Source organism: Mobula hypostoma, chromosome 1 (genome assembly GCF_963921235.1).
Source record: "Mobula hypostoma chromosome 1, sMobHyp1.1, whole genome shotgun sequence".
NCBI lineage: Eukaryota > Metazoa > Chordata > Chondrichthyes > Myliobatiformes > Myliobatidae > Mobula > Mobula hypostoma.
Window position 1 is genome coordinate 146,183,609 of NC_086097.1, and position 72,089 is coordinate 146,255,697.

At 40.8% G+C, this 72,089-nt stretch overlaps 2 protein-coding genes across 4 annotated transcripts in view; one reads left to right on the forward strand and one right to left on the reverse strand.

Annotated features, from left to right (window-relative positions):
* The first annotated feature begins 3,439 nt into the window (after nt 1-3,439).
* LOC134351422 (xin actin-binding repeat-containing protein 1-like) lies at nt 3,440-55,102 on the forward strand. Of its 3 annotated transcripts, none has more exons than XM_063057545.1 (4): nt 3,440-3,460; nt 38,752-38,836; nt 43,799-43,853; nt 46,441-55,102. In XM_063057545.1, the coding sequence occupies exon 4, from the start codon at nt 46,441-46,443 to the stop codon at nt 54,184-54,186; it is 7,746 nt and encodes a 2,581-aa protein (XP_062913615.1). In that variant the 5' UTR covers nt 3,440-3,460; nt 38,752-38,836; nt 43,799-43,853; the 3' UTR covers nt 54,187-55,102. The 3 variants fall into 3 exon arrangements, with proteins under 3 accessions (XP_062913615.1, XP_062913600.1, XP_062913606.1); XM_063057530.1 differs by lacking the exon at nt 3,440-3,460 and adding an exon at nt 30,036-30,208; XM_063057536.1 differs by lacking the exon at nt 3,440-3,460 and adding an exon at nt 30,684-30,703.
* A 14,229-nt stretch (nt 55,103-69,331) lies between these two features.
* slc22a13b (solute carrier family 22 member 13b) overlaps nt 69,332-72,089 on the reverse strand; it is a 28,586-nt gene continuing 25,828 nt past the window's right edge. Inside the window, 1 exon segment of the mRNA XM_063047665.1 lies at nt 69,332-69,422. Within this exon segment, the coding sequence (XP_062903735.1) occupies nt 69,332-69,422 (91 nt within the window).

The window sequence follows — 72,089 nt, forward strand, 5'->3', positions numbered from 1 at the left end:
CATTTTGAAAATGTCATTTTTGAAAATTAGTGAGGATGTAAGGAGGTTGCTGGGACTGGAGGACCTGAGTTATAAGATAAGATGGAATAAGTTAAAACTTTATTTTCTAGAACATAGATTGAGGGGAGATTTTCTAGAGATACACAAAATTATGAAGGGAATGGATAGGGCAAATGCAAACAGGCTTTTTCCACTGAGGTTGGGTGAGACTATGACTAGAGGTCATGGGTTAAGGGTGAAAGGTGCAATGTTTTCAGGGAACATGAGGAGAAGCTTCTTAACTCAGAAAATGGCGAGAGTGGAACGAGCTCCCAGTGCAAGTGATGGATGCGATCTCAATTTCAATGTTCAAGAGAAATTTGGATAGGTGCATGGATGGGACAGGTTATGGTCCAGGTGCAGTCTGATGGGACAGGGCAGTTGAAACGATTTGGCGTGGACCGGAGGGGTCAAAGAGCCTGTTTCTGTGTTGTACTTTTCTAGGTCTCCATGACTAATAGGTGGGATAAGCAATCCTAACCTTAATCCTATCTGGAAACTCATAGAATCATAGCAATATGGAACACTAATGTACTGTAATCCTACATTAATCCCAATTTTTATACCCCCACTCTCTCATCAACTCCCTCAGATTCTACCACTCACCTGCACACTAGAAGCAATTTTCATTACCCAGTTAAATTACCAAACGTCTATAGGACATGGGAGGAACTGAAGCACACAGAAAAACACCAGATGGTCATAGTGTGAAAATTTAAACTCTATAGGACAGTGACTGAGGTTGGGATTGAACACACATCTCTGGTGTTGCATAGCAGCGGCTCCACTGTGCCCACGGCGGTCGTATTGTATTCCTTGATTACGATGTTCCTGTTACAAATATCCGTCACTTTCCTCTCCTTTCACACTTTGCCTTCATGATTACTACCACACCCATTCATGGAATAGAAGCAATTGCATTACAGCAGTAGCTGCTAACTGAAAACCTGATAAAAAATGCAGACTTGCCATGCCCTTTATTTTCTCATAAACCACCAGCAGAGGGAGAGATCACACCACAGTTCTGTTAATTTTGAAATGCACAGGAATCCATCACACTTTGGAATTTCTTCCTTCCCCGCTCCTTTGGAAAAGGCCGGTGATAACAGACAGGAACGCACCACCGATCCTGACCTGTGCTTTGTGCTCACTGCCAACTGTTCCTAAGAGCCTGACAGCTCTGCTGCCGCCTGTGCATGACCCAGCTGGCTGCAGTTAGCAAGCATTCACAGGTTAAAGAAAGTAAGGCTCTACCAGTAAACAGCCCAGTAATCCAGAATCAGAATCAGGTTTATTATCACCGGCAAGTGACGTGAAATTTGTTAACTTAGCAGCAGTTCAATGCAATGCATAATCTAACAGAAAAAATAATAAATAAAATAAAACATAATAATAAGCAAGTAAATCAATTATGTATATTGAATAGATTTTTAAAAGTGCAGAAACAGAAATTCTGTATATTTAAAAAAAAAAGTGAGGTACTGTCCAACTCTTCAATGTCCATTTAGGAATCAGATGGCAGAGGGGAAGAAGCTGTTCCTGAATCGCTGCGTATGTGCCTTTAGGCTTCTGTACCTCCTGCCTGATGGTAACAGTGAGAAAAGGGCATGCCCTGGATGCTGGAGGTCCTTAATAATGGACACTGGTTTTCTGAGACACTGCTCCCTAAAGATGTCCTGGGAACTTTGTAGGCTAGGACCCAAGATGGAGTTGATTAGATTTACAACCTTCTGCAGCTTCTTTTGGTCCTGTGCAGTAGCCCCTCCATACTAGACAGTGATGCAGCCTGTCAGAATGCTCTCCACGGTACAACTATAGAAGTTTTTGAGTGTATTTGTTGACATGCCAAATCTCTTCAAACTCCTAATAAAGTATAGCTGCTGTCTTGCCTTCTTTATAACTACATCGATATATTGGGACCAGGATAGATCCTCAGAGATCTTGACACCCAGGAACTTGAAGCTGTTTACTCTCTCCAAGACAGCTAAATGATTAAATAACTCAAAACATTCAAAAAAAGCATTCACGATAATGTTTTAATTCAAAGATTCTTTTTTCAAACACATGAAACTGCAGTTAATTAATTAAAACTGCAAAAGTGCTTCAAAATATAGAAAAATAAACAAAAATAAACCTTGCTAGCCCCTCAGCTCAGAACTTATGGAAAGCCCCTAATCTTAGTGTTAGCTGAAGCAGCAGAGTTTAGATGCACCAGTTCCTAACTATGATCGTAGAAGTCTGAAACCTTTAGCAGATACACTGTATTACATCTGCTGGTTCACAATGGGCCCACCAGCAAGCCATTAACATGATTTAGCCCTTTGTTTAAAAGTCTGAAGTATCAAAACATGGGAACAGAGAAATAAAGACAGTAGTATGTCACAGGGCTCTTCAAGCCCATCATGCTATTGAACGAGGTCATGTCTGATCACCTTGTTCACCACTATGTTCCTATGCCATCATTGAATTATTTCATTCCCTTAATATCAATAAATGCACCTATTTCTGTTTTGAATAAACTCAATGACTAAGCCTTCAGAGACCACTAGGGCTGACAATTTCTTAAAAAAAAATTCACTGCCCTCTGAATAAAGAAGTATCTCATTCCTATTGACACTACCCCTTATTCTGAGACTGTGACCTTTGACTCTTGACCCTTCATCCAAGGATATTATCCTATTCACGCCCAGCTTGTTGATCCCACTGAATATTTTGTATATTTCAATAAAGTCACATCTCAATCCTCTAACCAACAAAGAATAGAGGCGTTGACTCTATTCAGTCTTTCTTCCTGTGCAGTTTACCATTCCAGGAACTTTACTTGTAATTTTTTTGTTGGTAGGAGACCAAGCTTTTATGCAATACTGCAAGTATTCTCTCATTCCTCTACCAAACTGCCTCCACTGTACATAATCAACCTTTCACAATAGAGATTCAGGTGAAACCCTGAAAAATATAGTCGATATTTATGTGGCTCTCGTACCCCCAAAGACACCTCTTGACAAAGGCAGACGTCAATGATAAAATTCACCACTGTCTTCAATGTCCTAGGACAACGTTTGATCAATTGGAGAAAAAGATGCTTGAAGATCAAAATCTCAAACTGAGCTCAAAGCTCGTGGGCTACTGGTAAGCAATAATGCTTGCTGTCCATGCATTTCTTTGGCATTGATTACCTAGTGCGGACACCTCAAGGCATCGAGAAGGTACTACAGAAGATGTCTCCACAGTGTCTTCCGAATACACTGAAGGGATAAAAATCCTTTCCTGACCAACATCCTGAGCATTGAGGCTTTTATTATTCCTTTAGGTTCCACAATTCACGTGCCTGACATCAGACTTCCAAAACCAAGACTCTGTTCCAAGCTCTGTCAGAGGAGGAGGTTACCAAGAGGATGGAGGAGATGAAGAGCTAAAGAAGGTGATGTTTGCTACCTTCTCCAATTTTATAGTCTATGTGATGAAGGTATTCCTAGGCATACAATAGTTTCTACCTGATGTTGCCCCTATTGGAAGTAACTTTGTATATATATGAGATTTGCGATTTTCATGATCAATACAGCTGGGATAACATGTACAAAACATAGATCAGGCAACCCTCCACACTTGTCCGCAGCTTGCAGACTACCACACAGCAGAGACAGTAGCAGGTCCAAAGCCAGTTCCAGTTGCTTCATGATCTGTGTGAAGATGAGGTGAAGTGAAGTTTGCATCATCCCTCATGATAGAATGAGAGATTGGAGGGAGATCTCTTGTGCCTCCTGACAGGAAGTGTACAACTCCTTGCTGGAATCACTTGATGTTTGATCTTCTCTCTGGTTATGACTGATTGTAACTGAACTGTGCTTGGCTTGTTCTTAGAGATATCAAAGTAAAATGAACCTAAGAAGCCAAGAATCAGAAGAAAGATGGGCAGTGAGTAATTATTCTAGATGGTTTACACATTGGGATAGTCATTGCATTAATTGACATGGAATATTACTTGGCTACAGAAATAAAAACAGAATCTACCAGAGAAAAAAAACAGTGGGTCAGGCAACATCTACAGAATATGAGAAAAAGTTAACACTTCATGTCTGAGACCCTTGAAGCTGTCTTTCTGCAAATATTTGATCATTTTTATTTTCTGCTTTTGTATTCTGGATCCTTATATGTAATATATCTGAATAAGACTTAAGACGCGTGAAGACTTTGTTTACCTAAAGAGATGATCAAAAGTTATGTTTATCATTAACATATAATTTTAAATGTTAATTTTCTAATTGTTTACTTCACTTCAAAAAGATTTTTACCTGTCAGAGATTCAATAATTAATTAAAAAAATTCTTTATCCTTGACAATTGTCAAAACTATGGTTATGTCATATCTAGTTATCAAAGGTATTAGAGATAATTTGTGCGTAGGACTTCTATATTGTGATGTCACTTTCCTGATGTAATTCTGGGAACTATCTCCAAGCTAAAAAAGAAGCTAGCTAATGACTTATAGGACAAGAAAGCATCAACAATTGTTGATAATCCAATATATTTGGCCTGCTGGGATTGTGAAGGCTCAATATTCAGATAGCATTCCAACATTGATTGATATTGTACAGATGTGAGATATAACATCAGGAGTAGTTTCCTGATTACCGTTTCCCTGAATGTCAAAAAAGAAGGGGGGAAGATGGGTTGCAGTAATTTGAGTCTTTGCAACAGAAAATATAACCCCCCACCAACATCTCCATTCCTCTATTTCATTAATAGCTGCCTGCATTTTCCTAACTATATAATTTACATTCCTGCCTCTCTTCCACACTGCACCATCATCAGTATTTAACAGTTTGGAAATGTCTGAGCCAACATTAAAGAAAATATCATAAATCATAGTATTAAAAAGGAATGGGCAACACTCTCCCCTGTGGAGTCCCATTCTCTATCTTAACCTCAGAGAATGTTGTTCCCACCATAATCTGTATCTTCCCTTCATATGAAAAATATTGAAAGCTCAAAACGGTCCAATCAAATAACATAATAACTGATAAAAGTCCCAGAATTCCAAGCTTAAAGCTATCCCAGTGCAGGATGAATGAAGGAAGACACAGGCATTTGCCCTAAGGAGCTGGAGGAAGCTGAGAACAAGCCATTTAGTATAACTGATCCTAAAAGTACTGTCAATAAGATAAGTCAGAATTCACTTCAGTAATTCTGATCATTTATTACAACACAGCTTGAAAGGCTCGACAGCTAATGTAGAAGTGGATGTTAATGGCTCCACCTAGTGATGGTTTAAATATTGCATTTGGCCCTTTATACACCACAGAATCCAATAATGAGGAAAGCGGGGCACCTCTGTAGCATCGCACCTCTGTAGCATCGCATTTTAGCACAGCGCTATTAGAGCTTGGAGTTCAATTCTGGCACTGTTCTGTAGGGAGTATCTGTATGCCCTACCTATGGAATGTGTGTGCTTTTTTCTGGATCCTCGAGATTTTCCCCCACCGTCCAAAGAAACGGGTAGATTAATTGGTCATTGTAAATTTTCCCGTGAATAGAATGGTGATAATTGGGTTGGTCAGGCATTGCTGGGGCAGCATAGTTCAAAGAGCCAGGAGGCTGTATTGCTAAATAAAAAGTAAATAAATTTCTAGTTTTAACAAATACATGCTTATTTTTGCAAACTAACTAACCTTCCAATACTTTATAGCGATCTTGTCATGAGAGGCCCCTTGGGTAAGAGTGACCATAATATGGTGGAATTCTTCATTAACATGGAGAGTGACGTAGTTAATTCAGAAACAAAGGTTCTGAACTTAAAGAGGGGTAACTTTGAAGGTATGAGACGTGAATTAGCTAAGATAGACTGGCAAATGACACTTCAAGGATTGACGGTGGATATGCAATGGCAGGCATTTAAAGGTTGCATGGATGAACTACAACAATTGTTCATCCCAGTTTGGCAAAAGAATAAATCAAGGAAGGTAGTGCACCCGTGGCTGACAAGAGAAATTAGGGATAGTATCAATTCCAAAGAAGTAGCATACAAATTAGCCAGAGAAAGTGGCTCACCTGAGGACTGGGAGAAATTCAGAGTTCAGCAGAGGAGGACAAAGGGCTTAATTAGGAAGGGGAAAAAATTATGAGAGAAAACTGGCAGAGAACATAAAAACGGACTGTAAAAGCTTTTATAGATATGTAAAAAGGAAAAGACTGATAAAGACAAATGTAGGTCCCCTGCAAACAGAAACAGGTGAATTGATTATGGGGAGCAAGGACATGGCAGACCAATTGAATAATTACTTTGGTTCTGTCTTCACTAAGGAGGACATAAATAATCTTCCAGAAATAGTAAGGGACAGAGGGTCCAGTGAGATGGAGGAACTGAGCGAAATACATGTTAGTAGGGAAGTGGTGTTAGGTAAATTGAAGGATTGAAGGCAGATAAATCCCCAGGGCCAGATGGTCTGCATCCCAGAGTGCTTAAGGAAGTGGCCCAAGAAATAGTGGATGCATTAGTGATAATTTTTCAAAACTCGTTAGATTCTGGACTAGTTCCTGAGGATTGGAGGGTGGCTAATGTAACCCCACTTTTTAAAAAAGGAGGGAGAGAGAAACCGGGGAATTATAGGCCGGTTAGCCTAACGTCGGTGGTGGGGAAACTGCTGGAGTCAGTTATCAAGGATGTGATAACAGCACATTTGGAAAGCGGTGAAATGATCGGACAAAGTCAGCATGGATTTGTGAAAGGAAAATCATGTCTGACGAATCTCATAGAATTTTTTGAGGATGTAACTAGTAGAGTGGATAGGGGAGAACCAGTGGATGTGGTATATTTGGATTTTCAAAAGGCTTTTGACAAGGTCCCACACAGGAGATTAGTGTGCAAACTTAAAGCACACGGTATTGGGGGTAAGGTATTGGTGTGGGTGGAGAATTGGTTAGCAGACAGGAAGCAAAGAGTGGGAATAAACGGGACCTTTTCAGAATGGCAGGCGGTGACTAGTGGGGTACCGCAAGGCTCAGTGCTGGGACCCCAGTTGTTTACAATATATATTAATGACTTGGATGAGGGAATTAAATGCAGCATCTCCAAGTTTGCGGATGACACAAAGCTGGGTGGCAGTGTTAGCAGTGAGGAGGATGCTAAGAGGATGCAGGGTGACTTGGATAGGTTGGGTGAGTGGGCAAACTCATGGCAGATGCAATTTAATGTGGATAAATGTGAAGTTATCCACTTTGGTGGCAAAAATAGGAAAACAGATTATTATCTGAATGGTGGCCGATTAGGAAAAGGGGAGGTGCAACGAGACCTGGGTGTCATTATACACCAGTCATTGAAAGTGGGCATGCAGGTACAGCAGGCGGTGAAAAAGGCGAACGGTATGCTGGCATTTATAGCGAGAGGATTCGAGTACAGGAGCAGGGAGGTACTACTGCAGTTGTACAAGGCCTTGGTGAGACCACACCTGGAGTATTGTGTGCAGTTTTGGTCCCCTAATCTGAGGAAAGACATCTTTGCCATAGAGGGAGTACAAAGAAGGTTCACCAGATTGATTCCTGGGATGGCAGGTCTTTCATATGAAGAAAGACTGGATGAACTGGGCTTGTACTCGTTGGAATTTAGAAGATTGAGGGGGAATCTGATTGAAACGTATAAGATCCTAAAGGGATTGGACAGGCTAGATGCGGGAAGATTGTTCCCGATGTTGGGGAGGTCTAGAACGAGGGGTCACAGTTTGAGGATAGAGGGGAAGCCTTTTAGGACCGAGGTTAGGAAAAACTTCTTCACACAGAGAGTGGTGAATCTGTGGAATTCTCTGCCACAGCAAACTGTTGAGGCCAGTTCATTGGCTGTGTTTAAAAGGAAGTTAGATATGGCCCTTGTGGCTACAGGGGTCAGGGGGTATGGAGGGAAGGCTGGGTTCTGAGTTGGATGATCAGCCATGATCATAATAAATGGCGGTGCAGGCTCGAAGGGCCGAATGGCCTACTCCTGCACCTATTTTCTATGTTTCTATGTTTATCGAAGTCATTTAAATTTGGTCAGATTGAAGCAACTCCTCATCTTAGGGCTTTCCTCTAACTCTGTATCCTACTGTAACCGTGATATTCATCAGACCATTGCCTCTGTGTCAAATGCATCGTCACAAGCCAACTGATTTTACTTTGAGCTGCAATGGATTTGCATGGGCTTCACTGTGATTGCTTCAGCTTGGATATAGAGAGAGGCTGAAGGGGTGATAGATAGGACAAATAGAGAGGTGGCTACACCCAATGTGCAGGACACAGGAGACTGGGGTGACAGTCAGACAGAGGAAAGGGGTTAAGGAGCCAGTGCAGAGTATCCCTGTGGCCATCCACCTCAACAACAGGTATACCACTTTGGATACTATTGCGGGGATTGGCCTAACAGAGCAAAGTCACAGTAGGCGGATCTCTAGCTCTGAGTCTGGCTCTATGACTCAGGAGGGAAGGGGGAAGAAAAGACACATTTTGGTGATAGGGGATTCGTTAGTTAGGAGAACAGTCAGGAGGTTCTGTGGGCAAGAATGAGATTCCCAGATGGTATGTTGCCTCCCAGCTGCCACGGCCCAGAACATCTCGGATTGAGACCTCAGCATTCTTACGTGTAAGAGTGAACAGCCAGAGGTCGTGCTCCATGTAGGTACCAATGATGTGGGTAGGATGAGTGACAAATTCTGCATAGGGAGTTCAGGGAGTTAGGTGCTTATTTAATGGGCAATACCTCCAGGGTTGTCATCTCTGGATTGTTGCCTGTGCCACGTGCTAGTGAGGCTGGAACTAGGAAGACTATACAGTTTAATACATGGCTAAGGAGATGGTGCAGGAGGGAGTGCTTTGGCTCTCTTCCAGAGAAGGTGGGGCATGTACAGAAGGGACAGTTTGCACGTGAACTGGAGGGGAACTAATATCCTAGTGGGACCGTTTGCTGTACAGTGGGGTGGGTTTAAACTTGAGATGCAGGAGGATGGGAACCAGAATGCCAGAACATTTCGTGGAGAGGTTGTGGAAGCAGATGTTGGTAAGACCTCAGACAGTTGGGAATCAAAAGGTTGAGCATTGTGTGACTATGTCTTGAGCTGCATATATTTCAGTGCAGGAAGTATCATAGGTAAGGTGGATGATAGTGTTGAAGATGAGGTTCCTGAGCTGCTGAAAAGTGTAGTCAGTAGCTCTGGATGAAGAGAAAGCATTCCATCTGGGCCCCCAAGTGAGTGAAAGGCATCCAGGGGGTGAGCCCGGGCCGCCGGGATTCACTGCTGAATCTTCTGGAGGTGTCGAGGGCCTATCAGCGAAAAACAGAGGAAAGAGGGAGCCCACTTGATAACCCAGAAAATGCCACCACTCACTTGGCCACCCCACAGAATCTAGGCAGCATGTCTCAGGAGTGCAAATAAGGGATATTAACATCTAGTCCTACATAACATACCTGAAGTGATATGTAGTGAGGAGAGGCTGTTGATAGGGCAACAGATGAGTTGCAATGTAAAAGGTGGTCAAAATTGAAAAGGGTGAATACAGGACTGAAATGTTATACTTCAGTGTGTGCAGTATATGGAATAAGGTAGATGAGCTTGTAGTACAGTTACAAATTGGCATGTATGATGTTGTGGGCATCACTGACTCATGGCTGAAAGAAAATTATAGCTAGGAGCTTAATGTCCAAGGATACATATTGTATTAAAAAAACAGACAGGAAGGCAGAGGGGTTGACATTGCTCTGTTGGTAAAAAATAAAATCCTTAGAAAGATGTGGCATAGGGTCGGAAGGTGTTGAATCATTGTGGATACAGCTAAGGAACTGCAAGGATAAAAAGCTCTGATGGGAGTTGTATTTAGAACCCAAACAGTAGTAAGGATGTAGTCTAGAAATTACAGTAGAAATAGAAAATACATGCCAAAAGGGCAATGTTACAGTAGTCATGAGGGATTTCAAAATGCAGATAGATTGGGAAACTTAGGTTGGTGCTGAATTCTAAGAGGGTGAGTTCCTAGAATGCCTATGAGATGGCTTTTTAAGAACAGGTTGTGGTTAAGCCCACTAGGGGATCAGCTATTCTGGATTGGGTGTTGTACAATGAACCAGAATTGATTAAAGAATTTAAGGTAAAAGAACCCTTAGGGCCAAACAATCATTATATGATCGAATTCATCCTGAAATTTGAGAAAGAGAAGCCTAAGTCAGATGTATCAGTACTATAGTGGAGTAAAGAGAATTACAGAGGTATGAGAGAAGAGTTGGCCAGAATTGATTGGAAAAGAACACTGGCAGGGATGATGGCAGAGCAGCAATGGCTGGAACTTCTGGAAGTAATTCGGAAGGCACAGGATATATACATCCCAAAGAAGAAGTATTCTAAAGACAAGATGACACAACCATGACTAACAAGAGAAGTCAAAGCCAACATAAAAGCCAAAGAGAAGGCATATAATAGAGCAAATATTAGTGGAAAGTTAGAGGACTGGGAAGCTTTTAAAAACCAACAGAAGGCAAGTAGAAAAGTCTTTAAGAAGGCAAAGATTGAATACAAAAGTAAGTTAGCCAATAATATTAAAGAAGATACCAAAAGTTTCTTCAGATACATAAAGTGTAAAGGAGAGGCAAGAGTGAATATCAGACCGCTGGAAAATGATACTGGAGAGGTAGTAAAGGACAACACAAAATGGCGGACAAACTGAATAAATATTTTCCATGAGTCTTCACAGTGGAAGACACTGGCAGTCTGGTGGAAGTTCCGGGTGTCTGGGGTTATGAACTGTGTGAAGTTACCATAACTAGAAAGAAGGTTTTTGAGAAATTAAAAGGTCTGAAGGTAGATACGTCACCTGGACCAGATGGTGTATTCCTCAGGGTTCTGAAAGAGGTGGCTGAAGAGATTGTGGAGGCATTAGTAATGATCTTACAAGAATCACTAGATTCAGGAATGGTTCCAGAAAACTGGAAAATTGCAAATGTCACTCCATTCTTCAAGAAGGGAGAGAGGCAGAAGAAAGGAAAATATAGACCAGTTAGTCTGACCTCAGTGGCTGGGCAGCTGTGGAGGCCGAGTCTTGTGTATATTTAAGGCAGAGGATGATAGATTCTTGATTGGTCAGGACATGAAGGGTTAAGGGGAGAAGGCAGGAGATTGGGGCTGAGAGGAAAATTGGACCAGCCATGATGAAATAGTGGACCAGACTTGATGGACCAAACAGCCGAATTCTACTCCTATATCTTAGATTTCAAGGAAATCTCCGGAAATCTGGTGGCATCTGTCTACATAACTCTTTGTAACTGAATACTATCTCTACATTTAGGCTGAAGCCTTAGCCTGATATTTCTGTTTGTTTTTCTGACTACACTCCATGGCTGTGCCTCATGAAATCCAGTGACGGGTCCTCGACCATTGACAGTGGGGAATCCACTTGAGAATCCTGTGTCAGGATGCATTACTGGATGCTTGGCTAGAACCCTGTTCCCGCAACCCTGCTCCCATTAATTTCAATTAAAGGGACCAACTGCAATCAACTAAATTGTGGATAATCTATTTTTTAAATTGCTTGATCAAATGTATTTGCTTTTTAATACACTTAAGTGTGATAGTTTTTGTCAGCATAATGTTGTATTTTAACAGTTTGAATATGTTTTATTAGCCTTTACATATACGATAATTGGCTTTCTAAACGAACCACAACATCAGCTGGTTTCCCGATTGAATCGGTCTCTCTGGAAATTTGACTATGCACTAACATTGCGGATCAAGCTTGCGCACATGAGCTGGGTTCTTTATCGGATGTGCATGTAACAGTGCTATTCCTAGTGTCATGCACCAGAAATAGAGCATCGTCAGGATATAATTAGGGCATATTCCAGAATGCAAGTATCACTGGGCACTCATAAACATGATTTCATAGCACTGTGCTCATCAAGGGTGCATTTTAAAGCAGCCATCTATGAGCAGATCCCAGTTTGGTGTTGAAAGGCCAAATCCAGAAATTGACCTATTACTTTCCTGACACTCGCCAAGGTACTGATTCCCCAATCCCGTAACTCCATTCACCTTCCCACTCCACAGATGTAGCATTGAGAACCTTGCCCTGCCTCTTCCAGCCACTGATTCACTGATAAGGACCCATTCACCCACCCCTCTTGACCTCCAGTCACATACCTATGACCTACTGAAGTCTAATTCATGGATCTAACCCTACCCCACAACCCACTGATCTGCAATCCTGACCAGTGACCCTATCTCACCAATATTAGCCACACACCCCCAACCCCACAGCCTTGACCAGCTATCACATGATCCTGACTCGCTCTCTCAAACCCTGTCCTGACTCATTGAAGGCCATCACCAACCCTGACTAGTGTTCAGAAGACCCCAACTCTAACCTTCCACATCAACTATCCTGACTGATAGTCACAGGACCCTGACTCATCTATAATACACATCACCCTCAACACCGAGGAACAACAACAAGACTCTAAATTGATGTTACTCATTAACAACAAATCACTTTCTCACCAGTTCACAACTATCCCCCTAACTCTGGATTTCCTTAATGTCCAGGACACATTGACTGAGACTCCACAGACAAAGAGAATTTTCAATATTCATTTCTCCATGAGTGAAGAAACTGCTCGTTTCAGCCCTAAATTATTCTCAAACTATGTCCCCTAGTTCTTAGCTCCTGAGCCAGAGGAAACATTTTGGTCATTTAAACAATCTGGCCCTTTAAGAAAACACAAGAGAGACTTTAGGCACTGGAAATCTGCAGTAACACACACACACAAAACACTGGAGGAATTTAGCAAGTCAAGAATCCTGATAAAGGGTCTTCACCTGAAACATCAACTGTTCATTTCCCTCCATGGATGCTGCTTGATCTGCTGAGTTCATCTAATATTTTATGTGTGCGACCTTTTACAAATTTAAGCTGTGATGGGACCACTTCCTGTGGTCTTCATTGATTTGTATACAAACATACTTAAGTCCTTTGCAGAGGCCATTGCACCGATACTTTTACCATTTAACAAATACTCTGCATTTTTACATGAATTGAATTGACTTTATTTCTTCCATCTTCACATACACGAGGAGTAAAAAATCTTTACATTACGTCTCCGACAGAATGTCACAGATGGTAGCAGCTGGAGCAGTTTGTGGTTGGGGTGACTCGGGTCCCCAATTGTCCTTCAGGCCCTTTTTACGCACCTGTCCTGAATAGTGGGAAGTTCACATCCACAGATGTGCTGGGCTGTCGGCACCACTCTCCGCAGAGTCCTGTGATTGAGGTAAGTACAGTTCCCATACCAGGTAGTGATGCAGCCAGTCCGGATGTGCCCTGTAGGAAGCCTTTAGGATTTGGGGACCCCTGCTAAACTTATTCAACTGTCTGAGATGAAAGAGGCACTGATTTGCTTTTTTCACCACACAGCCGGTATATACAGACCACGTGAGGTCCTTGGTGATGTGGATGCCGAGGAACTTAAAGCTGTTCACCCTCTCAACCCCAGATCCATTGATGTCAATAGCAGTTAGCCTGTCTCCGTTCCTCCCGTAGTCCACAACCAGCTGTGGGTCATGGGTCTACAGAGAGTAAAGGAGGGGGCTTAGGACATAGCCCTGAGGGGCTCCTGTGTTGAGGGTCAGAGGGGCAGAGGTGAGGGAGCCCACTCTTACCACCTGCTGGTGATCTGACAGGAAGTCCAGGATCCAGCTGCACAAGGCAGAGTGAAGGCCGAGGTCTCTGAGCTTCTTCTCAAGCCTAGAGGGAGTTATAGTGTTGAATGCTGAACTGTAGTCCAAGAATAGTATTCTCACATAAGCATCCCTCTTCTCCGGGTGTGTAAGGACAGTATGCTGAGCTGTGGCTATTCTGTCATCTGCTGATCGGTTGTGTCAGTAAGCGAATTGTAGGGGGTCCAGTGTGGGTGGCAGCATGTTGTAGATGTAATCCTTGACCAGCCTCTCAAAGCATTTGCTTATTATTGAGGTGAGTGCAACAGGATGCCAGTCATTCAGACATGTTATCTTGGTCTTTATAGGTACAGGGACAATGGTGGATGTTTTGAAGCAGGAGGGCACTCTATGCTGGGAGAGGGAGGGATTAAAAATGTCTTTAAACACACCTGCCAGATGTGCTGAGCACATCCTGAGTACCTGCCCTGGGATGCCGTCCGGTCCCGCAGCCTTGCGACTGTCCACTCATTGGAAACACCATCCACATATTTTCACCTACTCGTTCCACTTGTCAATAAATATCTTTTGAATCATCACAATCCCATCAAGTTTAAAATCATCAGCAGTATGATGTTCAGTTGCTTTTGCCAAGTTATTTATATAGTGTGAAAAGCTGGGGCCCAAGCATCCATCACAACAGTATCCAATTAGTCACAGCCAGCCAACTTGATTAACCAACGAGGATAACTTCAATCACTGCTACTCTGAACTGACTTACTTTCAAAGTCTCTTTACAACTCATGTTCGCAGTGTGATTGTTATTATTTGCAGCGTTTATCCTCTTTTCCACATTAGTTGTTTGTCAGCCATGTCTTTTTAGGTACAGTATAGCCTTTTGTACAATAAATTTTTATTGTTCTTTTCCTATAAATGCCTGCAAGAAAATGAATCTCAAGATAACATACAGTAAAGCATATATGTACCTTAATAATAAATATACTTTGAACTTGAAAATAACATGTTTACTCTCACTTTTTGTTCTTGATTGAAAACCAGTTCTCAATCTGTGACAGGATGTTACTCCTGTCTCCATGTGCTTGAACATTATAGATCAATCTACTGTGCAGGCCATTGAGAATCCTTTTCAAAAATCCAAATACACCATCTCCACTGTTTTTCCTTTATTTATTGTACTAGCTCTATCATCAAAGAATTCCAGTACATTAGTCAAACATAATTTTTCTCTTTTTAGTCCATTTTGGCACTGTTCAGTCCTATTCTTCTTCTTCAAGAGTTAATTACATCCTCCATTACAAATTGACCTTTGTTTTTACATAACAGGATCACATTTCTACCATTGGAACAACTCTGGGATCTATAAAACTTTGGAATGTGATAACAGAAGCATCTAACATTCCTGCAGTCAAAACTCTGAGAAGCAACTCATCCGACCCCTTGGATTTATTGGTTTTCAAGCAGACCAACTTCCCTAGTATTATTTTCCTCACTCTCATTAAATCCTCTCTTCTCTAACTTACCTGGAAAGTTTATCATGTCTTCTGGAAGGACAGATACAAAGCAATTGTTTAAATCCTCTGCCATTTTCTTATTCACCATAACAAATTCTCTGTTCTGTTGAAAAGTGCCTTGCACTTTGCCCCACTTATCTTTTCCTCTTACGTACCTGTAAAAACATTTTTCTCTTTTTGTCAGTTCACTCATATATTCTACGTTGTCTTAGATTACTCCACAGGTCTCCCTTGTCCATTCATCCATTCCCAGTAATCTCCCTACTGGCAGTTAACCTTGGAAGCCAAACAAATGCTACACCTTCCCATAACACCACCTCCTCACCACCATTCAGGGCCCCAAAAAGTCCTTCCTGGTGAGGTGCACTTTGCCTCCAGTCTGTCAGGGTCATCTACTTATATCCGGTACCATAGAAACTACAGTACAGAAACAGGCCCTTTGGCCCTTCTTGGCTGTGCCGAACCATTTTCTGCCTAGTCCCACTGACCTGCACATGGACCATATCCCTCCATACACCTCCCATCCATGTATCTGTCCAATTTATTCTTAAATGTTAAAAAAGAACCCGCATTTACCACTTCGTCTGGCAGCTCATTCCACACTCCCACCACTCTCTGTGTGAAGAAGCCCCCTCTAATGTTCCCTTTAAACTTTTCCCCCCTCACCCTTAACCCATGTCCTCTTAGATTACTCCACTTTTTCTCCCCTTGCCTCAGTGGAAAAAGCCTGCTTGCATTCACTCTATCTATACCCATCATAATTTTATATACCTCTATCAAATCTCCCCTCATTCTTCTACGCTCCAGGGAATAAAGTCCTAACCTATTCAACCTTTCTCTGTAACTGAGTTTCTCAAGTCCCGGCAACATCCTTGTAAACCTTCTCTGCACTCTTTCAACCTTATTTATATCCTTCCTGTAATTTGGTGACCAAAACTGAACACAATACTCCAGATTCGGCCTCACCAATGCCTTATACAACCTCATCATAACATTCCAGCTCTTATACTCAATACTACGATTAATAAAGGCCAATGTACCAAAAGCTCTCTTTATGACCCTATCTACCTGTGACGACACTTTTAGGGAATTTTGTATCTGTACTCCCAGATCCCTCTGTTCCACTGCACTCCTCAGTGCCTTACCATTAACCCTGTATGTTCTACGTTGGTTTGTCCTTCCAACGTGCAATACCTCACACTTGTCAGTATTAAACTCCATCTGCCATTTTTCAGCCCATTTTTCCAGCTGGTCCAAGTCCCTTTGCAGGCTCTGAAAACCTTCCTCACTGTCTACTACACCTCCAATCTTTGTATCATCAGCAAACTTGCTGATCCAATTTACCACATTATCATCCAGATCATTGATATAGATGACAAATAACAATGGACCCAGCACTGATCCCTGTGGCACACCACTAGTCACAGGCCTCCACTCAGAGAAGCAATTTTCTACCACCACTCTCTGGCTTCTTCCATCGAGCCAATATCCAATCCAATTTACCACCTCTCCATGTATACCTAGCAACTGAATTTTCCTAACTAACCTCCCATGCGGGACCTTGTCAAAGGCCTTACTGAAGTCCATGTAGACAATATCCACTGCCTTCCCTTCACCCACTTTCCTGGTAACCTCCTCGAGAAACTCCAACAGATTGGTCAAACATGACCTACCACGCACAAAGCCATGTTGACTCTCCCTAATAAGCCCCTGTCTATCCAAATGCTTGTAGATTCTGTCTCTTAGTACTCCCTGAAATAACTTACCTACTACTGACGTTAAACTCACTGGCCTATAATTTCCCGGATTACTTTTCGATCCTTTTTTAAACAACGGAACAACATGAGCCACTCTCCAATCCTCCGGCACTGCACCCGTAGACAGCGACATTTTAAATATTTCTGCCAGGGCCCCCGCAATTTCAACACTAGTCTCCTTCAAGGTCCGAGGGAAGACCCTGTCAGGTCCCGGGGATTTATCCACTTTAATTTTCCTCAAGACAGCAAGCACCTCCTCCTTTTCAATCTGTACAGTTGCCATGGTTTTACTACTTGATTCCCTCAATTCCATAGATTTCATGCCAGCTTCCTTAGTAAATACAGACGCAAAAAACCTATTTAAGATCTCCCCCATTTCCTTTGGTTCCGCACAAAGCCGACCACTCTGATTTTCAAGAGGACCAATTTTATCCCTTACAATCCTTTTGCTCTTAATATACTTGTAAAAGCTCTTTGGATTATCCTTCACTTTGACTACCAAGGCAACCTCATGTCTTCTTTTAGCCCTCCTGATTTCTTTCTTAAGTATTTTCTTGCACTTCTTATACTCCTCAAGCACCTGATTTACTCCCTGTTTCCTATACATTTCATACAACTCCCTCTTCTTCTTTATCAGAGTTGCATTATCCCTTGAGAACCAAGGTTCCTTATTCCTATTCAATTTGCTTTTAATCCTGACAGGAACATACAAACTCTGCACTCTCAAAATTTCCCCTTTGAAGGCCTCCCACCTACCAATCACATCTTTGCCAGAGAACAACCTGTCCCAATCCACGCTTTTTAGATCCTTTCTCATTTCTTCAAATTTGGCCTTCTTCCAGTTCAGAACCTCAACCCTAGGACCAGATCTATCCTTGTCCATGATCAAATTGAAACTAATGGCGTTATGATCACTGGAACCAAAGTGCTCCCCTACACAGACTTCCGTCACTTGTCCTAACTCGTTTCCTAACAGGAGATCCAATATTGCATCCCCTCTAGTTGGTCCCTCTATATACTGATATAGAAAACTTTCCTGAACACATTTTACAAACTCTAAACCATCTAGACCCCGAACAGTATGGGAGTCCCAATCAATGTATGGAAAATTAAAATCCCCTACCACCACAACTTTATGTTTCCTGCAGTTGTCTGCTATCTCTCTGCAGATTTGCTCTTCCAAGTCTCGTTGACTATTGGGTGGTCTGTAATACAATCCCACTAATGTGGCCATACCTTTCCTGTTTCTCAGCTCCACCCATAAGGACTCAGTAGACAAGCCCTCTAATCTGTCCTGCCTGAGCACTGCTGTAATATTTTCCCTAACAAGCAATGCTACTCCCCCACCTTTCATTCCTCTGCCTCGATCACATCTGAAACATCGGAACCCTGGAATATTAAGCTGCCAGTCCTGCCCCTCCTGTAGCCAAGTTTCACTAATTGCTACAACATCATAATTCCACGTGTCAATCCACGCCCTCAACTCATCCGCCTTCCCCGCAATACTCCTAGCATTGAAATATATACACCTCAGAAGATTTTTACCACCACTCACAACCTTTCTATCAGCGGATTTGCTTAAACTTTCAACATCATTTATTTTCACCCCAGCCACACTGTCAGCTCTGGCACTCTGGTTCCCATCCCCCTGCAAATCTAGTTTAAAGCCTCCCCAATAGCACTAACAAACCTCCCTGAAAGGATATTGGTCCCCCTCTGGTTCAAGTGTAACCCGTCTCTCTTGTACAGGTCCCACCTGCCCCAGAAGAGGTCCCAATGATCCTGAAATCTGAAACCCTGCCCCCTACACCAGTTCCTCAGCCACTTGTTCCTCCTCCAGAGCATCCTATTCCTACCCTCACTGGCACCTAGCATAGGTAGCAATCCTGAGATTACCACCCTGGAGGTCCTGCTTTTCAACTTCCTACCAAGCTCTCTATACTCACTGTCCAGGACCTCTTCACTCTTCCTTGCTATGTCATTGGTGCCTATGTGCACCACGACATCTGGCTGGTCACCCTCCCACTTCAGAATGTCATGCAATCGATCAGAGACATCCTTGACCCTGGCACCTGGGAGGCAACAAACCATCCTGGATTCTCTGTCACGACCACAGAACCTCCTATCTGTACCTCTAACTATCGAGTCCCCTATCACTACCGCTCTCCTCTTTTCCCCCCCTCCCTTCTGCACTGCAGAGCCAGACTCAGTGCCAGAGATCCGGCTACTGCAGCTAGTCCCAGGTAAGTCATCCCCCCCAACAGTATCCAATGCGGTATACTTGTTGCTGAGGGGAATGGCCACAGGGGAACCCTGCTCTGCCTGCCCTTTCCTCTTCCCTCGCCTGACAGTGACCCAATTTCCTGTCCTCTGCTCCTTTGGCGTAACTACCTCCCTGTAGCTACGATCTATAATGTCCTCATTCTCCCGAATGATCCGCAGGTCATCCAGCTCCTGCTCCAGTTCCCTAACGCAGTTTGTCAGGAGCTGCAGCTGGATGCACTTCTTGCAGGTGTCGTTGTCAGGGACACCAGAGGGCTCCCTGACTTCCCACATCCTGCAAGAGGAGCATTCCAACATCCTGCCTGGCATTCGCTCTACGCCTGACAATCTGAACAAAATACTTACTGGAACCTACCCTGGCCTGTGCCTGTCCTCGCCGAAGCCTGTTTGAGCCAAAGCCGTCCTACTCTGACTCAGTCCACTCCAATGATGGCCGCTGTATATGGTCGTCTGCTTTTTAAACCTTGGCGCACTACGTCACGCGCCTGCGCAGTGCAGACCCTTCTCCCCGAGCAGTTCTTTAAAAGAAAAACGATTTTTCGACCCGAAATTCTTCCGGTACTCATGGTACAGCCTCCTCCACATCAGGGAAACCTGACACAGATTGGGTGACTGCTTTGCTGAGCACCCTTGCTCTGTCTGCTGCAAGAGGCAGGACATCCTGGTGGATATCCATTTTAACTCAACTTCCCACTCCTATTCTCGCCTGTCTGTCCATGGCCTCCTGTGCTGCCATGTTGAGGCCAAATTCAGGTTGGAGGAACACCACCTCATATTCCATCTGAGTAGCCTCCAACCTGATGGCATAGACTTCTGGTACGGTCCGGTAATTTCTCTCCCACCCTCTTGCTTACTCCTTTCCCTCCCCCACCTCTTATTCTGGCTTCTGCCTCCTTCCTTTCCAGTCTGGATAAAGGGTCTCAGTCAGAAATGTTGACTATTTGTTCCTCTCCATAGATTCTGCCTGAGTTGTTGATTTCCTCCAGCATTTTGTGTGCGCGTGTGTGTGTTGTGTTGTGTTCCCTATCATTTCTTAGTTCTTCTCTACTGAGCTCTAAAATGCTTATTATTTTCAGGCCTACTACTGTTTCTGGAAACTTCCTTGGATTTAATGTTGTCTTTCATTTCTCTTATCAGACAATTTCTCTTATCATTTGTCCAGTCGATGTTTGTGCCATTTACAACTTGCGCACTATTTCTTTACTGCTAACTGTTGCCTGTCCTTCACACCTTTTAAAGTATTCTCCCACTCATCCACAGCCTGCTTTCCTCTCATGTATTCATGGCTTCTTTCATTTAGATTTTAGGCCCTCGTTTTGTTTGAACTTTCAAAGTCAGTTTTAAATCCTTTCATATTATGGTTTCTGTCTGGCAAAAGCCCCTCAACAAGATTATCTCATCTCATTACACATACCAAGAGCTATCTTCCTAACTGGTTTCTTAACATATTTATACAGGAAAGGATCTCATGTACAAGAATTCCAGGATTTTACCTTGTTTTGATTCAATCAGTCCTGACACTGGTTAAAGTTTCCCATTATTACTGATTTATGCTACACCCAATGTTACAACTGCAATTTTTTGGACTACAAATAATTCCTGTCTAAATTTCCTGCCTCTTACTATTTCCTAACTAAAACCAAAATGATTGTAGTTCCACATCATGCTGTGTTAAGCAAAGAAAAATTTTAACTACACCGATCTCCTCCTGTATTGATAGTTCTAATTTTTATTTCCACTACCATTTAGGCCTCTTAAGATCTTGGTCCTGCAGCCAAGAAATCACTATCTACACTACTCATTTATTCTACACATTCTTTATCTCTCACTTAAATATTAGTATTTTTCTATCTCACGTCAATAAGAACAAAAATCGAACCAGGAAGCTTCTGCCCGAAGGAGAAACACAGGAACAGCCAATGAAGAGCTGTGTATGTGGTACTTGAAACAACCACAAATGCAAAGCATGGGTATGTCAGAGAGAGAACTCACTGGCATGGTACAAAGCCAATTGACAAGGAAAAATTCCCAACTTTCAGGGGACTGAGAGGAAGGATATGGGCCTTTCCATTTTGAATGGAGTGGACAAGAAAGAGAGACAATGAAAGCTATATACACTCTGGCCACATTATTTGTAACTTCCTGTAGCTTAATAAAGTGACCGCTGAGTTTCTCTTTCTGCTGCTGTAGCCCATCCACTTCAATGTTTGATGTGTTGTGTATTCAGAGATGCTCTACCCCATCTTCCTCCTGTCAGCTTGATCCAGTCTGGCCTTTCTCCTCTGACCTCTCTCATTAACATTAGTAGTTTCCATTAAGATTTTGACATGCTTGCTCACAAAGGCCTCTCTGAGACCAACAGAAAGCACAAATGTTTGTCTTAAACATTTTTCTTGTCATCAACAGACCCTGATAGATATTGGAAGTACAAAATTAGATTAGATTAGATCATGGGGACACTCAGTCCTCGTTTATTGTCATTTAGAAATGCATGCATGCATTAAGAAATGATACAATGTTCCTCCAGAGTGATATCACAAAAAAAGGACAAACCAAAGACTGACAAGACCACATAATTATAGCATATAGTTACAGCAGTGCAAAGCAATACCATAATTTGATAAAGAGCAGACCATAGGAATGGTTTAAAAAAAAGTCTCAAAGTTCCAATCGACTCCCAATAGTCCCCCGATAGCAGGCAGCAGAAGGGAGAAACTCTCTCTGCCATAAACCTCCAGGCACCGACAACTGTCGATGCATTGGAAGCACCCGACCACAGCCAACTCTGAGTCCGTCCGAAAACTTCGAACCTCCGACCAGCCCTTCAACACTGAACACCGAGCACTATCTCTGCCGAGTGCTTCGACCCCATCCCGGCCACCGAGCAACAATCAAAGCCGAGTATTTGGGGCCTTCTCCTCTGGAGATTCTGGATCACACAGTAGCAGCTGCAGCAAAAAAGGCATTTCAGAAGTTTCTCCAGATGTTCCTCCATTCTCCAATGTCTGTCTCCATCAAATCAGGATTGAGCACGGCACCCTACTTGACAGATTACAGCTATAATTCACCGGAGTGGCCGCGCAAGCTGCGTCACGCCGCCATCTTCTCCTCTTCCATTCTGGTTCATTGAGAAGACTGATGGCAAGGTTGCTGCATGACCTTGGTTGTTGTGCAGACCAGGTGCTCTTTGCCGTGGTGTCTCCTATTACAGCCACCCAGGGGAGGATGTGCTGGACGTGGTGTGGGTGAGAATGGAGTAGCGGTAGGCATGCTGAAGTCCGTGCTAGGTTGGGAGCTGGCCTCTGCGGGAAGGCTCTCCCATCAGTGCTGTTCATTCCCTGAGGCAAGCTGGATTGCCTTCGTCTGCACCCGCAAGGAATAAGGAACTGGTAAGTACTAAGTACAACCAGCCTGGCCATTCTCCTCTGCTCTCTCAAGGCTTGTTCATTCGCAGAACACGTGCTCACTGAATGAACCACCCCGTCTGCCATCAAAGTCACCTAGATCACATTCCTTCCCCATTCTGATATTTAGTCTGAACGACAACAGAACCTCTTGACCATGTCAGCATGCTTTTATGCATTGAATTGCTGCCACCTGATTGGCTGATTAGAAATTTGCCTTAATGAGCAGATGTACAGGTGTACCTAATAAAGTAGCTACTGAGTGTATATTAAGACATTACTTCAGCTAAAGCTGACAATCAGATGAAGAACTGAACTTTAAAGTATCAAGATGTTAAATCTGAACTGATACTAGGCAGTTTCGCATGATAAACATAATCCTAATTTCCGCACAGTGGGAGCTATCCTACTCATTGTGTCAGGCTGAATATTTTACCAGTTACTTTCTTTCTTTCTCTACTTGCCTAGCTATTTTTTCTTTTGGTATATATCCAATTCCTTTTGAAAAGATACTATAGAATCTGCTTCCACCATCAAGCAGTGATTTCTAGATCATAAGAACTTCCTTTTTTAAAGAAAAGGTATGTTTAACTTTCTTTAACTAATGCCCACACATAATCTTATAAGAATATGTCTTCATTTACTCTTTGAAAATGGAGTATGGTTTAGAACACCTCAGTTAAATCTTACCTTAACAATATCATTTCTAATGAAAACACTTGTACAATGTTCTAAACCGATTCATTGAATAAATATAATTCTATTTAAGTGGGGGTGCAATGAAGAGACAAATAGAAATGGATCTGAGTCAATACTGAGGAGACTTTTTCATCTGTAATCTTGTATAATAAACATTTTTGTTAAGCATTGCATGAGAGAATGAGTAAGAAGACATCAAGAGGGTATTTTGGAAACCATTGCACAGAAAGAAAGTACATCTTTGAGCCCATTGATCTTCACAAGCTTACCCAAGGTGTACTTCTGAATTACACAAGTCATGCTCAATTGGATCTGAACATTTTTGAAGTGGAGAAGGTTCTGGTGATTGTGAGCATTGGGAGAAGCTATGGTCTCTTGTGGGTCAATGTCAAGCTTGTGTGGAACGGTAAAATGTTTAAAATTCTGAATCACAACATTGTGCCACCTTTGGTACTTAAATATTAGAAGGGACCACGTGAATTATTTAACATCAGTTTGAAAGCTGAGAAATGCATATGAACGCTGGAGGGACTCAACATGTCAGTCAGCATCTGTGGAGAAACAGTTGATGGTTTCAGGCCGAGCCCTTCATCAGGATACACAAAATGTTGATAAAATAGAAAATTTTCACAGAACACAAAATACAAAATTTGAAACCTAATCTGGGCCTTATGAAGCCCAAAAGTTAAAAGGAGACAATAAATTTTGATCCAGGAAGAAAGTGCTTTTATTGTACCTATTGAATACAATTAACTGCTGAGAATAAACACTAATACCATCACTCCCTTCCAGTCTTCCTCCATAAATCATTCTGTTACCTCCATAAAGCCCCAATGAAGATAGACCATAAGATATAGGAGCAGAATTAGGCCATTCAGCCCATCAAATCTGCTCCACCATTCCATGACGGCAGATCGTGAGTCCCACTCAACCCCATACACCTGTCTGCTTGTCATATCTTTTGATGCCCTGACCTATTAGGAAACGATCAACTTCCGCCTTAAATATACCTTTTGGCTTGGCCTCCACCGCAGTCTGTGGCAGAGCATTCCACAGATTCACTACTCTCCAGCTAAAAAAAATTCCTCCTTTCCTCTGTTCTAAAAGGTCGCCCCTCTGTTTTGAGGCTGTGCCCTCTAATTCTGGGTACCCCTAGGATAGGGAACATTCTCTCTATATCCACCTTATCTAGTCCTTTCAACATTTGGTAAGTTTCAATGAGATCCCCCACATTCTTCTAAGTTCCAGTGAGTACAGGCCCAAAGGTGCCAAATGCTCCACGTATGTTAACCCCTTCGTTCCTGGAATCATCCCTGTGAACCTCCTTTGGAGTCTCTCCAATGATGACACATCCTTTCTGAGGTATGGGACCCAAAACTGTTGGCAATACTCACTGTGGCCTGACTCATGTCTTATAAAGCCTCAGCATTATTTCCTTGCTTTTATATGTTGAAATAAATCCCAACATTGCATTTGCCTTCTTTACCATAGATTCAACCTGTGAATTAACCTTCTGGGAGTCTTGCACAAGAACTCTTAAGTCCCTCTGCACCTCTGATGTTTGAACCTTCTCCCCATTTAGATAATAGTCTGCACTATTGTTCCTTTTACCAAAATGCATTATCATGCATTTCCCAACACTGTTTCCATCTTTTTTGCCCATTCTTCCAATTTGTCTAAGTCCCGCTGCAATCACATTGCTTCCTCAGCACTACCCATCCTTCCACCTATCTTCGTATCATCCGCAAACTTTGACACAAAGCCATCAATTCCACTATCCAAATTGTTGACAAACAACGTGAAAAGTAGTGGTCCTGATACTGACCCCTTTGGGTCACCACTAGTCATTGGCCACCATTCAATTTCTTCAAGCTCTGTTCTCTACCATTCTGGTCTCTGCTCTAGTCTACAATCTTGCTTTTGGTCTCTGATATGCCTTTTGGCCTCTAAAATCTCCTTACCCTTCCCAAAGTTACCATTTCTTTCACTGATTTGTTCCCAGATGTAAATACATGGCAGGAAACCCATCCTTCAGCGTTGCTTGACTTCAAAGTAACTTCTGTTTCTCTCAACACTTAAAATATACTTAATATCTAGTCCTATGAGTGACTTAATATTATGATACACATCACAAATCTAAATAATGCAGTAAATATTTCCAATTAAAACACTAGTCTTAAGTCTCAGTGCACAAATAGGATTGGCAGGACCTGGAGAAACCAATTTTTCTGGGGTTCTTGACATCAGGTTAAATTATGGATCATAGAAGTCGAAGTTCTAATGGAAGCTTTAACTCCATTTTAAAACAAATCCAACGATGCGTGTTAGTTGGTGGAAGTATAGGCTAAAGAGTGGAATATTTTGCTAATTTATTCCTTGGCTAAGATATTTTTACTTTCTAATACTAAGATAATTTGTTATTTGAAAACTGGTCTTACAAGGGTAATGATTCGAGGTGCTTTAAGAGATTTGAACAAGTTCAGATTTGCATCAACTTGTATCTGATAATGTCATAAATATGAACTGTGATATTTTACTCACCAATAATTTCTGCATAACTTCATCAATGACCTGCTCGCTGCACTCAAATATTTTTAATCTGCTTGGTTAAACCTCTGGGTGTTTTGATTTACTTTAGCAGGACATAAAAGAGGTTGGAGACCTCTGCCTTATTGAATGTATACTTTCTAAAAACTGGATTGACAAATATCTTGAAAATAATAGATTTTTGTTGGGTTACACACCATGTGCACTTGGTCATGTTGTTGGAAATGGCTTGGGAAAACAGTGGAGACCACAATATCGAATATCTGACTTGTGTAATATGGGTTTTGTGTTTTAAATTGGGTGGAATGCCAGAAATTTACACACCTGAATTTAGTAAGTTTTGGTGTGATGACTGGGCAGAAAATGACTGGAATGATAAGCAATCTCTACTATCACTTTGTTTACATATTACACTACTTAATTTACTTTTATACTGAAATAAAAGTACTTGATACTCAGTGTGGACATAACAGGCCAAAGGTCCTATTTCTATCATGTACAACTTTGCATCACCCACTCAAATATCTCCTTTAAAAGGAAGCTCAAGCTTTGAGTCTAATGGGATTGCTCTGCTGAGAGCCAGCGTGTACTTGGTGCCCTGAATTCTTTTCGTCACTGGGAACAAAATCAGTCTTAAAGGCAAAAAAATCAAAGTTGCTTTTTCTCCCAATAAAACTAACCCAGCCTCAGACCTTCTGAAGTCACTTTAAAGATGTTGACTTGGTTTTTAACAGAGGTCCTGTTGTGATGGAAAAAATTAGTTCAGAATACATTTCCTTTCAACGTTTTCTTACCTTGCTAAACTTGAGAGCTTGACAGAGAGACTCCTTCCCTTTTTTAGCAGCATTGTACTCGGTGGTTGAGAGACGAAGTATTAGGTCACAGTTCTAAATGAATTGACTAATCTATGACTGAAGAGATAAATATTGAAGTATAAAATCTGATATTTCTTGGTGTCTGTATCCAATTTTCTTTCAACTCTAAAGCAACCTACGCCATGACATGGAATGCTGATCGATGTCAGTTACTATTATAGGAAGCTATTGCTCACTACTGGCTGGGCAGTATCCCATGAGAATATACCAGGTTTAAGCTATTATATTGCAGGTCAAAGGGTGCTGGGTTTTGATAAAGTTTGCAAACTATGCTTTAAAAAGAGTAATTTGCAATCTTCACTACATGTGAAATATTTACAATTACAAATACACTGTAATATTTAAAGTTCCTTACCACTGACATCCACCCCCCCCACCCGTACTTTCCTCCAATCACTTTAAATTTTGCCCATTCATATTAACTATTTCTGCCTTGGGAGAAAAATGTTGGCTGTCCACTCTAACTATGCCTCTTCTCATCTTATACACTTCAATCAAGTCACCGCTCATCCTCCCTTGTTCCAAAGAGGAGACCCTAGTTTACTCAACCTATCCTCGTAAGACAATGTGGGCTCAATTTGATGTCAGCCCAAAACGTCTACTGTCTGTTTCCCGCTGTAGATTCTGCCTGACCTGCTGAGTTCCACCAGCACCTTGTGTGTGTTACTCAAGATCTCTAGCATCCGCAGAACCTTGTGTCTTTGAATTGTACCATATGACTGGAGAAATCCAAAAGAATTGTGTTCTCATTTTGATTTACAACATTATTTTGAATGGCTATGATCTGACTGGAGTGAATTTGTTTTGTCAGTGATAACACAGCTATATATCTGATTTTCTTGTACCATCAATCAGCCAGTTACTTTAGGTCAAGCTTTTCATTAATTGCCTGAAGTTTGAAATTAAGATCATGATGAAATGTGCCACAAGTATCTCCTTGACTATGCAGGCTGATATCTTGATATTTCTTCCTCATCAGTTATCCTATATTCCGGTATGTACACTAGAATTTTATTACAGTGATACGGTTGTGTGTGGGATCCATTCAGATCGCCCACCTTCCAAACATGGCAGAAATCTCAAAGGTAACAACAAACTGCAGAAAGCTTAAAGTTAAGCTTAAAGAAAGTTTTAAAGTTAAGATGAGATTAGATGTGTCATTGCTACTCACTCCTTTTCTGAGTTATTATTATTATTATTATTATAATTTTAGTTTTTTTCTCAGCTCAAGATGCTAAAAGCTAAGGTACGGGCATAGCCAAGCACACTCAGTTCTTAATTGCTAGGACCTTTCAGACTATTCTAATAATATTTAGTATTGTGGCTTCTGGAGACTGCCATGAATATTGTTGTATAGGCTTACTTGTTTAATGCTTTTATGTAATGATTTTGGGATGATACCAGTTGCAGACACTGTATTACTTCTGGGACAAGAAATACCCTGTCATTGTTCCATAGTCTTTCAATTTCCTCTTTTAATTCAGCATTTTCCTGGAGTTTTTCACTTATTGATTTCTGTATGTTATGTGTGTTTGGAATAGCTATATCTATTAAGTTGTATCTGTAATAATGGATGGGTTGTAATACAACTTGTAGGACTTGCTCTAAAATTGGATCAGGGCTATATTTTTAATAAGATATATTATCTTTTGTCAGTTTGTATTTTAAAGCAAAACTTTGGTGAATGATATTTGCCACTTGATTATACCTGAGGAAGTAATCAGTTGAATTATTTCTGGTTTCTCTTGGCATTTTCTGCATTTATGGTCTTGAATTTGTTGGTTTTTTATTATGTATTTTTGATATTTTTTGTGTTAACCACCTTGTTCTGTATTGCCACAAGGAACCCTTCTGTTTCTGAGATGATGATGATGATGATTATTATAAATATCTGCAAACAGTGATAACATGACAATTAATTTCAATAAATTCCAGTACTGCAGACATCACTGACAAACAATGAAAAACAGGAATTCTAGCTGATAATATTTTTATCCACACATTTGCAGTTCTGGCACACAAGCTTTTTAGATTATTGTCCTTGAACGAAAACCTCAGTTAATTTCTGTAAAGCTCCTCCTATGCTCACTGAGTTCCATAGCCAATGAATTGAGCAAACTTGTACAACCAAATCATTGGACAAATTCATATACATAGCAAAGGGATAAATAAAGATGCATAAATCAGTTTGTGATAATGGCTGAGGAATATATTTTGAGCTTTTTTGAAACAATCACATTTCTTTTAGAGTTTTGATTTTATGATTCATCCAAAGATACTTCTTGGGTGCAATCCTTGTTATGTTTTGTAACTTCAGAGGCTAATTGAAAGAAAAACACAGGAGCCAGGATACTTGTCTACTTAGCTTATTTCTTCCTTTTTATTTAGTAAGGCACTCACATGTGATGTGAGTGATGGTGCAATAATGTATGCCATTCACCTACTTCCTACATATAACCTGTAATGAATTATGCATACAAAGAATGCTTCATCAAACAATATAGTCACATATCACTGAAATATTGAATACAAAACAATCTGACATGAACAATGGTGGATTATCAGTCCCTATAGGCTTTTGGAGCTATTGGTTCTGTTACTGCAGAAAGTACTGCCCATATACCTGAGTCTACCCAATGCCAAAGACCAAAGATATAAGCACTATGCCTTTGTAATCTGGTTGAATGGTTTAATACTTTTCCAGAAAGGAAAATGGATACCTGTAAGTGAGTTACAGACTAGAAGTTAATTAAAAGATTCAGATAGTGTTTTTTTTAATACATTAAATGATAAACAGCTGAGAGGAAAATTTGTGACAGATATGTGCCAGAAAAACTTGACATGAGTTTTCTTGAATTTGGTCTGTATTCTGTTAGGGGCCTGGTGATATGATGATTATTTGTTGGTCCATAGGCTTCCCATCTTTGGTAAGCAACCATATCTCCAAGAAACATGAGTTTCAGTGATGCTATTGTCATTTGCTTATCAAGCCACCATTAACATCGTAAAGGAGAGCAGGAAGTGAAGTGGATCCCCGCCATCAGTTTAGCTGAGAACTCATGCGCTTATTATGTCCAAAGGCTCAGCCCAGTGAGCAAGTGCCATCAGCATGCTTGGCTCGCAGGGATGTCAACAGCATGAGTTTTCCAATGACTTTTGGAAGCAGTGATTGACTCAGCCTGATGGAGCAGCCAGACTTCCAAATCCCTATATATAGAGCAAGCTTATCCTCCTAAACATAGATCACTGAGAGAATCAGCTGTCGGCATTTTCCCTAAGCCTGAAACAGACCCAGACATAGCTGGAGCAGGTCTCCTTCCACCTACCATTAGTACTGAGAATTCAAATCTATCAACTGGAATTCTATGTTTAAACAGCCAAAGAAGACTGAAAAGTGAAGAAAAAGATTTTGGTAAGCTCAATACTGCTTGTGAATTTTAAGGGAACTTTCTGAAGTGGGATATCATAATGCACAAGTAAAATAGAGCATAATACATGTAATCGATGTACTACGATGACTTGAAATTTATGATCGCGAATCAAAATTAATGATTAGGCATATTATGCCCAAACAGCTGTCTAGTCATTAACATAAATAATTAGCCCTATTTATAATATTGGCATTATTGACCATTAGCTATTACATATTAGGCTGCATTGCAGAATAGTTACTTTTGTTCTCAGCCTGAGAGTAGTTTCCTCTGGCTGACTAGTGATTCAGTAAATTCTTTCTATTCTGCTGACCATAATCAGTCTGGCTAGGCATCAAACAGTTTCTGGTCAATCCACTTGAAACACATCTGCGGTAACAGGGCACAAGCAACAGCTTTCAATTTGGGAATTCAATTGTTTCCATATAAAGTTTTTGAAAGTTGCCTGAAGCTCAGTTTGAAATATCTGACTTACAGTAAGTTTTAATTTGAGTATGAAATTTGGAAGGGGAGGGGGGGTGTTGTAGATCTCTCTCCTGATATTTTTCTAATGATTTTTTCTTTTTGCATACCATTTAATATCTAAAACACTTTTGTATGAACATAAGTATAATGGCATTTTACAACAAAATTATTGATGCAGAAAAGTTGTACATAACATTGGGCTTCTCACATTTGCTGAGGAACTATTATTAACAAATTGTACTTTATTTTTATTTGTATGCTGTTGAGTGCTTAAGATGAACAATCGATCTGAGCTAAATTACACCTGCAGTACTGATCGCTTAAACGGTAGTCTACCACTTCTGTCATGAAAAATTAATTCTACAAATATTGTCATAACTGAATAGTTAAGTTCAGGAAGTTTAAAGCCTGTTTCTCTGATCTGGAAATGTTCTAATTGACAGTTGCATGATCTGTGTTGAAATTCCTCATGAATATGAAGCATATGGTTAAAGCTCTAGAGTCTTTTCTAGTTATGTCTAAGGGAGTATTACAAATAGCACAGACATCATGAATATAAGTTTATATAGTGTCTTTGCCGGCTTAACAAATTAATATGTCAATTAGTTGGACATATGACTGGTGCTACAAATAAATGTAACTTCTGCTAATTATATACTAAAACTAACAAGAAAACAAAAACATCTCATGCTGTGCATGGATTTAAAGAAGAATAAAAGGAGGAGTCAAGGGTATATTTCAGCAAAAATAGAACATTGGGATGAGAGGTTCCAAAAGAAGCTTTTAGTAAGAGATTTCGAAGTAACTACTTAAGTCTGGATAGTGGGTGAATGGGGAAGTATATAGTGGAGTGAACTTAGAAAAGCAGACCATATTAAAGGGCTGGGGACTTTATGGTGGGATCTACAGAATGTTATTTTGAAATCAACTGGAGAGGAATTTTTCATCATAAACAGAAATTGTGTGAGGCAGAATTAATGTGAGAGATCATGTGGAATCTGGAGTTCTACAGGGTTACCAAAAGAACCGCCTGATGTAATTTGACCTGCTCTGAACAGAGAGGAATGACGAAAGGGAAGATGGAGGTGGTGTAGATGGGGAAGGGTGGGTATGTTGTTTGAAAGCAGATTCTCTGTCAGTACTGGCACAAGAATTAAAATGTGACTCATCACCTGTTTTTTAACTTTTAAATAGAAATTAACTCAATAACTTCTTTATTCAGATTCCAGACTTAAAGCTCTTTCTCTCTACAAATATCTTGCAACTTTTCAATAGAACAAATTCCATTAGTGGCTGTATCCTTCCAGTCCCTTTCTTGTATGTCATCTATGTGTGAGTAAAGACAGGCTCTTTGACCAAGTAGGCATTAGAACTAAACATGACTGTCTGCAGCATCTAATGACTTGTCTTGTATGTCTCATCCTGGCAGCCAATCAAAGCACCCCAGATAAGAACAACCTTGGAACCAACTAAGGGTTGACCAAACTATAGATTCTAGTCATGTAGCCAAAGGGGCATTTGATAAAGAAGGTATAAATCCTTATTAGCTTCATTTGACGGTTTTTCATTTCATAGCAATTATAATTGCAGCAATCTGAATCTAGGTCAGTGGAATTAGTTTACAGGAGGAATAAGAAACAGCTGAGAAAACCAATGAATAAGTCTGCCAGCAGTCATTACCATTACACTGGGCCTGTTTACCAGTGCCTCATTTTTATGATGGAACCACTCATTTTGTCCTTTCTCACTATCCCTAGAACATTCCTCTCCCTTGTATTTCTCCAATCTGGACCCATGTGCTTTAGAGCTGATGTTCAAGAGCTCTCTCCCTAGACTTTTCATCTCCCTTACTTCTTTGACCCAGATTTGGTCACTTATGGTGTTGTCTCCTCTTTTGCTTCAATGTTAATTTTTGTAGTCCTGTGAAATTCTTGGAGATGATTCCCTCTAATTAAAATCCCAGGCAGTTGATGTTTCTTGTTCCATCAGAAGTGCATTAATTGATAAAAGTTGACAAGATTTCAATATAATTATAACTGCCAAGAATAGGGAAAGGAAAATCATTCTGAGATCCCATATATGTTGACTTGTATATTAACATCTGTTGATACTTGAATGTTGGTTGTAGCCATATGGCCAAATATGCCATCATTTCTATACTGTTTAGGCTCACACACAAGAATGGACACAAAGTGGGTTTAAACATGTCCATGCACCTGCCCTTCAGTATGCAAGTGGCAATATACAAGGGTGTATCATTAAGCTTTATTGAATAAAATTAAATCACTGTTATTCTTTGTATGTTGCTGTCGGTCATGTTATATGCATACACTTTATGTGGCATATAACTACTGCCGTAGGCATGGGAAACTGGGAACTCACAATCCACTGATGCCCACAGCATCTGCACATATCCTGAATCAAATAAAGAAAATATCTATAATAATCATAGGAAGTCCCAGAGAACGAAATACTTTCAAATGCAACCTTAGTGGTAGTGTAAGAAAAATGACTGCCAATTTAAGTACAGTAAACTACCAGAAGAAGCAGGATGTTAAAACATTGAAATGATTTATTTGGTTTTAAATCTGTTCATAGGATAAAGCCAGCATTTATGACTTATGAACCATTTCAGAAGCAATTAAAAGTCACTCACATTGTTATGTCTGGAATTTTATACAGGAATGATATCCTTTCTGCAGTGTTCCTTTGCTAAAGAATATTAGTGAACCATATGATTTCCTTGAATGCAATCTAGTAGTTTCATAATCACTGTCATACTTTTAATCCAGATTGGTTGCATTAATGATCTGGATCGATGGATGCACACTGGGAGGCTGCCAAAGCTATCCTTTAGACAATGCCATTGTACATTTTAGGTCTCCTGTAGAGCTGAGCTGTGCTTTCATTTAAGGTCCGATCAGTGCAGAACATCTCAAAGTGCTGCATGCCTTGGTGTGTTGCAATGTTGGCCTATAATTTGTGTGTTCAAAGCACAATCTTTTGATCCAGTGATAATCAATGTCCTGACTCTGTCAGTATCTGCCTCCATGATATTCAATGCTAGTATTGGCACAACTCAGTAAATTAAAATGGGAGAGGGATTGGGCTACCACCTGCTGTTGGACTGCTGAGGGATTCCTAGCAAAATAGCACTGTGTGAAGAAAGGCAATGACTGTGTCAGAACCTAAATAATTAGTTCATGTTCTGAACCTGCCCTCTTGCAACAACTGAACACTACAGCTCCCTAAACAGCCAGTGTTCAGGTCATCTTCATTTAAATTCCTCTCCAGAAATAGTAACTTCACATTCCTCTAATTCCTTACAATTGGCAGAAGCCTTAATGGATATTCTTTCTGATTTATGGCCTGTTCATGTCATAGACAATAATTGATACTTGATTTAATATCTGCAGTTTTGAAGAACACCAAATAGAGTCTAGCCAGGTATTTTATAAAATTGCCTAGTTTCTGACCATAATAGGGAGCCAAGGTCAGTAAGGCAAGATTTTAAGATCTGTAATAGAGAGGTAATACAAAAAGATGTGAATATTTGATGGTAAAGATCTCAGCTCTGGGACTATGGAGTGTTCTGTTCCATTCGGAGTGCTTCTAATTACCAGGAGAAAGACCTTTATAATATTCTGGTATGGATTTATCAATGTCAGGTATTATTCATGCCACTTAAGGGTAAGGAAATGACTAACTTCCAGTAGAGAAAATCTAACAGCCCATTGATGTTCAGCAGTGTCAGCATAGTCTTTGTGAAGTGCTCACCCCTCCCTGCTGCCACCAGCAGTATTCTGCATGTAACCATTGGCAAGAAACTTAACATAAGCAGCCACATAAGAATGATGACTCTAAAAACAGGGCTGGGCACACTGCAGCAAGCAACTGACCTCTTAAACCCCACAAAGTCTTCTTACCAATTACATGAAACAATTTAGGAGCGTGAGAGAATGCTCTCCACATAATTTCACAGCACATGAGAAGATTGACACCATTTAGCGCAAAAGAGCCATTGGATTTATATCCTTTCTACTGCCTTAACTATTCAGTTCCTCCAGCGCTGGTGTGGATGACTATTGCTTATTGGCTCCAGCATGCATTCCAGAAACTATTTAAGGTTCCCTAAACAGGACCTCTCAAAGCCACAAACTCTTCCACAATCTCAAGGGTACATAGGGACTCTACCATCAGCAAGTTCCCCTTCAAGTCACACACCACCCTGACTTGGAGATATATTATCTTTCATTCATCACCACGAGTCTAAATCTTGGAATTCCATATCTCAAGGTTAGCTTCACCATACAGGTTATGGTGTTCAATAAGGTGTCGCACTACCACCTCTCAAAGATAATTGGAGATGGGCAGCTGATTCCAGGCTTGCCAACAAAGCCGCTGTTGCGGGAATGAGGGAAAAAGAACAGGGCCAAGCTTAGATTAAAGAACCACATGTGTGGTTTGGAGCCCAAGGACTAAGCTGCAAGATGAAGCCCAGTTGCAGGAAACGTGCTTGTGATGCAGCAACATACATATGCAGTGGTAACTAGTCCCATGTGGTGTGGAGGCAATAGAAGTATGAATGAAACAAACCAGTTTCAGGACCCTCATCGCCTGAAGACCCACCTATCCCAGCCAGTAGGTGTGGAGTGTTTATGTGGATCTCTGAGCTCCAAATACCCACTCCTCCCAATCCTTTTCCCTCACTTACAGTACATGATAGCCTTTATGCTAACTTACTGAGGCTGCTATGGAGCGTATCCTTTGAAGATTTGACTCACTTCCCAGGGGTCAGTGCTGGATTGATTCGACGAGCTTTGCTGTCAGCTACTGAAAGGAAACGTGCAGCTAAAATGATAACAAATAAATATGGGTTAAAATTATCCTAGCACTTTCTATTGAGATTTTCCCAAATTAAGAGACATTTCTTCCAGTTACCTGAATTGGGTAATTTGGGTACTAGGATTAAATGTCCATCAAAAGCAGGTAAAATCCAATTTCTAGGTAGCAGTGATCTCATGTACAAATTGCTTGCTGAAATGTCCAATAGAAATATCATTGTTCTTTATAAAGAAACCCGATGCAGGGTTTCATCCTGAAACATCAACAATTCCTTTCTCCTCTACAGCCTCACAGATGCTCTTGAACCTAATGAGTTCCACAAGCAGATTGTTGCTCTAGATTCCAGCATCCACACTCTCTTGTGTCACAAATTGTGTGGAGTCTAGCTATCAATTTTGCCCTACTTAGTTTTAGTGATCATACTGAAGACCTGAAAGGGGCCATGTAAATTCAAGGTCTTTCTTTCAACGGATGAAAACACTAGGTGGATCTCACGTAATTTGGTTTGGTGAATCTTTGGAGGGCAGCGTAAGGTCTCCATGCATGTCAGACATTTAGCTGCCTAGACAATAAAAGCTTAGAAAGCTTAATAATGGGATAGCAAGCTGTGATGTGATTGTGCAGCAGATCCTGTGATTATTTATTGTTAGTAACCTAAGGCCCTAAAGCCAGTTGACAGTGATGCCTATAGAGAAGGATCACTGCCTCTTCCTGCCCTTGTTCTACACAATGGATGGGCTAGCATTCCCTTTGCTTGAGGTCATTGTTAATTTAGCACTGAGGCTCTGAATTGTTGGCTGACAATTCGGAGCAGCTACATGCTGACACTGCAGCTCCCTCTTTGTGTGTATGTGTGCTTGCTCCTTTTTGGCTATCAGTTGGCTCACTAAAGACTGGAGGGACATTTCTCCAAAAGCTGTATAGGACTATGAGACACTGGCAGATGAGTAGTTCCGCTTTGACATTACTGGCCATTTTGTGAATACATGTAATATATTTACCTGGATTAAAGGAGGGAAATGTGAGGAATGTGTCTTCACTGTCAGTGTTCTTTAAATGATAAATAAAGAAACCTTGAAGAATTCAAAATGAAGAGCTCGGTTTCCCACTTGGAATACCAGCAATGTTGAAAAGAGTAAGTAAGATTCTTACCAGGGTCAACAAGGTGGAAGCAAGATGGAATGGATGTTTCCCCTGACTGAGGCTTCGAGAATGACGGGTTGCAGTCTCAGAGGTGTAGCCCATTTAGGGCAGAAATGAAGAGAAATTTCACCATGCAGACAGAGTGATAAGTCTTTGGAATTTTCTACTCAGAAGAACTATGGAATTCCAGTCACCGAGTTCCCTTAAAGTACAGGTCAATAGATTTCTGGATATTAAGGGAATTGAGAAATATAGGTACACTGCGTAAAACTGGTGTTGATATCGAAAAGAGCCCTAATCTTGTCTTATGTAGTAATGCTTTTATATCCATAAACATTGCTAGAATGTGTAAGATGATCAAAATAAATGGGGGGCTAAGGTTTTACCTCAAGGAAGTACACTCATGACTCGGATTGGACTTCCACTCGTAGTCTGTGGGAAATGGATTGATTCAGAGTTCAACAGGAAGAGTAAGCAGGTTTCCTGTTCCTATCTACAACAATCTTTATATTCTTTCCCGAAACAAGGAAATCCTCACAAGACCCGCCTTTTATAACCTACATGGCTGTAGGCCTCTCTCTAACTTGTAATTTCAGCTTCTATCTGATCATTTTCGCTATAAAGCACCTTAGGAAGAGATGATACTGAACTGTGGAATACTGTAAGTTGTGTAGTTGGGAGCAGAGTGGTTACATGGGAATATAGACAATGTAAGTGAGTAGACAGAACTATGGCAGGTGGTGTTTAATGTAGAAACTGTGATGTCATTCATTTTGAAACTGAGAAAGTCAAACTGAAATATTTTCTTAATGATGAGAAACCAGCTGCCATCGAGGAGTAAAATATCTTTGGTGTCTATCTGTGAACACAGGTCACTCAGTACTCAGATCACAGTTACTAATATGCTCAGGGAATGTTGACCTGCATCTCAAAGGACTGGAATGCAACTGTGAGGAAGTTATGTCTCAGAGTAATCTTTAATTCCAAGAACCCAGTCTCAGTAAATCATGGGCATCTCTGCATGATCTTCAGTAGACCGTTCTGGGCCTTTGGAACAGAGGTCAAGAAATTAGAAATACATTAATAATGTTTTACTTCCCTTTACCTTCCTCCCCACTCTCCAGTTTCTGCAAGGATTACTCCCTCCATGATTTCTTTGTCTATTTATCCCTCCGCACTAATCTCCCTCCTGGCATGTAACCCTGCAAGCAGCAGAAATGCAACACCTGCCCCTTCACCTCTTCCCTCACCTCCATTCAGAACCCCAAATAATCCCTCCTGGTGAGGCCTGTGAATCTGCTGGGATCATCTACTCCATCCTGATGTGTGGTCTCTACATTGGTGAGACTCTATATAAATTGGGGTACAGCTTTGTTGAGCACCTCAGCTCAATCCACAAAAAGCAGAATTTCCCGGTGGCCAACCATTTTAAGTCCTATCCCCGCTCCTAATCTGACCTTTTGCTTCATGGCCTCCTCTTCTGCTGTGATGAGACCACTTTCAGGGTGGAGGAACAACTCCTCATATTCCTTCTATTTGATTTCTCCTCCTAGTATTTTCTTTACTCTCCCCCTTCCTGCTTCTATTCCCTACTGACCTCCTGTCTCTTCTCCTCATCTGCCTGTCACCACCCGTTGGTGCCCCTCCTCCTTCCATTTCTCACATGGTCCACTCTTCTCTTGTATCACATTCCTTTTTCTCCAGCCCTTTGCCTTTTCCACCTATCACCTACTAGCTTCTAACTTCATCCCCACCTTCCCCACCCGTCTGGCTTCCCCTATCACCTTCTAGCTTGTCCTCCTTCTCTTCCCTTCCCCCCACATTTTTACTCTGGCATCTTACCCCTTCCATTCTAATCACGATGAAGGGACTTGGTCCAAAACATCGACAGTTTATTAATTTCCATAGGTAGTGCCTGACCTGCTGAGTTCTTCCAGTGTTTTGTGTGTGTTGCTCTAGATTTCGAGCATCTGCAGATCTCTTGTGTTTACATTAATAATGTTAGCATTTTTCGGAGCAATGCTTGTAAAAAAAAATTGAAATTTGATAATAAGGGCTTTTTCTTTTGCAGGTGAGGAGAGATTGTTGTATCTGAGGACACCAAAGAGAAATAACCAGCCACTATTGGAACAAGAGGTCATCCCTGTGGGAGAAAGGTCAGCCATCTATCTGTCTAAAGCTGAAGCTGGCCCCTGAGTGAAGTATTCAGCATTCCATTCATTTTCTTTCTCGGTCATAGCTGCGGAGGTCAAGGGAACACAGTGAGCAGTTCTGGCTTGTGTTCTTAAAAGGGAACCTGTTTTATTAAACCTTGCTTAGAGGATTCTTAGACTTACTAGCAGGAAGTTTGTGATGGTTCCCTAAAATAAAATGGAAAAGTTAAGTACTTGGGCTTTCTGTTTGGTAAAGAGGAGAGTTAAGAGAGTGCACTAAAGATTTCAAAAAGAGCTGAGAAAATTAACCAGGTAGATTCAAGGATGCAGTAGGGCAGCAATAAGGATCTTCCTTATTTACTTACATATCTAGATAAGTGATTCATATTAAATATACCAACTCAAGTTGAGACATTGAAACTGGTCTAAAAATATTAATGTAAAAGCTGGGTTGGACTACAGTAGGCATAAGATAGAATAAGAATGGAGTGTGGGGTGAAGGGTGGGGGTTATTCACTTTCATTGATCCCGTTCAATGAGATCATGGCTGGCCTGTACCTTAACCCACTTGACTCCATATTTCTTAATATCTTAATCCACCAAAAGTCAAAATTTAAATTATTGATCAGCTAGAATCCATTTCTTAACATGGAAGAGATTTTTTACATACTTTACCTGTCTCTCATTATGCTTAAAAAAACCTTTTAATCTCCCCGAATCAGCTGAATCATCATTTCTCTGAAACTGGGATCAGCATTTATTGTCGGTACCTTAATGCCTTTGAAAAGGTGGTGCTGGACACCTTATGGAACTCGCGAGTCCCGCTGATGAAGTTATTCTTGTAGTGCTATTGGGTGGGGTGTTTAAGGATCTCAACCCAGCATTGATGAATGAATGGTGATTTAAATTCAAATCAAGATGATGTATGATTTCGAGGGGAACATGTAGGTTGCAATGCTCCCCTTCTTCATAATTTGGAAGGTTCTGCCAGAGTCGCTAGGTGGGTAATTGGAGTTCATTTATTTTGTAGATGGTACATACTACATTCACTCTGCGCCATGGGTGGATGGGGCATCAGTCCAGTTGCTTTGTCCTGGGTGGTGCTGAGTTTCATGAGAGTTGCACTCATCCAAATGAGTGGAACACACTCCTGACTTGCACCTTGTTGATGATACAAAGGGTTTGTTGTGTCAGGCGATGAGTTAATCTCCACAGGATCACCAACCTTTTATCTTATCTTGTCGTCATATTTATGTTGGAATTCTATATAAGTTTCTAGTTAATAACCACCCTCTAGGATACTGAAAGGGGGAGTGCAGTGAAGGTAATGCAGCTGAATGTCAACAGTCCCTTGTTGGCAATCATTATTGCCTACAGTTCGGTGGTGCAAATGGTATTTGTCACTTACCAGCTTATGCCTGAATGTTGTCTGGGTTTTGCTGCATACAGACATGATGTGCTTTGTTTTCTAAAGAAATTTGATTTATAGTCATTGAAGTTTAGAAGAATGAGAGGTGCTTTTATTGAAAAATGCAATGATGAGGTTTATATTGAAATGGTTCCAATAGTTTAGAATTTTGAAAGAGGGGACACAATCACAAACTACTGCTTAAGTTTGCACAGATGATAGTGAATCTCTGGCATTTTCTGCTCCAGAGGACTCTGAAGATACTGAAAGTAGGAAGTAGAAAAAAATACCAAATTGAGGGCAATGTGGATCTGGCACAGAAGAGGAGTTGAGGCCCAGGACAGACCAGCCATGATCATACTGAAGCAGCTTTAAAGAGCTGAACGGCTTCCTCTTGCTCATTTATTTAATCCTCAGAGAGTGATCAACACCGAAATGGGCCCGTCAGCCCAACTGGCCCATACTGACCCTAAGCTCAGTTGTAGGAGTTGTGAACGGCACCTTCTGCTACATCACTGGAAATAGTTTGCCAATTTATCAAAATTCCAACACACAATAACCTCAATTTCAGGGAAGACATGTCTAATTTATATTTTTTGTATCAAACCACAACAGTTTAGTGACCTGTGTTCCTCCTTCTGAGAATCTCCAGAGTACTTAGCACACCGACATTTTTTTTAAAAAAAGCGATTGGAACCAAAATCCAAGATGAACAGCTGCACAGCCCTGCAATAAAATCTGCTGTAGCTTTGCCTTCTCAATTTATTTATCATTTTTTTTTGTAATTTATTCGATACTCCTGAAAAAGGTACCCCGGAAATAATTATATGTAGCTTTAATAAATTAATTGACTGCAAAGTGTTTTAAGACGCTAAATAATTGCAAGTTTCACTCCATTGTGCTACTCATGAGGCTGAATTGGTTATGTTGTACAATATATCAGGCACAATGGTTCAATTTGCATCAGGCAAGAGCATCACATACTTTAACATGGCTGGATTTTGGATTTTAGAAGCATGCCCTAGCTTGCTAATCAAACTACAAGTTAATTAAATATCTCCCACAAGGACAACTTGTGTCCCTTTAAGGAACTGATTCAATAGTATTTGTTAAAAACAGTATATACATTCTTGCCATGCTATTTTTATCTGTCTTTGTTTTTTTTTATCTGAAGTGGTTTATTAATCTTCCACTTGATTCTGGTCAATGTTTGCTCAACTAGTGGCAGTTCTTTGGAAGCTCAGCATAGAATGAAGCAGACGGACAGTTTTAGCTTCTGCAGTACGGGGCAGTTTCTGGTCGATACTAAAATGATTTCTGAACCAGATGATGGATGCATATCCTTACTTAATACACTCCTGCCACCTATTGGAAGTTGTGGGGCACTACAGAATTAGAGCAGCACACACTTTTTTGTGATATTAACATTGGTCCTTGATCATGTCACACCACTATCACCTATCAAACTCCAAGAGCTGACTTGCCCTTACATTGAAAGTAGTGTGACTGACATTGACTATATGAGTTTCCTAAAGCTGTTAATAAAGTACCACACCATATTGTTAGTAAAATGAAAAGTAACGGATTCAATTGGACTGTAACATTGCGGACATAAAATTAGAAGAGAGACAAAAAGAAGAATAAATTGATTGATAAAGACTCGTTCTTCAGAACGAATAAGGAACAAAAGAGTGCCTTTCATGAGTAGAACCATTACAGCTGGCATATAGGCACAGACTTGGGACTGCAGTACAGGGCTGGGGACAGCAAAACTCCAAGAAGCAGAGGAGTATTTGCAAGATTCAGTGGAACTGGACTATATTCTGGGATTCATCTTTGAATCTGAGGGAATATCTCAGGGCTGTCACTGACTTCTCCCAGGCCTTGGCATGTGCCTTTGAGAAGACACTGAGTCTTCTCAAACCAGAAGCTCTGGATGAGCCAGAAGATTCACAGTCTGCCATATCTTGGCATTCAAGACAGGCAATCCTGAATCCTACAAGTTGTCCAGGTATGGCCATTGTGAGAGCAAAAAAACAACTCGAAGTGAAGCCAGAAAAAGAATCGCATGCACGATAGCGGGATCATGATCAGCTAAGTGAGTGGGCTGAGGAATGGCAAGTGGAGTTTAATTCAGGTAAGTATCAGGTATTGCACTTTGGACTTTCACAGGGCTTTGGAGTGTTGCAGATCAGAGGGACCCTAGAGTACAAGTACAAGGTACACTGAAAGTGGATTCGCAGGTAGACGGGGTGGAGAAGATGACGTTTGTCACGCTGGCCTCTACAAGTCAGCATTAAGAATAACATTTGGGAGGTCATGATACAGTTGTAGAGGACATTGGTGATGCTACACTTGGAGTATTTTGTTCCGTTTCAGTCACCCTGTTATAGGAAAGATGTATTAAAACTGGAAAGAGTAGAGACAGATTTACAAGGATGCTGCCAGGATTTAGTTACAGGGAGAGTTTGAATGGGCTACAATTAGACTGGGGGGAGAACTCCGAGAGGTGTATGAAATTGAGAGGGGCATAGATAGGGTAAAGACACTCCGTTTGTTTCCCTCCATTTGGGAAATCAAACACTAGGGATATATGTTTAAGTTGACAGGGAAGTGATTTAAGAAAACTTGAGGGCATTTTTTTTCAACAAAGGGGGTGCTATCTATTTGGAATCAGCTGCCAGAGGTAGTGGTTGAGGCAGGTACAATAACAAATTTTAGTAGACAGTTGGACAGGAACAGGGATTGGAAAGGTTTAGAAAGTTTTTGTCCACATGCTGTCAAATGAGACTAGCTTGGATGGAGCATCTGGTTGATGTGGACCAGTTGGGGCGAAAGGCCTGTTTCCATCCTGTACAACTCGATAACTCTATAAAAAGGAAGCTACTGCAACAACCATACTGCAGACAAGGAGTTGGATGGGATGCTGAATGTGCTTGTTCATGACAAGCTATGCTGTAAACATATGCAAATATTTCATCATGTATAGACTGGGATAAACATTCAATGAACAAGAAACACTTTTCAAAGCTGGTCATATTTCTTGTATGTTACTCTGCACACAGTTCTTTCTAGGTTAGAAATCGACAGGTAATATACATAGCACATGACTTGGTCCTAAAACCATATGCTGATGACAATAGCTTCTCTCCATTGCCCTCACCACAACTTTGTAATCTCTCTAACAAATCTCAAAAAAGAACAACTCCATATTTTCCAATCTAATTCTGAAGGAACTGAAATTCCTTTATCTTTGAAATTATTCCAGTAAATCTTTTTTGCACTGTCACAAGAACTTTCCTAAATTTCTGGTAAGTAAAACTGAATAAAGCAAAAACACAAAAAGCTGGAAATGTGCAGCAGGCCTGGCAGTGTCTGTAGAGAGAGAAGCAGTTAACATTTCAAGTTCACCAACTTTTGTTAGAACCAAAACCACTGTTTAATTAAGATGAGAATGTCTGCTCCACAGTTATGCCTGTATAGGCTTTCTGTCTTTCCAACAGATTTGTAGAACATATTCTCGTCTAAATTATGAAATGTCTTTGATTTATTTTTAGAACGTTACTTCTTGATAATACTTGACAAGCAGTAAAAAGGTCTCAGCAGATAGAGGTAAGAAAAGGCTGTGTTTGATGCTGCTGAAATTGATTGTTTTTGACTGTCTGAGTGCTCAACACTTTAGTTCTTTACTTCTTACCTAAATTTGGCTTCCACTAGTTCCCACTTGTTGTTCTGCTCTAAGCCAACCAGTTGTTACACCACTATTAATATTATATCAAGAAAGCACATTGCGCAACCATTTCCTATCAGTGATTGTTCTTCCTTCTTCCACACCACCCCCCACCACCACCTGCGGAGTTCTCCTTCCAAATTTCCATTCTCTACTGGGAGGTGGGGGGTCAAATGCAGCAGCCTTTACACTGAACTTCACGGCAGAGGGCTAGTATGGTCCACCTCACCAATTTTCTTTCTTCTGTTTTCATGTTTAATACTTTCTGTAAATATTGAAAGCACAAGGAGATTCATTTTTGGATGAATCTTTTGGTCTTGATTGTTGAATATCCCCAAGAGGAAGTCAGGCGCAACAATTTACATTTATGTTACTATTAATCCTTAGAAATGTTAGTTAATACACCTGCAGACTGTAATTCCAGCCCTCGGTGATTTTGGGTAGATCTGAGAAGATACCGTTTTGCCACTTTTTATTATTTATAATCTATCACTGATTCACTTTAACCTCCGTCAAAAAGTAGTATGCAATCTTAATCTTTGGATATTGGTTAATGCAGTTAGGCCCATTTCAGTAAACCATCTCTATGCCTTGCTGCCATTCTACATAAAGAAAAATACCAATGAACTAGAGTTAAAAATTCATTTTGTTAATATTGCATTAGTAATAAGCAACATTCACCAATTCCTCACCCTAGTCAGGATCCAATCATAATCACTTATTTGGTGCTCTTCAATTGACACTGTTGCCCATCTTTTTGCTGTTCAAATTGACAAACCATATTAATATCACATGCTAACTACTAATGCAAGAGATGATGTGTTCTTTAATGTGAAAATTTGTGTATTTTGTGGAAGTATGCTTGTTTATGCGTGAAATTTGCAGTGAATGAATTAGCAATATTTTAAAAGAATAGGAGACTATCGTGATCAAAAGGCTATTGACACAAGCTTTCTAATTGTGTTCTAATACTGTTGCAAAAGCCATTGGGGAGATGGAATATTCCACTGACTGCAAGCAACCCAAGCTCACTGGTCACCAACCCTTGAAATATGCTCTTTGGCATGGGATTTTATTGGGAGTAAGGTTGGCTAAAAAAGCACTGAAATCATTTGTAGTAATTGGCCCATCTATAATAGTGCTCTGTTCTAAAATTCTTACTCTTATTGCCTTATCCCTCAGTTTCTGTGATCTCCTCCAACTCTATCTGGCTGTAAGATATCTTTGCTCTAAATCTTGCTCTTCCTCATTTATTTTTGAATTATTTATTCCACCATTGAGAACCAAGGCCTGAATCTCTAAAATTCTTACCCTAAATTCTCTGCCCCACACTTGTTTCAATCCACGTCTTGAAATGTTCTTCTTTGGTCAGGTTTATCATCTCCAGCCTAATATTTCCTGATGTGTCGTGTTGATACTTTATCAGATATTGTTTTGTTAAGACCAGAATATAAATGAAAATACCTGTTGATCATGCAAACATGAGAAAATCTGCAGATGCTGGAAATTCAAGCAACACACACAAAATGCCAGTGGAACGCAGCAGGCCAAGCAGCATCTATAGGATGAAGTACAGTCAATGTTTCAGGTCGAGACCCTTCTTCCAGCAGCATTTTGTGTGTGTTTCTTGTTGGTCATCATGTGTTTAATGCTAGAGTCTCTCAGTACACATCAGTTCTAGAATATTCCAGAAATAGTTGTCATTGTTCTCTTAAGCTTTCCAATACATTTACTACATTCTGAAGGTCAGATGCATAAATATGTTGGAAAGATAACCATGCCCACAGTCACTGCAATTTTTATATAAATTTAGGCAGCCTTGACTGGAATATGTCACGTTCACTCTTTTTGTGAGCCTTGTTCATTGAGGAAAAGTCTAGGGGCAGCGCAAGTTTTAGAGCTGCAGCCTCAAAGCTCAGCCATTCTGTTTCAATCCTGACCTCATCTGGTGTCTTCGTGGTGTTTTCCATCACCCCGTGACAGTGCAAGTCTTCTCCGACTGCACCTAGCTTTTTTTCGCGTCCCAGTGTTGTGTGACTTGCTTGGTAATTTGTCCCTGGTGTGGAGGTGAGTGGTGGATTCTAGAGGAGTTGATGAGGATGGGGGGAGAGCATAACAGGATGAGTTGGTGGTCAAGGTGGGTTCAATGGGTTGAAGCAGCTGCTTTTGTGTTGTCTGACTTTTTTAATAACTTGCTGTGCTGCTTTCTGTAATGTGAGGATGTTCTCCTGAGTTTTGATAAAGCTGAGAACTGTGTGCTGTGCATTGATGCTCTTCTCTCGCCAACTTACTTTCCATGTTTTCTGCCAACACCACTAGTGAAAGGTTCAATAATTTTTCTTCTGCAAATCCATTTTAAGTTGTTCATAACTAACCATTTGAATTACATTTTGATTACCACTAAACCACACTGCATGAAGCAAGTGCCCTTGCTGATGAATCCTCACCTATAACCTTGTTTTACTAAAGATGGCTCGGAACATGGATAAGATCCGATCATCGGAAGTGAGCCAGACCACGGAGGATGAATTTTTACCACCACCACCTCCTGATCTGCTTGAAGCTTCCACCAAGCCAGATGTAACAATGAAAGAGCAGACTCAAAAAATCTTACCCCCTCCACGTCAGACCTTTGTCAAGTTCCATCAGCAACGGCAAATTAATGAATTGAAGAGGCTGTATAAGCACATGCACCCAGAGCTAAGGAAAAATTTGCAGGAGGTGGTCACTGAGGATTGGGCAGAAGTGCTGAATGCTGAACGCGTGGCTGCAGACTTAACAACTGGTGTCCACGGCAACAGTGATGCAGCACTTCAAACCGAGGTCCAGTCCATGCGCTGGATATTTGATAACTGGCCACTGGACACAATTGGAGATCACCAAGCTACTAAGAAGATGAAGGAAGAGGAGGCCATCCTCAGTGGAGATGTGAAGAGCACATCATGGAAGTTTGAAAACCAAACAATAGATGCCATCAGTTCCCAGCACTCTGAATTTTCTGCAAATTCCAGTGTTGCAAAAGAGCAAACAAAGGGTGATGTCCGCACAGCTTTGTGGCTGTTTGAAACTCAGCCAATGGATTCCCTGAATAAAATGTACTCCAAAGACAATGATCTACAAGAAGCAGTTCTGAAGGAACCATTACAAAAAGGAGATGTCAGAGGTACCAAGCTATTATTTGAAACTCATCCGTTGAGTGACTTGGGACGAAGCAACTCAATGGAAGAAAGCAGCTTATTGCAACTGCGTTCAGAAGTACAAGAGGTGAAAGGGGATGTGAACAGAACCGTGAAGCTTTTTGAAACAGAGCCACTGTGTGCCATTCGTGATACTGCCGGCAATATTCACCAGATCAAATCTATCTGCAGAGAAGAAATCCAACAGAGTGGTAATGTGCAAAGCACTCGGTGGCTATTTGAAACACAGCCCCTCAGTAGCATTAACAGAGATTTCTCAAGGATGAAAATTATTCGAGGCATCTCCCTGGAAGGGACACAACAGGGGGGAAGTGTTGGCAAAAAGCGATGGCTCTTTGAAACACAGGCCTTGGACACCATCAAAGAGCAGACTGAGGAGTCAGACAGTAACATCGACGTCAGGGTGATAGAAGGAGGAGATGTAAATCAGAAATGCTGGCTTTTTGAAACTCAACCTCTTGACTCATTAAAAGAAAGTTCACCTGAAGAGCTATCTAAGGAACCAGTAATTGGAGGTAATGTGAACTCTACTCTTTGGTTGTTTGAGACTCAGCCAATGGAAGTCCTGAAAGACAGCTTTGAAGTTAGCCAATTGAAAAGAGTTATTACAGAAGAAGAAAAGGGAGATGTGAAGCATAAGGCTCATGTGTTTGAAAGCTGTTCTATAGACAGCATCAACAAAGAACAATGTGACACTTCCAAAAGCAGTGAAGATACATTGGAGATACAGAAGGGAGATGTCAAAGCTTACAAGTGTCTTTTTGAAACACTTCCCCTTGATTGTATTAAAAATTCTGAAGAAATATTAGTGGGGAATCATGTAGAAGTCTTGGGTGGAAATGTAAATGAGAACAGAGTTCTCTTTGAAACTGTCCCCCTTTATGCTATCATGGATGGTGCAGGCCACTGTCATCAAGTCAAGACAGTAAGCCGAGAGCAAGTCATTAGTGGAGATGTCAAACACTATAAGTGGATGTTTGAAACCCGCCGCCTGGATCAGTTTGATGAAAGTACACAAAATGTGGAATTGGTTAAAGGCATCACCAAAGAGGAGATCCGATCCAACAACATGGAGACAACAAGGTGGCTATTTGAAACACAGCCGCTTGATGTAATCCACGCTAATGTCAACAAAACAGAAAATCAGGGCTCTGAAAGGGAAGATTTAGTGAAAGGTGATGTGAGGACATGTAGGTGGCTGTTTGAAACACAGCCAATGGATGCTTTGTATGAAAAAGCTGAAGTTAAGCAAGACTGTGAAATGCAACCGAAAGGTGATGTCAAATCATACACCTGGCTCTTTGAAACACAAGCACTGGACAGCATCAATGAGAATGAAGAGCAACACCTGAAAGTCCACACCATGCAAATGGATGATGTTAAAGGGGTTGATGTGAAGACTAAAAGATATCTGTTTGAAACAGAACAATGTGGAAATCTTGCTGGGGAATTTGATGCAGCTCAGAACATGAGGTACACAAGTGAAGTGGACATCCAGTCTGGGAAGGTGTCAAGAGTGAAAGAAATTTATCAGAGCACTTCACTCAGTGAAATAGGCGACACAGAAGAGAAGAGAAATAGCTTCACATCCTCAGAAGAGGATGGCACACAGCCGGGATCGGGCTGTGTACACAAGTTCACTTGGCTCTTTGAAAATTGCCCAATTAGCTCCATTAAAGAAACGCCTGAAGAGGCAATACCCAAGAGCACAATCACTGACGTAAAGGGGGGCGATGTTGGTGGCAAAAGGTTTGTTTTTGAGACCTATTCACTGGACCAAATAAAAGAGGACACTGATATGAAGGAATTGCATTCAACAAGGGAAGAAACTAATGCCAAGGGTGATGTGAAGTCATGCACCATGCTGTTCGAAACACAACCCCTCTATGCACTTCGGGATAAGGAAGGCCAGTATCATGAAGTTACTACAGCAAAGAAAGAGGAAATCATGAAGGGTGATGTAAGAGGAACCAGGTGGCTCTTTGAAACAAAACCATTGGACACAATCAGGCCAATGGATGAGGTATTTGTGATCAGAGCTGTCACACAGGAAGATGTGCACAAAGGAGATGTGACAGCAGCTCGATGGAAATTTGAGACCCAGCCTTTGGATTCAATCAGAGATGAAGCACAGCCAAGAATAAAGGTAGTGGATGAGGTTCAGGGAGGAGATGTTCAATCAAACAAGCAACGCTTTGAAGGGCAACAAGCAAGCCAGAGATATGTGAGGATGGTTAGTGTCAGTGATGTTCAGAGTGGAGATGTCAGGACATCAACTTGGCTGTTTGAAAACATGCCCATTGACTGTTTGAAGGGAGAAACTGAAGAAACCACGGGTACGACGACAGTCCAACGAGAAGATATACAGAAAGGGGATGTGAAGAGATGTACTTGGCTGTTTGAGTCCCAACCACTGGATAGCCTAAAAGATTCAGACTTTTCAATTGACAAAGAAACCAAGGAGGAAGTGACTTGTGCAGATGTAAAGACTACAACATGGTTGTTTGAAACAACACCTTTAGACACATTCATTCTTTCACAATGTAGCACAGAAAGCACCAAGATGACAGAACAAAATATCCGTACAAGCTTGGAAACCCTCATCAACTCTGGAGCCATCAAGTCAAAGGGACTTATTATTGAATCAAGTGAGACAGGCATTCTAAAAATGGCCAAATATCAACTGATGAGTCAGAATGATCCACATATTCTCAAAGAAGAAGTTATAGGTGGAAACATGCAGAGAATTCTGATGCAGTTACTTCAAAGGAAGGAATCCCTTTATTCTGAAGGTATCATGCTGAAGGAAGATGAAAACGGAAGGATTTCTCAAAGTAAGATTCAGCTTTTTGGCCAGTCAGGAGTTAACATTAATGAAAAGATTGTTAAAGAAGAAAGCACTCATACAATTTCTAGCTTTTTAATGGAAGACAGTAAAATGAAACAAGGGATTTTGATTCAAGAAACCGACAAAGGAATTGCTCAGATTACCATCTATTCTCTTGTTAACCGGCCTCAATTTGAGGAGGTTGAAAATGGGACAATCAAAGGAGATGTAAAGTCTACAATTAATAGTCTTCTTGCTTCAACTCAGCAGCAGACTGCATCAACAGTAAAACGTGAGAAAAATGAAAGAGGAAATGTACAACTTTACACAACGTGCATTGAATCTGGGACACTGGACTATCTCAAAGGCCATCAGGAGGATTCTGATGATCCTGATGTTTCCTCTCAGGAAAAGGAGATTGTACGTGGTGATGTTGAAGGTGCCATAAGAAACCTAACAGAGAGCAGAGGCCAAATTGAAAAGTCAGTTGCTGATATTATACCAGGAGATGTCCAAGGAACCAAAAAATACTTTTTAACAGAAGCACAGCGAGGCCAATGTGTTACTCAGAGAGATGGTGCATTTGATGCTGATGTCAGTTTTGCTCATCAGACCTTTGGGCAGGCTGCGAATGCAGGATTAAAAGACGAAATTGCACCTGGTGATGTTAAAACCAAGATGCAGTCACTGGACAATGTAAAATACCAAACAAAAATCCTGGATATGGAACATATTCCTCGCGGTAATGTGAAGGACCCGCTGCAGGAGTCAATATGTGATAAGAAAGAAGCAAGAGTAAAAGAGTGTACAGAATCCAGCTTTTGCTCACGAAGTGAAGGCTCCATCAGAGTTTCTAAGATGGGTGCAGAAAATGCCACAGGTCAGGACCTTCAGACAGCAATGGAGAACCTCAGAGAAGTTACTGCCAAAGCACATAGCATACAGCAGAAATCTAGGGTGCAAGAACATTTCCAGAGGAAATCACAAAGTACAGCAGAAGCTCCAGAACATTGTCACCAAGGCAATCAATTCAGGAATACGCTGGAGAAAGAGACAAAGAAGCACGCTCAGATCTCCACACAACAGCAAAGCAGTGCAGCATCAAGACATCAAGCAAGTGCCCATGTGACTGTCAAGCAGTACCAACAACTAAAGAGCCAACAGGATAGTCATCAGGTCAGTGCCTCTGTGGGAACGGAAGGACTTGTGGCGTTTGTGGCTTGCTCAAGTGAAAGTCAGAAATGTGAACACTTAACTGACATAGTTCAAAGCAGCAGAGGTGAGATGAGAGCTGCCTCAGAACAGATGCTGTCTCACGGTCAGCACTTGTTCAATACCTTAGAGAAGGAAGATCGGGCAGTAGCAGATCAGGAAATAATTGTCAAGGGCGACATAAAGTCAACTATAGAAGCTTTAAAGGATTCAGTGACAGAGCAAAGATCCATTGAGAAAGATGAGGTGGTCCGAGGTAATTTGCAGGCAGCTCTCCAATCCCTGGGAAAAGCTAATATGAACGTATCCAAAGGCGATTTTAAAGCCGCCATGATATATAGAACAGCAGGCCAGTCACATTCACGTGACCAAAAGAAGAGTGGTGTTAGAACTGTTTGTAATCAGATTTCACTACCACAGTCTGATGTTGAGTTTCCTTCTGCAGTTCCAGTGACAAAGTCCACTGTACCGTCGAACAAAGCTTGTGGCCATCTTCCAGTGGAAGGCACCCCTCTTCCTTTAAACCAGACAAGTCCACCTGCAGTGAAAAATCCAGCTTCGTCGCAATTTCCTCCACTACTTCCACTCAAGACGAAGGAACAAAACATCGCAAATAAACCATCTATTGCACCAAAGCCACCTTCAATCCCTCCAAGACACATGCCAGTGCAGGGTGGGAAACCTACTCTGCCTCCTAAACCAGAATATTTGCAAGTAATCCATGCTGTTCCAAGTCCACCCCCTCCACCAAGAAACTATGCATCAGTCATGCCTAAATCAAACCCATTACCTCCAGTTGTGTGCAAATCACCTCCAGTAAAACCTACAAGAGCATCACTTCCTACAGTAACTACCACTCCATCAAAGTGTCAGGAAATGGAGCCAGAGAGGCAACAAGAACAGCTTCATTTGGAAGAAAAATCCACCACAATGCCTTCTTACACCACGGTAAAGAAAACTCCTTTGCAGTTGGCAGAGGAGAAATACAGGAAAGAAAAGGAAGGGCAGAGCAAGTTAAATGCGATGGTAACTCACCCATTATCAAATATACCACTGCAAGAGATGCAGCAGAGAGGAAGAAACTCCACTGGATGTCTTGATTACACCAACGTCTCCATGACAAGAGAACCAGAAGTGATACCTAACCAACAGAATGCTGCAGCGGAAGTCCAGCGGTTCGCACAGTCCTGTTCAAAAGAAAGCACAGCAAGCACTGAAATGTTTCAGGGAATGGTATCTGCTCCTCAAACCTTTGGTACCCAAAACAAACCAAATTCTACTCAAATGGGCCTGCCGAACAACCCAGAAAAGAATCGGACAATGACCGAGGATAGATCTAATTTATCAAAGCAAGTTAAAACTGTGTCACCGACAACCTCTGCCAGGATCATTGCCCCACAGAGCTACCAACAAGCACAACTGAGTGCCGAGTCACATCACCGACAGCCAGTCAAAGCTTCGTTTGAACAATCAGAGTGTCAGACTGCCCAACGTCATGGGTGCTCCAACCAGCACCGGTTTAGTAACCAAGCACTAGCTGCAAATGACCAACAAGTGTTGTTGGACCAACAGCTGCAGCACAGCCCACGACCAGATGCAGTTGTCATGCGAGAGGGCCGACAACAATGTAAAGAGACAGAGGATGACCGCAGAAAAAGGTTATCTGTTCACAAGGAGGAGATAATGAGAGGAAACGTGAAAGCAGCAATGGAGATCTTTGAAAACCTAAAGAAAAGAGAAGAATTGCAGAAGATATTGACCAGAGTTAAAGAATTTGAAGAGGAGACTTTTAAAGTTGATGTGAAAGGTCTGAAGAGTTTATTTGAGAATGTGCCTGAGTGGGTGGTGCCTAAGAATAATGGGGTAAAGCAACTTAAAGCAGTTGACAGCCGGAAGGATGAGATGCAGAATCAGCCCAGGATGGTCAAAGATGAAGCAGAAAGTTTGTCTTCAGTGGAACTTGTGTTTGAAGATCTTGAAAGGGCAAGTGCAGAGATAACGTATCTGAAGGAGCAGACATTGGCAAAGTTATTACATATTGAGGAGTCCATTAAGAAAGCCCTGTATTCAGTCTCCAACCTGAAATCAGAGTCTGACATTGCAGGTCTCTCTGGTTTATTCGGAGAGTCACTGGGAGCTGCCACAAACTCCGCTACTCCTGGCAATATCAAGAAAATCAGTTTGGCCTCCAGCAAATCAAGCTCAGAGAACACCATGCAATTGAAAGAATATCATTCTCACAAAGAACAGTTAGAAAAGTCACTGGATCAAGCCAGGCCATCATTGGATATTCCACCTGTTTCCGCTCGTGTGGGCTCTCCATCATCTCCTTCCTACATTTCCATTGAATCAGCAGTTAGAAAACCTGCAGGTCCTTTGAAAACAAAATCATCTGCCTCACATCTTGACATTGAGTCCTTTTCACCCTCTCCTCAAAATCAAGCTGTCCCATCCTGTTCTGCAAAAGTGACAACCATTGATGATTGCAATGGTTTTTTTCTTTGCAATGGATACAAAAGTGCCAGCAAACAAACAGAGTTACCAAAACAACATTCGGTGCCAAGAAAGGAATTTGTGCAAAAAGATACCAACAATGAGTTCATTCAAACAGGCCTAAAGGAAAGCAACATTGTTAAAGGGAGTGACAATGTGGCCAACTCACCTACAGGTTGCATCTCTCTGAGTGGATTTAAAACCAACGTTGTCGATAGAACTCAGAGCCCAGTGCCCCAGAGAAGCAAAAGTGTTGTGGAGTTCAAGACAGGCCCTGATGGAGGTGAAATAGTTGGTACAAAGACCATCATGGAAAAATATGAAGAAATTGATCGTTTTGGGAACAAAATTATCACGTCAAAAACCTCAACCACTGTCACAAAGCAGTCTGAGTCAACAACGTCATCCACATATGAAGTAGTTCAAGCACTACCTAGGTATGATGTTGTTGCTTCGCCCCTTCTTAATAGACATCTGCAGAGTTAGACAAGGGCTGATGAAGATTCACGATCTAACATCGAGGAAGATGGAGGCTTGTTTCTTTCTATTGAGAATCCCAGTTCAGCGAAGAGATTAAAGTGATGCTGCAATCCTTTAACATACAACTACCACCGATCTAAGAAACACAGATGGGGAGAATAAAACGCATATTGAAACTGATAAATGAACAAAGTATGCATATAGTATGCAGGGTCAGCTTCTATGGAGATAGGTTAACGTGCTCATCCTTGGGCTGCCAAAGCAGAATCATTGCTAACAAAGGATCTATACTGAATGTCAACTTTTTGCAATTGTCAAATTGAAACAAAAACAGTATCAACGTTCTAGAAAGGTATAGAAAAATACATCATCTGACTGATTAATGTTTGAGAGCCAGAGAACTGAGATTTATTGAAAAATTTCCTTGTCCTCAGAGACTAGATTTGATACTGTGCTGAAGTTAAAATCTGTGGCATGTACTTTTAACTTTAATAAATGGAGTAAAACTGATTATTTTGAATTAGCCACACATTATATACATCATCACCAATTTTTCTTTCCTCTCCATGAGAAAATTGAATTTGGTGGAGCTCTGGTGGCCAATTCAATATCATCCATTTTATAGCATTTGAAAAAGGTGGAATTACCACATATATGTGACATAACTAATATTTCCTGTTTTTATGAAGACATAATGTTGTGCTCTGAATTAGATTACAATTATCCATTACTGTTCAATTTTTCTACTTACTTTTTCTCTAGTTTCTTTTGTACTTTAGTTGTACATTCAATGTATCAGCTCCACCAGGAATCCCAAAGTCTTTTTGCTTTCAAACTGTTCTTCTTCTTTCCTGTTCTATTTTTATTCCCATAATTTGCTTTAATAAACTTTTTAATATTTCTTCAGCTCTATCTTGTTTTGGATATAATCTGTTTAAGGAATTTGTAGTTATTTGGGCTCTAATTTTAATGAGGCATTTTACATTGTTGTGTTGATCTGTAAAAATGAATTAATGGGATTGTAAATATTGAGAAACCAATTCTTCAGTAATAATCATCAAACAATGGAGGAACAATACTTGACCCCAGTGAGCACTCTAGGAGGGCAAGAAAATCAGCAAGGTTTCACTCTTCTTGCTATTCAGTGTCCCATTCTATATATAATACACAGGAACCCTCCATATCTACATTCAACTTCTATGCCTATGCTTCTATGTGAAAATTGGGACTTGATTTGAGGGTAAGATGATACAGCAGCAGAGGGGTTTAGTTTACTGTTAGAGAATACTATTTTCCATAATTGCACATGGAACAAAACAATTGGTTAGTGTAATTTCTGTCTGTGAGTCAAAAGGTAGAGGGTTCAAAATATGTCCCAGAAAGCTTGGGGAATGGATATCAAAATTCTCCTGCTTAAATTTGAAATAGTAACCCACAACGATACATGCATTTGATGGGCTATGTGTTTTATGGGACTGTGGGATCTCATAAATTCTTCTGCCTTGAAGTACTACTGTCCTAGCAGATGTGGAAAAAGGTGGTTATAGACACGTTTGAGAGATCTTTCCAGAAGTTCAAGCAAAAGCTAGTGGTACTTAAATTTAAATAGCAGCATTCTTTCACTCTTCTGAAGCTATAGTAGGTCATTGGGTATAGAGTGCCGTGCTGCATCATTACCTCGATCTTTAGTATATTGGAGTTAAACTCAACACACAGCTAAAGAGTTATGAAACTTCGTTCTTTGGATCACGAATCAATGCTAAATATATATTCAATTCTTTGAAATCCTCAACATATACACAATGCAATACCACCTATTGTTTCTTCATTAAAAATGAATGAACATCTTTCTCAATATAATGGCCTGCATTTCCATGATCTGCAATACTTTGCAATTGAACCATTAATTGGAACTCTAGCCTTTATTTTTCATACCATGTTATGCAACATTTTATGAAATAACCATTGAAAGTCGAAAAGCATCACCAACTGCACTATATTTATCAGCCACCTATCATTTCAAAAGGCATTTGTAAAGTGTTTCCTGAAAAAAAAAACCTAATTTTTATTTGAGTGAATTAATGCGTAATGTGAAAGTACTTTTCTTCTTCAAAGCAGTAAGGCTGTTAAACATGAAAGTCAGATGTCATACATTTATTGACTATCTATTACATGCAATGCAATTTAAACAAGAACATAAAGAGCCGTACTTAACAATAGAATCAGATAGATTGACGGGGGATTCAGTATTACAGTACTGAATTCAGTATCTTGGCCATGAAGTAACCTTCACAATTTGTATGTTTTTATACACTTATCTTATTTCTTCCATATGACAAGCCATATAAACCTGCATTAATTATGCAACCATTAAAATATAACTTCTGTTTACTTGAAACTGATGATAATACTTTCTATTTCCATGTTTACCAAGCTAATGGGATTTAAGTTATCTATAGTTTCACTCATTCTATATAATTTATATCATGCCAAATGAAACATAACTCTGTTCCTGTGTTTTATGTACAAGTACAAAAGAATAATGTCTCATGTTTCTTTGTAAAACTTACTGTGTGCCAAAAGTCCCATGTATCCTAATTTCCTCAGTTTCATATTCCTGAATTTCAACTCACTTTCTTAAGACTTCTGGTCAAAAACTACTCTACCTCGGGCAACATGTTCCAGATAATCCACAAGACTCTTTGTTAAACTTCTATTATGTCTTCTTTTTCTTTTATTTTCATTTTTAAATCTTTTTATTAATTATTATTGAAAATCAACAACAAAAAAACATTAAAATAATCAAGTCAATATCTCAATATGTATAATAAGAGTCAAACTATTAACCAAGCTAAACAGTATATCAAGAATAATAATAAAAAAAAACAAAATGTTAAAGCTATTTTTTTTGAAAAAAGAAAGGAGAAAAAAAGAAACCCTACTAAGGAAAACAAAATAAAAACCCAGCTAACAAAAAAAAAAGAAAAAAAAACCATTTGGAGCACAAACATGGAGCTATACGCCATACAAACTTCTATAAAAGAAAAAGACATCAATCCGCCAACCAAATCCATTTACCCAAGAATCAGAAGGGGACCAGCTTACTTAACTCAAATCAAACGATAGTAGCAGGCAAAAGAACCCCTCCTTTTCTCAAAGTCAGATCAAGGATCAAAAGTTCAACTTCGGATTTTTTCCAAACTATGACATAGCATCATCTGAGAGAACCATTGTATCAAAGTGGGAGCAGAAGCATCTTTCCATTTTCATAAAATAGCCCTTCTAGCCAGTAATGTAACAAATGCAATTACATGTTGGGCTGATATAGAAATACCATGAATATATTGAGGAATTATACCGAACAAAACTGTTAGGTTATAAATTAATTTTTAAAGCTTTAGAAATTGTAGAAAAAATAGATTTCCAAAACTGTTTCTTCTTTTAATTGTGTTCCTGGTCCTGTTGGAGCCTGTGATCTGCGGTTTTCAGGCCAATTGAGTGATCTGACACTTTGCTGTCTCTGAGAAGGTTCCAGGAGGTGAGCAACCTTGAGGCCAAAAAGCTTAGAGACCACGATCAACTCCATTTCTCGCTGATTAAAGCACCAAGGAAGACTGAAACCGAGGTAAGTGCAGAAGGTAATAACGGAAGACAAGCGAGTATTCAGCACCACCAAACAGCCTCTCAGTCACTGCTGCCGGAAGGTGGTGTCTGCATGTGATGGTCGCTCTCTCTGTCCCTCTTGCTCGCTGCTCCTGAAGGAAGGCCCTGAGGTTGAATGGTCTCTCTCTCTCCCTCGATGCTGTTGATGGATGGTATTGAAGTCCTGGGTCTGAGGTTTCTGAATTGGACTGTAGTTCAATAGGACTGTTTTGAATTTGTGTTTTTATATTCTGTGTTTTTCCTCGTTCTTTCTTGTTGCAGTTTACATAATTTGTTTTTTGTGCATGGGGGCGGTGGTGGTTGATGTTTTTATTTGAACAGGTTCCATGGTTTTCTTTGTTTCATTTTGTCTGGAGAAGATGAATCTCAGGGTTGTAAACTGCATACGTACTTTGATCATAAATGAACCTTGAACAGAAGTAAATTATGTGACTGCTGCAACTTAACAAAATCAAGGTTAATCTGAAGAAGGGTCTCAGCGCAAAACATCGACCGTTTGTTCATTTCCATGTATGCTGCCTGACCTGCTGAGCTCCTCCAGTATTTTGTGTTTCTTGCTCAAGGTTAATCTTATACTTCAACTCTACCTTCTCTCTGGAATTTCATAAATCGAATGATCTCAGTAATAAATAAATTTGATATCTGAGCTTTTTCGCCCCTTCTGATATTGAAAGCACAAGTTGCCACCCTTCTTTTGAAAGAATAACTCACCAGTCTTAAATATCCTGAGATGGTGTCGCCAGTTTATGGACTCATTAGCTAAAGTAAACACTCTGGGCAACCATGTTGTCAAACCTTTTTGAGATATTATATTCTTCTGTGAGATTAAAGTTCATTTTGCTAAAACCTAAAGAAATGTAATTCTATTCCTGTCTTTCCTTATAAGAACACCTTTCTGTAATGGTATGAAGTACTGAAGACAAAATCTCACCAAAATACTGCACAATTATAGCAAAAGATCTTTGTTTCTTTGTCAATCTTGTTTGCTGTAAAGATCAGCAAGTAATTAATTCAGCAAATAGCATGCTGTACTTGAATTCTTACTTATAGTTCATGTACATGGAGATCCAAATCCCTAAACAATGACATTTAATAGTTGCATTGTTTCATAATCCTGTTTTCTTTCTTTCCACTGGCACAAATAGCCTCGTACTTACTTTCATTACACAGTACATGCTACTTCCTTGCCTACTCAGGCCATATCGCAAGGTCAATTATTACCACCTGTCAGCTTACTTTCCCATTTAACTTTTTTTTTCCCCGAAATGGATGGGCTGGAAGACTGCCACTTTCTGGGCTGCAACAAGTATGAAAACACACCTGCAAAACTATGAGAAGTAAATTTGATGGGTATGGAACAGTAAGTGACAGCTTTGTACATCAGCATATTTTCCAGTCCTTCATCATCATCATCATCAGGTGCCATGCCATAGGCAAGGTTTCTGAGCCTGAGAAGCAAATCTGGCAGGGCAAAGCTCAGCATTAGATGGCCTTCTTCAGAAATCATCAGGAGATTACTAAACACCCCACCCCCTCTACTACAGCAGGTCAGACAAGAGGAATATGCTGCCCCTCAAATCTGCTCCAGTCCTTCACCAAGCTGAAAAGGTGATCCTTCCTCATGGGGTTATCTTGAGTCAAGGATCACTTTATGAGATGTGGAAAGCAGTCACATTCTTCGGTAGTTTGAAGGGTAGTGGTCACTCAGTGTATGCTTTTGACAAAGGTCTTGTATTAGTTCCAGTCTCCAAGTAGGGAATTCTGTGCTGCACGTCAAGATCCAGTTTATCACATGGAATGCATGGCCACAGACAAACCTTTCTTGCTTCTGCTGCAAGCACTGTGGGCTCAAGTTGAGGCAAGTGCTTTTAAAAGTAGCATTGATTTTACCATTAACCTCCAATATTACTTCATTTATCTAATTTCAAATCTTTCCAATAGAAATACCTTGATTTTAATATAAATTTCATAAGCTCCCCATTTCTAACCCTGTAGGATCACAAGAAAATATCTGATTGTGTGCTAAATATTTCTTAAAGCAATAACGTCCTTTTGAAAGGACTTGTGAAAGTGTCACAAATCCAATGATACATCACCTAATTGGCTAGAAAAACTCAGAGGGTGGAGCAGCATTCCAGCAGATTGTGTTGTTCCAGATTCCTACACCTGCAGTTTCTCTATGTCTCCATTGATGGAACATATGGCACACACATATTATCTAACAGTCAATGGCACACAGGTAGTAAAATGGTAGTTTTCCATTTAAATAAAAAGATGATAAATTCTTTCTCATGCCCCTGCCCTGCACAATGACTAGTGGCTATTTCTTCCTTGTCCACTGCATGTGGATGCCAATGACAAGTCCTCTATAACTGCTGCCACCTCCACCAACTATCTGCAGAAACCTAATGTCTTCTTTACATATCTCAAATTCAGTCATATTAGATGTTCCAGCTCTATTTTAATCTTAGTAGGAACAGTTCAGTCAGCTGCCAGTTTTTTACTTAGGCCAATTTTAATCCCCACTGAAGGTGATGAAGAATAAAATTTGATTACATGTTATTTGAGCTTCCAGCTAGAATTATCCTTAAACCACAACAGGCCAGGATAGAACCAATAGCTCTGACTCCCAAAGTTAAATTTAATGAGCTTTTATTTAATTAACACAACAGCACCTAACACTTTACTTTCTTTGTTGTAATGTAGGATGTTTTTCTATTCCAACCTGGGGTCCATGGAGCCCTTGATTAATGGTAGGGGTCCATAGCATAAAAAAGGTTGGGAACCACTGGTTTACAGCCTCCTTAATTTTGTGCCAGTACAGGATGAATTCTATTGCAGGGTTCACTATGATAAACACAATTACACTGAAAACTTTGACCTTAATCTTTGTGAAGAACTTTTGCTATCAACAGATACTAATCTTTGAGATTGCAGCCAAGAAGAAAGTTATCTACAAACTGAGGTAAATGATAACTTAGAAACTGCAAAAGGGGAATTAGACCTTATGTCTAATGCCAAGCATGACAATTTGGAAGTTATGGGGAAATTTTCTGAGCCTGAGAAGCAAATCTGGCACAGCAAAGCTCAGCATTAGATGGCCTTCTTCAGAAATCATCAGGAGATTACTAAACACCCCACCCCCCGTCCCCCACAGCAGCTCAGACAAGAGGAATCTGCCACCCCTCAAATCTTCTGATTCGGAATAACTTCATTCATGTACAGAACTGCACAAATATTTAAATCAGTTCACTTGGGCAAGAGGAAAGAAGGAAGAACATCGACTCACAAAAAGAGACTGTTCAAACATACAAATATGAAATGCATTGCAGACAAACCATCTGGAGATCAAAATGAAAACAAACATCCAAGACTTATGGAGCTAAAGGAGATGATTAAGTTGAATGATGCCACTGACCATATGATCACTAGTCTATAGTGAAATGCACAAAATAAAGGTACAGTGGATTCCAGTTAATTGGGTCACTGGTTATTCAGGACAATTGCTTATTTGGTACAACTCCTAAAAAACAAAACAATTATCAAGAAAATATCTGGGATTCCTTTTGTTTATTTGGGACACTATGCCGCTTAATTGGGATAGATAACTGTCGTTGTACAGTTTCAAACTAGCATCATTCACATGCACTTGTGTGGCCATTAGACACTACACTGTGCTTGGAGCAAACAGTTGTTAGGTAGTGTCAGTTGTGTAAACTTGTGTTAAGTTTTCCATTTAGGGTGATGGACACTGATTCCAAAAGCAGAGCTTTTTGATAATTTTGTTTTTTTATTTTGACTTTAACAAATTTTCAGACCCTTGAAAGCACATGAAAGGATTTGACACCAGAGTCATAGGAAAGTGCAGCACAGAAACAGGCTCTTCGGCCCATCTTGTCCATGCCCAACCATTTAAATTGCCTACCCTCACCGACCTGTACCAGGACCATAGCCCTTCATACCCTTACCATCCATGTATTTATCCAAATGTCTTTTAAATGTTGAAATCAAGCTCACAAGCACTGCTTGTGCAGCCAGCTCATTCCACACTCTCATGACCCTGAGAGCTTGCATTTACCCTATCTATACCTCTCATACGGCTGGTGGCGTAGTGGCATCAGTGCTGGACTGCGGGGCGGAGGGTCCAAAGTTCAAACCCAGCTTTCCATCCGTGTGGGGTTAAAAGTTGGTGATCTCTTTGAAAAAAAAACTCACCCGGCAGAAGGCAATGGCAAACTACTGCTGTAGCTTGCCTCGTACCTGAATTCCAACTACGTCAGAACAGCATGGGAGGAAGTCATTCGCTACCCGGAAAAATTCCGGATGCGACCTACATTATTATACCCCTCATAATTTTGTATATCTCTATTACATCTCCTCTCAATCATCTACGTTCCAAGGAATAAAGTCCTAACCTATCCAATAGTTTAATACAGCTCAGCTCCTCCAGACCCGGCAACATCCTTGTAAATTTTCTGTGTACTCTTTCAGCCTTATTTACATACATCTTTCCTGTAGATAGGTGACAAGAACTGCACCAGTACCTTAAATTAGGCCTCACCAGTGTCTTATACAACATCATCATAACATCCCATCTCCTGTACTCAATACTTCGATTTATGAAGGCCAATGTGCCAAACGCTTTCTTTATAACTCTTATCAGTCTATGATGCCACTTTCGATAAGTTATGCACCTGCATCCCTAGATCCCTTTGCTCTACCGCACTCCTCGGTACCTTACCATTCACTGTGTAAGACCTACTGGGGGTGTGCAATACCTCGCACTTGACTGCATGAAATTCCATCTGCCTTTTTTAGCCCATTTTTCCAGCTGGTCCAGATTCTGCTGCAAGCCATGATAGTCTTCCTCACTGTCCACTACACCCGCAATACTGGTGGCATCCATAAATTTGCTGATCCATTTAACCACATTATCATCTAGATCATTGATACTGATGACAAAGATCGTTGTTGATATAGATGAGTAGCTGAAAAAAATTACCTTATTGGACCAAATTAAAAGCCATTCACCTAACACCACTCATCGTCAGCTGACAGAGGTAGCACGAGTGCTGAAATCTACAATTGCATGCTTGCTACATCTGCAAGATAAAGTGCAGGATGGATGGACATTACATGAACAATAACATGGAACATCACAAAAACGAAAGTTTGAAGGTAGGAATCCAAATGTTGAAGAGGACATCAATCACTGGTTTTCCATTGTCGCTAGATGAACTGAGTGTATGTGTGTTCCAATATCAAAACAAAACAAGTCAGAGGAGCTAGCTAAGAAGATGATCAAGAAGATTTTAAAGGTTGGCAGTCCAGGTGAAAATGTTGGCACAACAGTAATTTCAAGAAAGCACACGGCAAGAAAGATAGTGCAGTGTTGAAACACGGAAATATACAAAACTCCCCAACTTGCTTCAAAATGTTGGGCAGATATCTACAAGCCAATGAAACAGACTATTTTTTTTTATTGTGACATGGTTCCGCTCACTACAAACATGCGACATTATCCAGTTCAAAGAAAGCAATGGATTACGTAATAGATTGATTATCTGCATTATGCATCAGTACTGATCTTGTTCATTTACAGTCAATCAAAAGAACATGGCAGCATACACTGCATGAATTCCTCTATCAATAAATGTTAGCAGCTAATAGTTTTATATTACTGTAGGAGTGTTGCCAGTGTTCTATTTTTTTCTGTATTTCATTTAAATACATAATTTGTTACTCAGTTAAATAGCAGCTTGTCTTTCTTATTCCTTTTTAGCTATTTTCATGAAACTTTAGCTAAATGGGGTAACTGCCTAATTGGGCCAAAATGTACTAGTCCCAATTGTCCCAAGTAACCAGAAGAATTTTTATAACTTTTTTTTTGGTTAGGGTTATTGACATTATGAAATTCAGATTTTATTCTTTGAAAATTTGTAAGAGCCTTTTAACGTTCTAGAATTAAAACAAAATGTAATGTATTGGATCTCAACAACATAAATAATTCTTCTGATGTGGGAGGACAATGATAGATTTAACTAGAAGAAACATACGAAATCCTCAAGAAAGTAAAAAAAAATTCAAGTTGTTAACTTGTTTCAAACAAGAAAACGATATTCAAGAAATCAACTCTAAAGACTGAAAATGCAAACAATCCTCTTCAATGAATGGCAGAATTGAACAAGAACAAAAAAAGTCATATCTCCAACAGAACCTTCAGAATTAGTTCAAGTCAATGAACAACAGCACCATCTCCATTATGTTCTAAAGGAGGCCCTTGCCCCAAACCAGAAATATAATTCCCCTTCCCTTGCAGGTCAGGCGAGACTGTTTCCATCTGTGCTCACAGTACAAGAAAATAAAGGAAATACTTTAACCTAAAGTTACTGAAGACAAAATTCTTACCAGAGTAACCTGGAATACGATGACTTCTAATTAGAAAGATGAATAATATTTGTTTTCCTCAGCCTGAGTTAGACCATAAGACATAGGAACAGAATTAGGCCATCTGGCCCAGCGAGTCTGTTCCATCATTCAATCATGGCTGATCCCTTTTTTTCCCCCTTCTCCTCAACCCCAGTTCCCTGCCTTCTCCCTGTAACCTTTGATGCCATGTCCAATCAAGAACCTATCAATCTCTGCCTTAAATACAGCCAATGACCTGGCCTCTCCAAAGCTGCATGTAGCAACAAATTCTACAAATTCATCACACTTTGGCTAAAAAAAATTCTCAGAATCTCTGTTTTGAAAGGTTCTGACCATCTACCCTATTTATGCCCATCATAATTTTTATAAACCTTTAAAAGGTCAAATTAGGCATGGATATTTGTGAAAAGTAATAGATTAAAACACTTACATTATTTTCCATCATCTTCTTTTAGGGAAACTTTGTGACACAGCGACAATAATAGAACATAGAACATAGAATAGTACAGCACAGTACAGGCCCTTCGGCCCACAATGTTGTGCCGACCCTCAAACCTTGCCTCCCATATAAGCCCCCACCTTAGATTCCTCCATATACCTGTCTAGTAGTCTCTTAAACTTCACTAGTGTATCTACCTCCACCACTGACTCAGGCAGTGTATTCCACGCACCAACCACTCTCTGAGTAAAAAACCTTCCTCTAATATCCCCCTTGAACTTCCCACCCCTTACCTTAAAGCCATGTCCTCTTGTATTGAGCAGTGGTGCCCTGGGGAAGAGGTGCTGGCTATCCACTCTATCTATTCCTCTTATTATCTTGTACACCTCTATCATGTCTCCTCTCATCCTCCTCCTCTCCAAAGAGTAAAGCCCTAGCTCCCTTAATCTCTGATCATAATGCATACTTTCTAAACCAGGCAGCATCCTGGTAAATCTCCTCTGTACCTTTTCCAATGCTTCCACATCCTTCCTATAGTGAGGTGACCAGAACTGGACACAGTACTCCAAGTGTGGCCTAACCAGAGTTTTATAGAGCTGCATCATTACATCGCATCTCTTAAACTCTATCCCTCGACTTATGAAAGCTAACACCCCATAAGCTTTCTTAACTACCCTATCCACCTGTGAGGCAACTTTCAGGGATCTGTGGACATGTACCCCGAGATCCCTCTGCTCCTCCACACGACCAAGTATCCTGCCATTTACTTTGTACTCTGCCCTGGAGTTTGTCCTTCCAAAGTGTACCACCTCACACTTCTCCAGGTTGAACTCCATCTGCCACTTCTCAGCCCACTTCTGCATCCTATCAATGTCTCTCTGCAATCTTTGACAATCCTCTGCACTATCTACAACACCACCAACCTTTGTGTCGTCTGCAAACTTGCCAATACACCCTTCTACCCCCACATCCAGGTCGTTAATAAAAATCATGAAAAGTAGAGGTCCCAGACCAGATCCTTGTGGGACACCACTAGTCACAATCCTCCAATCTGAATGTACTCCCTCCACCACCACCCTCTGCTTTCTGCAGGCAAGCCAATTCTGAATCCACCTGGTCAAACTTCCCTGGATCCCATACCTTCTAACTTTCTGAATAAGCTTACCATGTGGAACCTTGTCAAATGCCTTACTAAAATCCATATAGATCACATCTACTGCACTACCCTCATCTATATGCCTGGTCACCTCCTCAAAGAACTCTATCAGGCTTGTTAGACACGATCTGCCCTTCACAAAGCCATGCTGACTGTCCCTGATCAGACCATGATTCTCTAAATGCCGATAGATCCTATCTCTAAGAATCTTTTCCAACAGTTTTCCCACCACAGACGTAAGGCTCACTGGTCTATAATTACCCGGAATATCCCTACTACCTTTTTTGAACAAGGGAACAACATTCGCCTCCCCCCAGTCCTCCGGTACCATTCCCGTGGACAACGAGGACATAAAGATCCTAGCCAGAGGCTCAGCAATCTCTTCTCTTGCCTCGTGGAGCAGCCTGGGGAATATTCCGTCGGGCCCCGGGGACTTATCTGTCCTAATGTATTTTAACAACTCCAACACCTCCTCTCCCTTAATATCAACATGCTCCAGAACATCAACCTCACTCATATTGTCCTCACCATCATCAAGTTCCCTTTCATTGGTGAATACCGAAGAGAAGTATCCATTGAGGACCTCGCTCACTTCCACAGCCTCCAGGCTCATCTTCCCACCTTTATCTCTAATCGGTCCTACCTTCACTCCTATCATCCTTTTTTTCTTCACATAATTGAAGAATGCCTTGGTTTTCCTTTACCCTACTCACCAAGGCCTTCTCATGTCCCCTTCTTGCTCTTCTCAGCCCCTTCTTAAGCTCCTTTCTTGCTTCCCTATATTCCTCAATAGACCCATCTGATCCTTGCTTCCTAAACCTCATGTATGCTGCCTTCTTCCACCTGACTAGATTTTCCACCTCACTTGTCACCCATGGTTCCTTCACCCTACCATTCTTTGTCTTCCTCACCGGGACAAATTTATCCCTTACATCCTGCAAGAGATTTCTAAACATCGACCACGTGTCCACAGTACATTTCCCTGCAAAAACATCATCCCAATTCACACCCGCAAGTTCTAGCCTTATAGCCTCATAATTTGCCTTTCCCCAATTAAAATTTTTCCTGTCGTCTTTGACTTTATCCTTTTCCATGATAATTATAAAGGCCAGGGAGCGGTGGTCACTGTCCCCCAGATGCTCACCCATTGAGAGGTCTGTGACCTGACCCGGTTCATTACCTAGTACTAGATCTAGTATGGCATTCCCCCGGTCGGCCTGTCCACGTACTGTGACAGGAATCCATCCTGGACGCACTTAACAAATTCTGCCCCATCTAAACCCTTGGAACTAATCAGGTGCCAATCAATATTAGGGAAGTTAAAGTCACCCATGATAACAACCCTGTTATTTTTGCACCTTTCCAAAATCTGCCTCCCAATCTGCTCCTCTGTATCTCTGCTGCTACCAGGGGGCCTATAGAATACCCCCAGTAGAGTAACTGCTCCCTTCCTGTTCCTGACTTCCACCCATATTGACTCAAAAGAGGATCCTGCTATATTACCCACCCTTTCTGTAGCTGTAATAGTATCCCTGACCAGTAATGCCACCCCTCCTCCCCTTTTTCCGCCCTCTCTATCCCTTTTAAAGCACTGAAATCCAGGAATATTGAGAATCCATTCCTGCCCTTGTGCCAGCCAAGTCTCTGTAATGGCCACTACATCATAATTCCATGTATGTATCCAAGCTCTCAGTTCATCACCTTTGTTCCCGATGCTTCTTGCATTGAGGTACACACATTTCAGCCCTTCTACCTTACTACCTTTACACTGTTTATTCTGCTTCTCTTTCCTCAAAGCCTCTCTGTATGTTAGATCTGGCTTTACTCCATGCACTTCTTTCATTGCTCTATCGCTCTGGGTCCCATCCCCCTCGCAAATTAATTTAAACCCTCCCGAACCATGCTAGCAAACCTACCTGCAAGGATATTTCTCCCCCTCGAGTTCAGGTGCGACCCATCCAATCTGTACAGGTCCCACCTTCCCCAGAAGAGATCCCAATGATTCAAAAATCTAAAACCCTGCTCCCTGCACCAACTCCTCAGCCGCGCATTCAACTGCCATCTCCTCCAATTTTTACCATCTCTGTCACATAGCACTGGCAGCAATCCTGAGAATGTCACCCTTGAGGTCCTGTTCTTCAGCCTTCTGCCTAATTCCCGAAACTCACACTTCAGGACCTCATCCCTCTTCCTGCCTATGTCGTTGGTCCCAACATGTATCATGACTTCTGGTTGCTTTCCCTCTCGTACCAGGTTGTCATGCACCCGGTCAGAGACAGCCCGGACCCTGGCACCCGGGAGGCACCAAACCATGCGGGTATCCTTCTCACGTCCACAAAATCTCCTGTCTGCTCCCCTGACTATAGTGTCTCCAATGACAGCTCTCCTCTTCTCTGTCCCACCCTTCTGCACCACAGGGTCAGACTCAGTGCCGGAGGCCCTGCCACCGTGGCTCACACCTGGTCGGTTGTCCCTGCCAACAGTATCCAGGATGGTAAGCTTATTATTCAGGGGAATGGCTACAGGGGTGCTCTGCACTACCTGTCTGCTCACCTTCGCTTTCCCCCCTCTGACTGTCACCCAACAACCTGCTTCCGACAGCCTAGGTGTGACTACCTCCCTGTAGCTCTGATCTATGACTGCCTCATTCTCCCTTATGAGTCAAAGGTCATCCAACTGCTGCTTCAGATTCCTTACACGGTCTTCCAGATCGCCCAGCCGTATGCACTTCTGGCAGATGGGGGAGAGGGGCGTTCCCCCAAGACTGCCACATCTCACAGGAGAGGCACATCACCGTCTCAGGAGACATTGTAAAAACTAACTGCGAGCGAGCTCATCCTCCGCCTCTTCTCATCGAAGCCTTTCGAGTCAAAGCCTCAAAGCTCCACTCCTTCACTGGCCCACTCACGCACGCAAGGAGAATGTAAGGAAATACAATGAAAATGAAACAAGAATTTAAGATTGTTACGTCATTTCCTTCAAGACAAGTCTACCATTACGTCTATTTTATGCAATTATGTTTCCGTGCATTAGGTAAAGCACTGTGACAAATATATGTTCTACTTGAGATCCCACAGATGGACTCCTATCATTATTATGTTTATGAAATCCTGTGGATACTTTCCTATACATTTCATGAATATCTACAGTATTAGTTGCCTTAAAAACAAAGGAAAGTACACCATCATACATATATCACGCATTGGCTAATTTCAGTCACATAAAATAAAGAATTCCTCTGACTCATTGTACTAGGCTCTGATGACATCCTGTGTTCAAATTACTAATACAGAATTACTCAATAATCTTTTTAAAGCCAATTTCTGATCCAATTTTTCTTTTGACAAATTGACATATTGTTTCCTGCAAATGAACATGAGCTAAAAGTTAAAATGCAGTGTAGTTCTGAAGAGGTTGCAGTCAGTGCTGCTCAAATTCAGGCCATTCTTCAAAATCATGTAGCATCACATTCGTGTGCTCATAGTGAAGTTTCCTTCAGCATCTGCTGCAGACTGATGGCATGCATTTTCTACATCACTTTTGCCATTCACTTCCCTAGAGACAACGTAAAGCAGTTAATCAACTGCATAACAAGGCATTAACAGATTAAAGGTGATCTAAAGAGAAGTTTGCATTCTAAGGTTAAAGATCTCCTCTGATAACCTTAATGATTGGAAAAAGACAGTATGTGGCATGTGACTCCAGTAAAATAAACATCTTTATGTAAATATATGCTTAGACCATAACACCATAAGACATAGGAGTAGAATTAGGCCACTCATCCCCATCAATCATGGATCATATTAACCCTCTCAACCCTATTTTCCTGGTGTCTTCCTGTAACCTTTGACAACCTTACAAATCAAGAACCGATCAATCTCTGCTTTAAATATACCCAATGACTTCACCTGCAGAGCCATCAGTGGCAATGAATTCCACAGATTAACCCACTCTGGCTCAGGAACTTCCTCCTCATCACTGTTTAAAAGAGATGTCCTTCTAATTTGAGGCTGTGTCCTCTGGTCCTACACTCTCGCACTATTTCAAACATTTTTCCATGTCCCCTCTAACTGGGTCTTTCAATATTCAAACAGGTTTCAATGTGATCGCCCCGTCATTCTTCTAAATTCTAGTGAATACAGGCCCAAGACCATCTAACGCTCCTTGTCAATTAACCCTTTCATTCCTGGGATCATTCTCATAAACCTACTTTGGACTTTCTCCAACGTCAACACATCCTTCCTCAGATAAGTTGCCCAAAACTGCTTACAGTACTCCAAATGCCTTATAAAACCTAAGGATTATATCTTTGCTTTTATATTATAGTCCTCTTCAAATGAATGCCTACATTGCATTTATCTTCCTTACTACTGATTTTTTCTGCAAGCTAATCTTTAGGGAATCTTGCACAAGGACTCCCAAGCTCCTTTGTACCCCTGATTTCTGAACTCATTCCCCATTTAGAAAATAGTCTACGCCTTTATTCTTTCTACTAAAGTGTATGACCATACACTTCCCTATACTGTATTCCATCTGCCACTTCTTCACCCATTCTTCTAATCTGTCCAAATTCTTCTGCAAACTCTCTGCATTCTCAACACAACCTGCCCCACCCATTTTAGGAGCTTTGAGATTATTAGCAATACACATATTTTTGTGATAATCTGGTCAGATCATCAATCTTCATGATGATAGATCCTAATTACCTTTTGGAAACCATTCCTTCACTCACTAATGACATTTTTGTTCCAAAAAGAAAGTAATGGGAAAAAAAATGACCCCGGAACTACTATTGATTATTTTTTTGCTTCGTGTAATTTACTTAAATCAACATCATACAGAGATTTAAGGGAAAGTATTTCAAATACAAATCAAGCTTTTCCAGTCTTTGTTAGAGATCAGCATTACTCACAAAATCGGTATAATCCTAAGGCATGAATGCATCACTATTGGTAGCTTCAACTACTGCAATAAACTTTGCACACCTTTAGTTTTAAAAGTTAAATTTGTTTTTTTTTGTGGGAGCGGAACAAGGATACTAATAAAATGTTTTAAAAGCTTTTGACTGTCATATTATTAATTTTTTTTTCCAAGGAACAGGCTTTTCCACTAAGCTTTCAAACTGTTTTGGTAATTTAAAGTAAGGTTACTTATAAGCAATGGATTAAAATATTGCTATAACAATATTTATAATAATTTTCAGCTATCTTAATCAAATTGAACACATATCAAGAAAACTATTGTAACGCAAAATCTTTAGTCTTTATATTTTTAAACACAATGCAATAGTGCTGGCTTATTGCAGAACTTGCAATTCATGATATGCAAATATATTTCACTGAAAATCAAAGTTCTCAAAATTGGTATAATAGTCCAGAGTACAAATTCAGCCCCTACACACCAGACTGATAAATAATAATTATAACTTGGGGAAGTCAAACCTGACATCACAGCTTTCTTTGTAAAGAAAATTTTCTATCCAAATGAGGAAGTTCTCTTATATTCACCTGCCAAACATTCTTTAATGGATTTAGTTTAGCTTCTAATTGTAGCAGAGCCAAAAATTGTAATTCACGGGTGCGCTAGAAAGGCACTGCAGCAGTAAGTAAATGACCAATTCAAGAGACTGGGAGTTGGATATCTTGATTTGAAGCAAGGCTAATTCATTCTCCTTTCTGAAGATGAGCTCCAGAGGCACGTAAAGGCGGATCGGAGTGATGATGGTGCTAAACGGCGGCTCCTTTGTTTGCATCTTCGGAAACAGCTCTATTTCCATCTTTAATATCTTTACTTTTCCCTTTCAGGGTTTGTTTGAAGACCCCGACCTGGAATTACACGCTGACTACGGTTCTTTGCGGGAATGGGACCCACTCTCGGGGTTTCATGACTGGCTGTTCGGCATGGCAAAGGCTCGGCCTAAGTATTAGGGAGAGAGAGAGCCTGTGGTATGTCGAATGCCAGGTGAACAATGTAGTCCTTGGGGTAACTACAAGTCTGCGTCTTTACTGTTGCTTTGCTCACGCTTGAGTATTTGCTGGCGGGCGCTGATGCGCTTTTTTTTGTTGGTGGGGGGTGCAGGGAGGGGGGATTGTTGCTTGCTGCCACTTTCGCACAGAAAGGGGGGAGCTGGGGGGTACTTTGGGCTTTTAACATTTGTCTGTCGTTCATTCTCTGGGGCACACTTCTGTTTTCGTGGATGGTTGTGAAGAAAAAGCATTCCAG

Bases quoted from the DNA above. Each gene is read 5' to 3' on its own strand.
- LOC134351422 (XM_063057545.1), top strand. From the start codon at position 46,441: ATGGCTCGGAACATGGATAAGATCCGATCATCGGAAGTGAGCCAGACC.